The sequence below is a fragment of the Toxorhynchites rutilus genome, chromosome 1 (assembly GCF_029784135.1).
Source record: "Toxorhynchites rutilus septentrionalis strain SRP chromosome 1, ASM2978413v1, whole genome shotgun sequence".
Classification (NCBI taxonomy): Eukaryota; Metazoa; Arthropoda; class Insecta; order Diptera; family Culicidae; genus Toxorhynchites; species Toxorhynchites rutilus.
This window is the reverse complement of record NC_073744.1, coordinates 203,562,409-203,634,497: the sequence shown is the minus strand read 5'-3', so window position 1 is coordinate 203,634,497 and position 72,089 is coordinate 203,562,409. Positions and strand designations below refer to the sequence as shown.

The 72,089-nt window shown below is 35.8% G+C and overlaps 1 long non-coding RNA gene across 1 annotated transcript; it reads right to left on the bottom strand.

The window, feature by feature from the left end:
• Positions 1-28,093: 28,093 nt before the first annotated feature.
• LOC129762103 (uncharacterized) lies at positions 28,094-47,942 on the bottom strand. Its single transcript, XR_008740540.1, has 3 exons — positions 46,885-47,942; positions 41,858-41,965; positions 28,094-41,786 (listed from the first exon to the last, which is right to left on the bottom strand). It is a non-coding gene; the product is annotated as an uncharacterized LOC129762103 (long non-coding RNA).
• Positions 47,943-72,089: the final 24,147 nt, after the last annotated feature.

Below are 72,089 nucleotides of genomic sequence, written 5' to 3'. Positions count from 1 at the left end.
TCTGTACGTGTGCCCGACACGGGATACTTCCTATTGGGATGCAGCTGACCATTAATCAGCAACGCCCCCCTAGTCTGTACCCCATATCTAGCGTGGTGCGTCTTCTCGAGGAATCCAGGATAGAATGGTCACTAGCCGGCGCAATCATCAGCTCGTGTAGAGTTGTCATGAACGTCATGTCATGTCATGAACGATGATTGATGGTTGGTATGATTTTTGAGGATTATAAATAGGGATTGTATTACCGTGCCAAAATTCCAATTACCTTTGATTGTTGCAATCGTCGTTCAAGTTTTGCCTTGATTCAAATCTTAGGCTGCGGTTTACCAACGTTGACTGTATCAAAAAGTCATCAGAAATTGAATGTAGTACAACACGAGAAAACAAAGATTTTACAAGTGATGAAATGGATAGTGGTTTGGCCGGATACCGGATAACAGATATCCGGCCAACCTCGAGCCGCAGCCCTTTATGAGCTTATACAAGACTAAGAGAAATGACAGGTGAATATGAAGCAAATGAAGCGTTAAATTTTAGAAATAAATAAAAACATTTTCAAATAAGAATTATGAACGAATAGTAAATTTTTCGTACAGAATAAATATCCTATTGAATAGTGTACCATGTTTTCTACAAGGAATCTGGAACAGTTTTTTTTCCTGATAATGATTTTATATCATAATACTGAGATTTTTGTAAGTTATACTTAGAGTTGTCTTCAGAGATGGTAATCTGAGAGGGGGTACACTTACTTCAATACAAATCCAATCTAAATTATTATGACCGGCGACCGGCGGTTAAAGTAGTTCGCTTTTATATATATTTTTTTATAGCTTTTATATTTTCATTATAGCTTTTATATATTCAAGTAATTTTGAATGTTGTTGCATCAAAAAAGTATCTGGACAGAGACGAGTCCGCCCAAAGAATACCGATTTCACTTCGGTGTTCTGCTGGAAATTCATTATTTCATCATCATCATCATTATTCATCATAATTTACCACTGGTTAATTTTGAGTACTGTTCTAAAGTTTTCACTGTTATGAGTTGATAATAATTAATATTTAATCTATATATATATATATATATATATATATATATATATATATATATATATATATATATATATATATATATATATATATATATATATATATATATATATATATATATATAAATGGATTTCTGTCTGTCTGTCTGATTCTTATGGACTCGGAAATTACTGAACCAATCGACATGAAAATGGGTATGTCGGGGAAGGTTCACTCGAGTTATCGGTCACTAAATCATTGATAAATAATACTTTATTTTGTGTAAAATCTCATCAATCGATATGGTTGATTTTTTCAAGAAAATTGCCCATCTGAAGATTCAAAACATTTATTTTCCATAAAAATACATCCAACATGATTATTACATTTCTCAATTACCGGGAGGTATTAGAACTATCTGTCAGAAATATTGACCCCTATTATGTAAATTAAATCGAACGGTTTTTTTTTCTTTTCCTTTTATTTATTTCATTTTACATCATCTGTAACAATTCATAATCTTTTCTCTGAAATAGCATTTTCGCTTGCTAAAAAAAAATAGAAAACCTTAACCTAACTTAATCTACCTTAACCTAATCTAAACCTAAAATTACCAATACCGATTACCCGTGGTCACTCGGGGTTAGTACTTAAAGTATAACGAACCAGTGAAACCCAATTTCTCAAAGCAAAACCTAACCGACCTTAGCATATATTGGAAAATCATTTGCTTTTTTTTTCAACTAACGTATTACGAAACTAGCGAAACCCTATTACTCCAAGCAAACCTTAACCGACCTTAGCAGATATTCAGAAACCTTTTGAATTGTTTTTCAAATTTTATCTTATTGTTCCACCGTACTTCTCGTACGGTCTCGTACTTCTCTGAACGCTGTCAAATAATCATTGCGAGTCTTACCAAAGTTGTTCTAATTGAATTTAATTGCCTCTACAGTAAGCCAGAGGGCAGCTTTCGATCTGTAACATTTTTCATAAATTTGTGACGCAATCAACTCCTCTGGATCACTGATTTCTAATTTCATTCGCAAATGTATTATAGACTTGATCCACGACCAAACCGTCAAAGCTGAAGTACAAAGTTTTATCCTGTGTTTCAGTGTGTCGAGACTACCACAAATGCTGCAAAGAGGAGAATCTATTCCTGCTATTCGGTGATTGAACATTTTGCTACGCGTAGGAACTAAGTCGTTATACATCACAAATAAGGCCGTTTTTTGATCAGTGGAGAGGAAGGTTTTACTGAAATTTTCGTACAGAATTTCCCATTGTACGTTGGGCAGTTCTGTTTGCAAACGAAGTTTTATATTCATCGCATTTTGAAGGTGGTGATATATATTCCTACTTGTATTCAAATTGGAATCCCCTTCTAAACTTCTAGCAATAACCAGCCATTCCCTAGCGTTTCTTGTTAAGTATCTATTGTTAACGTTATTCAACATAAACTCATCGAGGTGTTGGTTGGGATCGCGGTATGCGTGTAGAATGTTTTTAATAAAAAGACATTTAGATTTGGTTTCTACATCTTCCAATCCTAAACCACCCTTGAATGTTGGCAGGCATAATTCATTTGTCGCTACACTATACAGGTATCCTTTCCACATAAATTTATTGCACAATCTTTTTATCTCTGCAATATGTTTGTTCGCTGGTGGAAATATTTGAGCAATATACCATAATTTAGAGAGAATGTAAATATTCAAGATGAACACTTTTTGCATAAGATTAAGTTTTCTCTGTGCATGCAGGGAGATTATAAATTTCAAGTTGGATACTAAGTTGGTATAGTTGATTTCAACAGTTTGCTCAAATTTTTTATGCAAATCTATTCCTAAAATTTTTAAATTATCAACTTCCTTTATCATATGAGGCCCAGAACGACAGTTATTAAATCGTAAAAAATGCGATTTAGAGAAATTCATTTTCATTTTACCATAAATACTATAATAATGAATTATTTCTAGAACTCGATCAAATTCGTGATTGTTACGTATGAGAATGTTGATATCGTCTGCATAAGCAATTATTCTTACGAAATAATTTCCAATCAGACAGCCATCAATATTCGAATAAATCGTTCTAATCAGAGGCTCGATATAAATACAAAACAGAACCATACTCAAAGGGCAGCCTTGCCGTACCGACGAATTGATTGCGAAAGCGTCTGTTCGAAAACCATTGAATAAAACTCTAGAGTTAGCGTATTTATATAACCTTTTTAAACAATCAATAAACATAATTGGAAATTGGAATTTTTCTAGAATAGCCCACAAAAAATCGTGATCAACTCGATCAAAGGCTTTTTCCAGATCCATACTCAGAAGAATTCCTTTGAAATGACGTGTTTGTTGAGATTTTAACAGCGTATTCCGAAGAGTGAGCAGATTGTCAATACAGGATTGATCATCTAGGCAGGCTGATTGACCCGGGCCGATGAGATCACTCAGTAAGGGCTGTAACCTGACCCACAAAATTTTTGTGAACAGCTTATAGTCCGTATTGAGCATGCTGATCGGTCGCCGGTTATTCAAATCATGCTCATCACCCCTCTTAGGTATCAATGTTATTATTCCAGACGAAAAGGAACCAGGAGGATACACTCCAAGTCGAAGGTATGAATTGAATAAATCTAGCATTTCACCTTTTATCGTGTCGAAAAAAGTGCTGTAAAATTCATAACCCAAACCATCCGGTCCCGGAGAAGACCTTTTGGATACATGCTCAAGAACGTATTCCAATTCATTTACTTCAATTGGTTTAACTAAATCCTCTCTGTTTTCCAAAGAAAGTGTTTTAATAATGTTCTGTAAAACATGTTGGTGATCGGTTTCATCAGTTTCATCAGTCTGTTTACTAAAAATTTGCGAAAAATGATCGTAGATACTCTTTTTTAAAATTGTGACATCCGATGTTACTATGTCATTGATACGAAGACTGATCATTTTTGACCTAGTTGACCTTGAAAAGGTTGATGTAGCCTGATACAAACTGACTTTTTCATCTTCCATACTGTTAGATTCTTTGATGGTATGAGTGTAGAAATCTAATTTATTCTTTTCAATTGAGATCAACTTTGATTTTACTATTTTCATTTCATCCAAAACGTTTTCTCCTTCTGCTTGTTTTTGAAATAGTTCATTCAAACATTGATAGTAGAAACTTTTTTCTCTGCATATTTGCTGATTTATATTACAGCTTTCTGTTTTGAAAAATCGTTTTACATTAGATTTGAAGTCATTATTCCACCAAACGCTTAAACTTTGAAAAGAATTTCGATTTTTTAGGGAAGCATACATAGAAACAAATCTTGTTTTAATATCTTCCTCTTTTAAAAAATAACAATTTAGTTTCCAGTACCCTCTTCCTATACAACTGACACTCTTCACGTTGGAAGCATTCAATTTAATGATTACACTGTGATGATCCGAAAATGCTAAAGGAACTGTTTTAATGTTTTGAACTAAATTTATGAAGTTATTTGAACTGTAGAATCGATCCAAACGTGATTTTGATGGACCCCTAAAGAAAGTGAAATTAACACGATTTTTTAAAATATTTTTTTCCACATCTTTGAGACCAAGATTAGACGTCAGCTGTCTGAGACCATGGCAGATGTTACCAGAACCATTTGAATCGGAAGTTTCAAGAATACAATTAAAGTCACATTTTCTTTCCCATGTGCCAAGTGAACAATTATTTCCTCAGTGAACAGCTTATCCCTTTCTTTTCTAAAGTTGCTTCCGGAATGGGCATAAATATTTATGTAATTTATTGAGTCAATACACACTGATGACAATCGACCGTTATCATTCAATAAAATATCAGAATATTCAATTTTGTTGCGCACTAAGATTCCTGTTCCTTTTCCGTCGTCACTAATATTAACGATCGCGACATGACTTTTTAAAAAGCAAAAGTTTTCAAAGGCCAATTCTTGAACGAAAACAATATCCAGATCATTCTTATATATAAAATCCCTCAGCAAGGATTTTTTAATATCCAAGTTGATGGCATTCAAATTAACCGTTGCTATATTGCGTATAAAATTCATTTTCCTAGTGTTCAAAGAGGGAATAGAAAATAAACATCATTCGACCCCTCAACAAAACAACCAAAACAGCACTCATTCCCAATCACATTCACACAACACACTCACGCATTACAACCATTCGAAGCACTCATAGCCCCACTCACACACCACAGCAATACTCAAAAACTAAATCGCCAACCCTTCGAAAGAAAACATGATCGATAGCCACTTTACTAAACACTACGAATTACTTCCGTTCTCCACCATTCTTATCCCCACCCTTCATTATACTTCGTGATCTCGTTTTTATCTCCATCGCATCGAGGACGGTTGATGGTATCTCTGCCACTCGTTTCATTATGTTTCGCGAACTGCCGCGCTCCGATGTTTCCTCACAGCCTGAACTCTCACCTTCTTTCCATTTTTCGGTTTGTTCGCAATCGGTTCGCTTGATTCTCGCTCTCGTCTCTCCGTCTGCTCGATAGGTTTCGAAGAAATTCCTTCGCTTGTCAGTGGCAACGTAGTCAAACGTAGTCATTTGTAGCGACTAGAGGTGTGCGAATCAGCTCATCATGATGAACAGCTCTGATCATATCAGCTCATCTAAATGAGCTGTTCTTTATGAACAGCTCTTCAGCTCAGTTGTCAGTGCCGACTTTCAATTTGGGTCCCAAACTCGATAGCCACGAAGCCAGTTTGAAAATGTTAAAATTCAAATGAAATTTTTCACACCATATTATTAATTACTTGAAACACGTATTCCAGACTATTATTTACAACAGACTCGGCGAGTACAACATTTCCGACATTTTTACTGAGGCTTTACATTACAATAGAAAGTTTTCTTCAAAAAAAAAAAAATCTTATGAGATTTTTGCACCGCATGCAAACAAAGTGTTTTTCATTGAAATAGAATACTCATTTGATACACAGAAGTTAATTTTCATTAATAATTTGAATTTTAAAAACGTGTTCATTCTGCCTGAGAGCCAATTATTATTTTTGGCGCCCCCTAAACTGGTAAACAAAGCTCAATGCCGTCAACGCGAATATAACAGTTGAAAAGACGAGGGACAAATGAAACTAAACTGATGTCTTAACACGAAGAGCGAAAGACGGTCAGTTCATTTGACACACACACTCTCTCTCTCTAGAAATTACAGCTCACACACTCTCTTCAATTCTACAGCTCTTTTCTCTCCTTCATCATCATCAAAGTGAGCTGAAGAGCTGTTTGATTTTTTTTGCGAGCTGTTCCGCGTCAACTCACTTCAAAGAGTCGATTCTTCGGAACAGCTCATGAGCGGATGGCACATCTCTAGTAGCGACAGGTTCAGTGAGGAATTAGTGCGTGCATTGCTTGTTGTTACACCTGCCGCAATCCCACTGTATGATACGGGGTTTGCTGCAGCCTTCACAGAGGTGATTTTTGGGCAATCAGCCTTGACGTGCCCTTCCATCTTACAGAAGAAGCATTTGTTTTTCAGACCGTCGTAGTACAAACGAACCTTCTAGTGTGCGATGTAAAGGTTAGCCGGTATTTCCTTTGCAATCTCCATGTGTACACCGCGTACCCCGCTGAAAACATTGTATCCATAATCAGCAGGGTAACGTTCCCGAACATGTTGCCGAATTGCACCAAATTGACCAAGTACAGCTGCAATTTCTTTGTCTTCGGTTTCCGGTGGTAAATTGAAAATCCTCACATATCTGAATAATCTGCTAGCCACTTCCAGTTTTACCAATATGCTTTGTCCATCGTTGTACTCGAACTTGTATTCTTCCTTTGTTTCGCTCATACATTGATTGAAAGCAACCTCATCCAGAAACTTTATGTAGAAACATCGATCGTTCTCATCCTTATATATCGAATGAACACTTTCTGCTGGTATTCTGAGGATCCTTGCAGTGAACCGAAGCACGTCTAGATGCGCTGGTGGTTTGGCTGTATTTCCAAAAACAATTTTCAACGTATTTTTTCGCGTTTTGTCCATGTCTTACTATTCAGTAAGAGGATGATATGCCTAAATAACTAACAATCTGAGAAAAAATATTTAAACGAAAGTTTTCAAGAAGAAATATCTAGTTTTACATTTTAATCCATTGCGTTTGGATAGTGTCACCATCCTAGTCCAGGTGGCCGGCGCCTAGGAGTACCTACTCGGTGTAGCATACTAACTAACCTCAATTCCAATTAAACACAAAACATCCTGACCCTCATTCTTTCTCATCCTCAATTCCGCATTCTTACTTATTTCCCATAACCACTTTTCCGCATACCATATCTAACAACATTTACATTCGTCAGCAACTTTTGATTTCCTTACGGAAATCCCCCAAACCAACTAATTTCATAACATCGGCTGAACGCTATTATGGCACGCCAAACTTCCCTGTATACGACCTCCAACAACTAACAACAATAACATACCGCCCCGCTCGACGCTTGTTGTAGACAACAATAATGATAATAAATAAACATGTAAAATCATATGCGAACTTAGCTCGTAAGTTAGTTGGTAAGAGAAATATACTCTTGTGACAGACATCGACAAGTACACATCTCTTTTTTTAAATTACCGAAATGTACCGAAATGTACCATGGTCACCGCGATTTACGATCCTGCATCACTGTGATAGTTTACATATACGTCAGCGGGCGAACGGGAGACCGAGGACTACCGGTTGGCCATCCCTGATATACGGGAACAAATCTGCATATACGAAACGTCTTTCTGCAATTCTTCCAATTGGGGCTTCGAGCAGCTGCTTCGAAATTTCCTATAGTTGCTCCGATAGCTATTCTAGCATAAATTGCAATCTGACATCAGCTTCATGAAGGGTGCATTTCTTCCGCAATAGTAGTTCAACAGCGTTCAGAACTGGTTCGAGGGCATCAACCAATTTCTATATCGCTGTCAGTTCTTCATCGCTGGAGCTGAATCTTGTGTTTCGTTTTTAGATCGAGCAGCGATTTTTTGAACCGATGTTCTTATGTCGTAGGTCGGAAGTCATAGATCATGAATCATAGATTATTTGATTCTCGAGTAACATTTCAAAGCGGCATAAGGGCAAATATTATTTACGGCGTAATAAAAATTACCGAAATTACCGGTTATTGATTGTAAAATTACCGGTAATTCGGTAATGGAAAATGAACCGGTATTACCGGTAAAACCGGTTAACAATCCCTAATTATAAATAACATATGTTCCACGATGGCTAGCTGATGATTTAATAAAAGTAACACAATTCGTGTGTTTATTTAACCCACTCTGACCACCTTAGCTCCATACTAAAATTTACCGATTTTACTACTTTTTGACGTAGAACTACGTCTTTCAGGAAGGGTGCCAAATCAGAAAACAGGTCACGTTTTGGTGAAATAAAGTTAACGTTAATAACTATTTTCACAGCGAATAAATTCCGTTATTTTGCATACCAATGAAATCGGAAATTCTCTAAGATTAGTTTGATATACTATACACCCCTAATGCCTAAACAGTTTAAATTAATGAAAACTGGACGCATTCTTATTTTCCCATACATTTGTTCTGCCGATTTGTGTGCATTCCCGAACAGAGCTGTCAATAACGAGCAACTGATACATTCGCTACTGACCGTTTTCAACATATTTGGTTTAAATAAGCCATCCGCGATTTGAAGCCACACCACTTCTAGTTTGGTGGTCATCGAAGCAACAGAGCGTCGAGCGGGAGAGGATTGTTTTCTTGTCGGGTGAAGGAGAAGTATGTAATAAATTTTCTTTGCACAAGGGCTCTTCTCAGGGCTAGAGGCGGAAACCAAAAATAGAATAGAATGAGATGATGCGAGATGCGAGTAAGCTAGCGTCACATAACGAGCGGATATCATTCATGCCTAATGCTGTTTTCACACACATAAACACCCAGCTCGATACAATGAGAGGAAGCCCTCTGTATCGAGGTGTGCTACGACAAAAAAAAAGAGCAGCATACGAGCATTTTTTGTGCTAGTGCGGATATGGAAAAGTATCCAGAGTTTTGGAATATAGATATACACTGCATTTATTTAGATAAACGTATATTTCATGAAAGTATGCTTTCAAATTCCAGCAGGTTAACCTTATTGTTGCATGTTGTGGGGTTCGATCACATCTCAAGCGGAATATAGAAGCAAAAGGGTTCATAGTTTGTAATCGATATCTGAGTGGGATCGAGCAAGTCTGATGCGAGTTGAATTAAATAAATGAGAAGTGCTGATAGATTTCGGCTCTTCTCGACTCTCTCGAGTCTACTGAAATAATAAAAAATTAAATAGCTGAAATGATATTACAAAAATTTCGATGCATTTTAAATAATATCCAAAGTGATAAACAAGTGGATTGAATCATATAATTCCATAGTTCTACATCGAAAACTGTGGTCGTGTTCCAGATACAACCCATGTTTTATTTTCAATTTTCATAGTAAAAATCTGTGCTGTCTTAAAACCGGGGAACTGGAGTTCACCATTTACAAACATTAAAAAAGGCCCCCTCCTTGCTGGAATTATACACGGAAGAGGTATCTCGAGGGGAAGGCCGGTGGTCTGCGAACTAGGATTGGGCGATCTTGGATCGATATCTAGAAAAAGTAGCTGTTCATGACAAACTCAGCGATAAACCACTGGACTTAACTGGTTTAGGAATATAACGAAATTCCTATTGCACCTCACGAAACTGGGTTATTATAACATGGTGGAATCTTCGAATCTACTTCGGATAGGTTTTAAAATAAATGTGATCGCTTGTATGGTTCGAGATCTACTAACTTTCATTCTTCAATGCAACAAATTTATTGCCATCGTGGCGTAGGTATGTATGGAAGCGGATATACTAATCGTTAACTTTAGTGTGGTATAATATTGAGCGTTTCATTTAATGTACGAAAATTAAAAAAAGGGCAAGATAGGATAGTTCAAAGAAAAGAGAACATTCTTCTTCTTCTGCTGTCATACAAATGAAACTCAAATTTCTGCAAAATTTGATAACACATCAAGCAAATGGAGCCAAATTTGGCATGTGAAGATTTCAGGGGGCACGAAATGTTTATATGATGTTTATATTTCCTGTATCAAACATTTATTCCATATAACGGAGAAACATGTTATTTGCAAGTGGTTGAAAAATATTGAACGAGAATTGTGTCTAAAAATAATCTGATAGTATAAAGATGAGTTTTGATAGAAGTACTAGGATTTGTTTAGTAAAAGGTAAATTCAACGGGGTCGATTAGAAGATCAATCAATAAACAGTTCTGTGATTGGATTGATAACAACAAAACAAATTTTGGGCGGGACAAAGTTTGCCGGGTCAGCTAATCTATAAATAAAAATGGAAGGCCGAATGTGTTGGTAAGCGCAAAACTCGAGGAAGGAATGGTTCAATTTGAGTCATTAATATTTCGTTGTATTCGTCTCTTCCCGTAGATCAATATAGCGGAGAGAAAAATCGGCAAATTCGTATTATGTTCTACGATTAGCTAAGCGTTGTTAGTCCATTTGATGTTGGCGCTAACGAAATTGATTTTTGTTTGAAAGTGGAAAAGAATTTTCAGACGGGATAATGCGTTCCTATATCTTCTATCTATATAAACAAAAATGGATTTGAGATGTCTTTATTTTGTAATATTCTCTGTATCAAACATGTATTCATGTTATTTCCAAATGCTTGAAGAATCTTGAACGAGGATTGCGTCTGAAAATAATTTTATACTATAAGGACGAAATTTTGTGAAAATACTACACAATTTATAGTAAAAGGAAATTGTAAAGGGTCAAAGGGTAATCAATCAATGAAGAGTTCAGTGATTGGACTCACTAACGTTCACTTAGTAAGGAAACGTGGATGTTTGAAAGTATTCAAATCAAAAAATCTATTTTGGGCGGGACGAAGTTCGTCGGGTCAGCTAGTCTATAAATAAAAATGGAAGGTCAAATGTGTTGGTAAGCGCAAAACCTGAGGAAGGAATGGTTCAATTTGAGTCATCTATATTTCATTGTATTGGTCTCTTCCCGTAGATCAATATAGCGAAAGAAAATCGGAAAATTCGGAAAATTGAATCCGCATATGTTCTAACATTAGCTATCGATAAGTAATCTCAAACATTCGATACGTTATTAAGAAAAGAAAAGAAAAGAAAAGAAAAGAAAAGAAAAGAAAAGAAAAGAAAAGAAAAGAAAAGAAAAGAAAAGAAAAGAAAAGAAAAGAAAAGAAAAGAAAAGAAAAGAAAAGAAAAGAAAAGAAAAGAAAAGAAAAGAAAAGAAAAGAAAAGAAAAGAAAAGAAAAGAAAAGAAAAGAAAAGAAAAGAAAAGAAAAGAAAAGAAAAGAAAAGAAAAGAAAAGAAAAGAAAAGAAAAGAAAAGAAAAGAAAAGAAAAGAAAAGAAAAGAAAAGAAAAGAAAAGAAAAGAAAAGAAAAGAAAAGAAAAGAAAAGAAAAGAAAAGAAAAGAAAAGAAAAGAAAAGAAAAGAAAAGAAAAGAAAAGAAAAGAAAAGAAAAGAAAAGAAAAGAAAAGAAAAGAAAAGAAAAGAAAAGAAAAGAAAAGAAAAGAAAAGAAAAGAAAAGAAAAGAAAAGAAAAGAAAAGAAAAGAAAAGAAAAGAAAAGAAAAGAAAAGAAAAGAAAAGAAAAGAAAAGAAAAGAAAAGAAAAGAAAAGAAAAGAAAAGAAAAGAAAAGAAAAGAAAAGAAAAGAAAAGAAAAGAAAAGAAAAGAAAAGAAAAGAAAAGAAAAGAAAAGAAAAGAAAAGAAAAGAAAAGAAAAGAAAAGAAAAGAAAAGAAAAGAAAAGAAAAGAAAAGAAAAGAAAAGAAAAGAAAAGAAAAGAAAAGAAAAGAAAAGAAAAGAAAAGAAAAGAAAAGAAAAGAAAAGAAAAGAAAAGAAAAGAAAAGAAAAGAAAAGAAAAGAAAAGAAAAGAAAAGAAAAGAAAAGAAAAGAAAAGAAATGGGTGTTCTCTTAAGGGGGTATTCTAGTGTAGAGACACGAATTTCGGACGTTTTTTCGAACTCCGTAAAAATAAAACAAAGAATATTTTTACTATCCATTATATCATTATTCGTTTATCTATCTTTCAACAATAAAACAAAAATATGACGGAAAAAAAATATTCATAATTAGAATTGTTACATGCAGGTGAAATGAGGGTGTTCAAAAAAAAGTTATGCCATGGCGTACACGATTCCAGTCCTTCTGGTTATCTGAAACAAAAAAATCGAACAGATTCTGAATCAGTAAAGATGTCGCTATGGCATGAACCTCGGACAAGTCAAAAACATGGGTTTTAACAAAATGGCGGCCGTTTGAAAACAAAAAAGCTGTTTAAAACGTTTTTTTTTGCGTTTACCGATTTTTTCAAAATAGTAAAATTAAAAAGTTATAATTTTTTATTGGTTCATGCGATAGAGAGATGTATGCAGATTATTTTCATATAAATTTGACATAAATCGGTTCAGTAGAACTTGAGATATCGTGTACGCCAGTTAGAAAAAAACTAGTTCCGAGAGAAACGCGTTTGAAGTTCATTGTGATGGCCGTAACAGGTTAGATACCACATCACTAAGATGGCTCTAACTAGGTAAATAATAGGATTTTCGATAAGTCCTTTCTAGAGTATATTCTTGAATGCCTAAACTACAGAAATATGGTAAAAAAAATTTCGATTTTTTCAGATTTCTAGACTAGAATACCCCCTTAAGGATCTGCCAGTGGACGTAAACCCTTTTTTGGAGACCCCGGATTGGGACTAGAAAATGGCGAATAACATTCTTACACATCTATCTGCCGAACACTACACTAGAGTATATCGACTACGGATAGAATTGTTGCGGTGGAAAAATTCAGCCAAAACATGTTTGTGCTCCCGTGGCCGAGTGGTTAGCGTCACACCTAACATGCCGGGGGTTCGGGTTCGATTCCCGTTCTGGACAGGGGAATTTTTCGTCAAAGAAATTTCCTCCGTCTTGCACTGTGCTCACGCGTATTCTAGAGCTTGCCACTCAGAATACATTCAAGGCGTGTTATCCGGCATAGAAATCTCAACTAAGTACTAGTAAAAATAACGCAAGTAATACTACGTTGAGACGGCAAAGTTCCGCTAGGAACGTTAGTGCCATTCAAGAAGAAGAATGCTAATGTGGCAAGCATTTTGTACATGTGGCTTGCGATCTTCTACTTTTTTTTACAAAAGGAACCATCATTTTTCAATTGTTTTTTTTTCCAAATTATTTGGAAGAATGCTTGAGAAAGAGATGGCTACTCTTCGGTGGGTTTCGGAAAACAAGTGAACAACGTGATTTTTGAGAATAGAAGTTGGGTATCACAGAACGAATTTCAGAGCGATTAGAGAGCTTTCATTTTTGGTTGATGGAAACAATCATGTTGATTATGATTTTTTAGGAGAACATTCTTAGAAGGATCTTAACAAAACTAATTTAAAAATTATTATTTAAATGTTCTTTTTTGAATGTTTCACAGCTATATCCTGTATTAAATTTCCTAATCCTTCAAATGAAATCAACAGAAACATTTTTTTAAAAATAAACGAATTTTTTGAAGTAGTACCAGTTTAAGACTAACAGAGCCTGAAACAAAAGAAGAGTTCAATTGTTGCAATTCGATCATATGCGTGAAAGGTATCACCTCCTGATAGATTTCGAATATATGCAATTGTTATGTGAGTTTTTGTGTGTTTTCTGTCTTCAAGGGAATGAATCGAAAATAATTTTTTTTATTCATGAAACAGCAATTAAACGTATATTAAATTTTTTTTTATCCATTATATACAGTGAAAACCAATTGGAGTCTATAGATAGTCGATACCGCCCTGTTTTTTGTATTATTTTCATTTGTTCGTTGGTTTCAAATGATAACGCGACTTGTGCATTGAATGATCTATTTGGAAATGAATTAGTTGTCTGGGAAAATTGACTCTTCATGAAAATTTTAGAGGTTTTGAAAAGAACCTGTGATGTTTGTGACGTGACGTTGGTGTTGTTGGATTAAATTTTCTTTGGATTTTGATGAGTTTTTAATTTTTTTCTATACAATTTCTCAATTTTTTTTTCACTTTATTCTCGGTTTATTCTTCTTCTTGGTTTGTTTTATTGGGGAACTGTACTTAAATGTTTACTGGTGTCAGCCAATTTATACAGTTCTGTTGATGCAATGTGACATGTGCCAAATCGACTCGTAAATCGAAAAAAAGAAATAGCAAACATATTTCATTCCATAGAATAATTCCATCGCACAGTGAGAAGAATCGGCACAGCAAAAAATATTTCCGAATTGGCACGAGAGGGAGAGAAAGAGAGAGAACATTAAAATGGGCCCTATATGGAAAGGTTAAACGTAATCCAGGTAGTGAACGTAAACCCAAGTATAATCTCGAGTTCAGCAATTGAATCGTAATTGACTCTTTTTAGACCTAGAACTTTACGCGATTGGGTATTCAGAGAAAATTCAGGTCTTTTGAAATTAGTGAAATTAGAATGGAAACGCGTTTCGCCACCAAATAATCTCATTTGCATTTGTAACATTTTCGTTGGTGACTAATACTGTAGTTTAAGGGGGTATTCTAGTGTAGAGACACGAATTTCGGACGTTTTTTCGAGCTCCGTAAGAATAAAACAAAGAATTACTGTATTACTTTGGCAAATTACTTTATTACTTAGAATTACTTTTTTGGCAAAACGGCGGCCGTTTGAAAAACAAAATTCGGTTTAAAATGTTTTTTCTCACGTTTCCCGATTTTTTAAAAATAATAAAACTTCAAAAATATCATATTTTAGAGGTTCATGCGATAGCGAGCTGCCTGCAGATTGTATCCATACAAATTTGACATGAATCGGTTCAGTAGAACTTGAGATATCGTGTACGCCAATTTGAAAAAAAAACTAGTTTCGAGAAAAACGCGTTTGAAGTTTTTTGTTATGTACCAGGTTAGATACCGCTTCACTAACATGGCTCTAACTCGGTAAATAATAGATTTTTCGATAAGTCTTTCCTAGGGTATATTCTTGTATGCCTAAACTACAGAAATATGAAGGATTTTTTTTATCCAAAATATATATTTTATTAAGGCTCATATGGCGTCAGCCTAACGGGGCCGGGAGTTCAATATTTCGACAATGTTTGCTTACAACTATGTTAGTAATATGTAACCGATTGCTCGCGGTTGGCTCGAGGTTAGTATTACAAGTGTTCTCATAATTGGGATGTTTCAGTTTCCAATGCTCTGTACGTGTGCCCGACACGGGATACTTCCTATTGGGATGCAGCTGACCATTAATCAGCAACGCCCTCTAGTCTGTACCCCATATCTAGCGTGGTGCGTCTTTCTCGGCTCGAGGAATCCAGGATAGAATGGTCACTAGCCGGCGCAATCATCAATTCGTGTAGAGTTGTCATGAGCGGTACAACCTTTGGCTCTTGTTGAATGATCAGTGGACTGCACAACCTTCGGCCCGTGCATCTGTAAAGAGTGTGTGTATGTATTGCCGCGACTAAGTAAAAGTTTATCGATCGGATAGGAGGGATATGAAACGGGGACACAACGAAGGAAACATCATTAAACGTTGACATCGACGTTTCTGAGGAACAGGTATAGATGAAGCAGAAGATCAGGATCCCGGCTACCTAAGATATCCCGGACGGGGATATCCGATTGTCTGCCTTGTGCTCTCAGTGCTCTAGAGAGCTGAGAGCGAGCAGCATGTAACCGGATACACGACCAGACAACATGCTCGATGTCGTGATTTTTTTTAAATTTTTCTCCAATTTCTAGACTAGAATACTCCCTTAATCGATGGAACAAAGCCAAGAACTCAGGGTATTTCTAAAAAGTAGGGAGTGAAAAATATTTGCAAAATTTCACACATTCCACAGAAATTATTCAAATAAGTAAGTTGCAAATGTCACTAATATGGTAGACAGAAATTGTTGTAATAATATTCGGTTCAAAAAGTCAACATTGTATTACATACTTGAAGTGACTATTAATAAATCTGTTAAAATACACTGAAGTTATCCATATTTTTAAATTTCGTTACTGTAATAGTTCAACCCTCAACTTTCCACAGCGAGGAAGTGCCGATTACTCGGGCCAATTCATAAATCATAATGTGAAGTTTTAGTTCAGATAGTGCTTGATATTTTAAAATTATTCAATAGTTTAATTCAAAAATGTTTATAATTCTCTTGATTGTAATATGCGCGTAGGAAATTCAATTCATCTCTGCAATCTATCTTGAAAGGGAAATCATCCTATGCACCCAACAGAACAAATAAGGATCCTCTAAGAAAACTCGTTCCATGCTTATCATGTCATATATTTCCCAAGTCACGCATTTACCGAGTGGAAAACTTATCCGGCTTTATTGTCAGGTTGGCATACATTGGAAAACTTTGCGAGTAGGGAGTTAGTATGTCGTCTACCTGTAGATAGAAACGAGCTTGCATCGATGGCAAAAATCCTCTTTTAGGAAATCGTTTTCTTGTTATTATTCTCCAACCAATGACGAAAGAATGAATAATTTGAAGATCCGAACGCAGCATGAATAATGCATCGATTTCACACAAAATGAGACAGAATTATCGTTTCGGTGGGACACTGTGGGGAAAATTAGATGCTGATTAATTATTCTAAACACGTCTCGGCTTCTGCTTTGGTAAGTAAATGTCCTATGAAAAAAAAGAACCGCTGCAGGTATAGGAGTGGCTGTTGATATGAAACGAGCCTCCATTTTTTTTTTTAAAAAAAGGACACGGTCATCATTAGTTGTTGATGTATTAATTTTTTATAGTAATTGTGTTGTAAATCCCACTGAAATGAATTTGCGCTGAAATTGTGAAATTGTAGCACTGCCTTCGCAAAAATACTCACTTTTGGCACACAAGCCCTGAAATTGTGAATATACTATACCTAACAAGTCCTGAAATGAATAATCAGATTTGAAGAAATCATATAATAAAGAAGCTATAACCATCGCCTGTTTATGTGAGGCATCGAGAAGGGAATATTGAAAGAAACTAAAATTCTAAACAGTTATAATCCGCCAATATCAAACACGATATTGATTACAATACCCCACTTGCAACAGCATTCCCTTTCCTCGCCAATGGATGTTTAAATATTCCATCCACTTGAACCCAGCAACGTAGTCGCAAAAATATCATTTTTATCTTCACACCGCTATCTACTGGCGTCATTTTTCAGCTCTGGCGCGAAAAGCGATAAGAATCTCGGCACCTCTTTTTGGTGCGCCCTTCACTTCCATCTCTGTATCTCCGGAAAAAAAATAAATTACAGACGAGTCGCGCCACTGGTTTTGCCTTATTCGCCATACGACTTGTTGGGGAGCTTTTAAAGCTATGAAGCGGGTTTTTTTTCTGTGTCACATCAATCTGCTCTCGATTTGAGCCGTGAGTTATGACGACAGAAACAGCTTCACGCGCTTGGTGGAAGCTGTAATTGGCCATAGAGTGAAAGATGACAGTGGACACCTCGATGTGTGAAAAGGACCGACATAAATGAACTTCAGTATTCACACTAAGGACGTCTGACTGTTCTTGAGAATTTCAGAAAAAAAAATAAAATCTCACCACGTTTTGAATGATTGTTTCATTCGTCCAGCGTTCGAGGTAAACAAAGACTAAATACCGGAGCTCAGAATGGTTTTTGGGTAGCAAAACCAACAAATTTTCACGTGGTTTCTAATAATTTCGAAGGCAAACCTCGTTAACGAGCCAAGTGGACCATTTCTCAAGATGGAGGCCTATTACCGGAAGGAATGAAACGTTGCAACAAATTAATCGTCGGACTTTGCTGATACTCTCAATAACAATCTACCCATTCGACCCTTCGAAAACGCAAATCTAGCGTAATTCCGGGTAGGAAAATGTCTATCAAATCTTTGGTTCATTAAATATTCGATCGCACTCGAGTGAGGTGGTTACCTTCTTCGAAAGCTAACAAAACAGAGTGAAGACGGAAAAAAACATGGATTCAGACTTTGCCTGGGTTGCGTGCTCTTAAATGAGATAATGCAAATATCAATCGAGACGTAATGCAATTCAAGCACCTTCCTAGGAGAAACTTTTTGGAACGACCAAGTTTAGGAATGAATTTCTCACTCCCGTTGGCACGTTACTGTCACCTTTTTCAGAAAGCTTCGTTTCCTCTAATCTCAAATTCATTCACTGTTGGTAGATTTTCCCAATGGAGTTCAAATCTGCTTGCTTGCAGAGATGCCAATTTTCCTGATTTTTCAGGATTTCCCAGACATTTTTAAACATAGCCTGATATCCTAACAAACACTCGATTTTTCTCGACTCTTCTGAAATGACCCTGATTTTTCCTGATTTTTATACTTTTTACTTTATCAGAAAAGTTCACACTTGTGTAATGCTTACATGAAGTCAAATTGTCCTGACGCAAAGCTGTACTTAACTTTTTTTTATCACTACATCCAAAATGTTCGTGGCTTTTCAAAATAGTACTAGACAATTTTATGAAACCAGATTATCGGACGAACTCATGAAGTTATAACGAAATTATGTTTGAGGAACAGTATTACCTTGTTGAGGACAAGGTGTATGTAGATGTAGATGCAGAGTTATTGATGAAGGAATACGATTATGAGTGTAAAATTTTTTTATTCACGGTCAATGTAAAAAGATTTTATATATCATTTGCTCGTCCGATTCAAAGTAGAATCAAGTTTAATGATGGGAATATGGTAAACATATCTATAAACGAATTGAATAACATTAAAATTTAAAAAAAATAATAGTCTTCCGTTGCTAACAGGCGATTAATGAGTGAAGATTCATTTCCAAAGCATGGACACGATGAATTCAGAAAAAAGTTGAATATTGATTTCTCTGCAATTGATGCAGTAGATTTTTGGGAAAAAATACAAATGATCAAAAGTCCCGATGAAATACTAGCTTTTCGACTTCTGCAAGGGTTTATACCAAGCTTATTATCACCCCTATTCTGTATTTCGAACGACTTGATTAAATTACATTCTGTATTCCGTTCGAGTTATTTTAGCATTTCGTTCGATCTGTTTCTCTTAGAATATTAAAGTGGCAAAACGTTCGAAATAGGTGAAGCGAAATTATACCTCGAACGAAACAACGATTTCGAACGAATTGGAAATCCGTCGGAATACAGAATAGGGCTGTATAGTTTTGACTTTTCTCGGCATTGGTAGAACGAATTTTAGCACAGATCAATTCTAACAAAACAAAGATTAGAATCAAAACTAGAAACGGAAGCAATGAAAGGAATATTGGCCGCTAAGAATTATGTAGAACTCAACAACGAAGATAAAGGTTCCCTCATATTTTCGCAGCAACATCGATCCAAAAGCGATCAAATCGATGTTAAGGCTATTAGAATTAATTCGTTATAAGAATATTCATTTATTGAAGAAAACTGAGTTGTTCGGAATGTTCGTGCGGCCCGCTGATGAGAACCAAATCAAGACGCTGGTCACGAGTAAACCTCGATACATGACAAATAAATCAGCTGATTTACTACAGTTATCTGAAACCATCGTTCCCTCAACAGTTTTCGACGAGAATGCAAACATGTTCTGGAAGAATATAATATTTGAGCTGCGGTAAAAAAATTGGAACTAAACTGTGTATATTATTGAATAAATGTATTTCTACTTACAAAAATGATGCTTCTGTTTTCGTAGATATCGACATGAACTTTCCGGACAATCCAACATGAGCTATCCCGATTTATTTCTGATTTTTATTTTCATCTTTCCTCATTTTTAAAAATAATAGTTGGCAACTCTAGATGTAAGGCTTGAAACATAGAAAATCCGGAATCACTGTTAATTTTATGGCAGCGGTCGTAGCAGGTCTGAACTCTTTTGGCGACAAATTGTTTGGAAAACCTGTAGCTTTAGACGGTAAACATTTTACGTTTATCTGCTTTGTTTCCAAAAATTTGCGGGAAAAGAAATTCGATTTTGGACACCCACATTGAAAATTCAGCGTGGTCAAATACTAAAATCGCGAAAAATAGTTAAATCAACCGTGTATTGTGTACTGTCTCTTTTTTCTCCTCTTTCTCTGTTTTTTTTTGCTTTATTCTCTTTTTTATGTTGCTTTTTCTCTCTTTTTCCGTGAGTTCCTCCACTTTTTTTCCCTTTTGTTATTTATTTATTTTTCCAATGGTTTTCCACATTTTTTTTGTTTATTTTTCTTTTTTTGATGCTTTTTCTTACTTTCTTTCATATTATATCAGTTATGTTATGGACACATCTGCTCTATAGATGATTTGTTCATCTATATTAGTACAGAAAAAAATCAAAATAATGGCAAAAAATATGCAGAAAAAGTACAGAAGAAATGCAGAATAAAATACAGAAGAAGGAGAAAAGATGCTCCTGCTTGTGCTTTTTCGCTTTTTTTTTGTTACATTTTGCTCTTTCTCTGTCGTTTTTTCTTCCTTTTTCTGTTGAGCTTTTTTTCTAATCTTCTGTTGCTCTATTAGGAAAAAAATATTAAGAAAAAAACAAGCAACTTAAACAACAAAAGAGAGAGAGAGAGAGAAAAAGCAACAGAAAATAGAGAAAAGTAACTGGATAAAAATAGCAACCAATAAAACAGAAGCAACAGAAAAATAGAGAAAAAGTAATAGAGGAAGAGAGGAAATAAGAGATAGAAAATGTTTATAGTCTTTTCTCTTTTTCTCTTCTTTAAGTTTTATTCTGATTTTTCTGCTGCTTTTTCTCTCTTTTTCTGTGGTGTTTTCTCTATTTATGTGGCCCTCCTTTTTTTTCCCTTTCGCTTTTCTCCATTTTTCTATTGTTTTTTTCTAATTTTTTGTTGCTATTTCTGTTGCTTTCGTTTCTCTCTTTTTCTATTGTTTTTTCTTACTTTCATTCTATTTCTGTCAGTTTTTTATATGAAAACATCTGCTCGATACGAGATCTGTTCATCTATATTAGTACAGAAAATGTACCGAAAAAAGGCAGAATAAAATACAGAAGGAAAAGAAATACCATAATACGGGAAAAAATGCATTAAGGGGGACCCCTGTCTGGAAAGAACAGGGGGGACCGGGGGACCGGGGGGACCGGGGGGACCGGGGGGACCGGGGGGACCGGGGGGACCCCGTAAATTAAAGAATGTTCGTGATTTTTTTCGGATGTTACGGATAAAGTGAAGTGTTCGTGTATTTTGGTTATTGGTAAGGTATATTTGAAGATTTTCCATTTTTTGAGTGCACGAATAACGATTATGACGCTGTTGACAGCTGAATGCGTACCTAAAGCGTTACATACGGAATTCTAAAAATTGCCAAAACGGCGGCCATTTTTGATAAAAGTTAGATATTTTACATGAAAAATCTTTAAATAGCGATTTAAAAAAAAAATCGAAAAAATTAGATATCAAAAAACAGCTATGTAACGCCTCAGATAATTCATTTTCACATGCTGATAAAAAAATCAGCCGAATCGGTCGAATAGATACAACCGATACAACGATACAACGAGTTGAAATAACATGGTTTCGAGAAAAACGCGTTTGATATTCGTACAGCAATACTATATCCGTTGAGGTATATTCATACTTTTGACTGTAACTTTCCAACGGAATCAAATATCGAAAAATCCATAACATTTCTGAGGGCATAAGATTCCCAAAAATGCAAAAAAAAAAACAAAAATTGTTTTTTTCGATTTTCCAGACCCTCTTAAAAAACTGAACAACCACAGAAAATAATTTTAAAAAAACAGAAAACATGCAGAAAATGTACGGGGAAAACACAAAAGAAGTGAAGAAAAATATAGAACAATAAACATAAAAACACTGAAAAATTGTAGACAGAATATGAAAAAAAACATAATTAATACAGAAAAATTGCCGACAAACACAAAAACAAAACATAATTAGGTACAAAAAAGTTAGACAAAATGCAGTAAAAAATATAGAAAAATTTGATTAAAACAGAATAAGTACACAAAAAAAGTACAGAAAAAAATTCAAATGTTTTTAAAAATATTGAATGAAATATAACAAAAAGGGAAAAACACTGAAAAAATGTAGACAGAATACAAAAAAAAACAAAATTAATACAGAAAAAGTGCCGAAAAATACAGAAACAAAACATAATTAAGTACAAAAAAAGTCAGAAAAAATGCAATGAAAGATATAGAAAAATTCGAAAAACAGAATAAGTACAAAAGTACAAAAAAGTACAGAAAAAAAAAACAGAAAAGATACAGAAAAAATTGAAATATGCAGAAAACGCCAGAAAAATATTGAATAAAATACAACAAAAAGGAAAAAAAAGTTCGATCCTCGAATATGCCTGTGTAGTATGGACTCCGCACCACAACAATAGTATCCAGTGAATTGAGTCGATTCAACGGAAATTCGTTCGTTTTGCCCTTCGATAATGGCCGTGGAATGACCCATTGTATCATCCTAGGTATGAAGATCGTTGCCGGCTTATTGCATGCAGAAAAATACTGAATAATTTCAAAAACAAAAAAAGAAAAAACAATATGCTCAGAAAAAGTACATAAAAATGCATAAAATGTACAGAAGAAGTACAAAAAATATGCAGAAAATATACAAAAATAATACAGAAAAATGCGGAAATAAACAGAAAAAGTACCGAGGGAACATACAAAGAAAATACATTAAAAAAAAGACGAAATACAGAAACAATAGAAAGATGAAAATTTATAAAACTAAAGTAAAAAAAAAATTCAAACTTTGAAAAAAAATAGAAGAAAAAACGAAACTGAAAAAATCAAAACATTAAAAATATTGAAAATTGAAAAAGTTTATGAATTAAAAATGAATAAAAGTTAATAAAAGAATTCAAAAAATTTTAATTTCAGTAAAAACGTTTTTTTTTTAAATTTAGGAAACCAAGAAATAAGTTTTTTGCATTTTCATGTTTTTTCAAATTTGGATGTACAACTGTTGTTCGATTGTGTCCGTATCTGAAGGCAATCAAACAGAACGCTGAATCAAAATCTGGTGGGCAAAAAACGCGCTCGACATTTGTACAACAAGCCTTTGACGAAGTACGAAGGATGTATGCTGATGGGTGACGAAACGTTCGTGAGGATGGGTTTTCGACAGCTCCCAGGTCGGAAATTCTATAAGAACACTGTCAGAGAAGATGTCCCCAGTAAAATTTAAGTTCGTTTTCACTGATAAATTTGTTGGAAGTTCTTGATTTTGCAAGGGATTTGCAGCTGGAAGAGTGCCTGCAGAAACATCTCCTTTTCCTCTACTGAGGCTCACACAGGTCCGGAGAAGTTTTCGCCAGATTTATCAGGGTGCAATACAGCCAGGTGGTGATACCGTGACAATGGGATTGGTTACATTGAAAAATACCTCAATCCTCACAATTGCCCCCAATTCAACCTAATCGAAAATGATTGGGCAATTGTCCAGCGGAAATTGGAGAAGGGTGCCAAAGTCTTGAAGAGATCGTGGAATAAATGGGTCAGAGAGGTTGAGTCCAAACTTTGATTGAAGGTATCTGAAGGAAAAAACGAAAATTCTTCAAAAATGTAACGGCATATTTTTTTCAATTTTTTTTTATGGATAGAACAATAACTTTAACTAGAACATTTTTAGTAACTTTAACCAATTCCGAGATACAACTGGTTTTGTGACTCCGAATTTTAAAGATTTCAAGACTTAAGCCTATGGTAGTCCTAACCCTGCGGTTATATCATAAATATACATATAATGGAATAAAGGTAGAATTCCAAGATTTATCATCTCTTTAAGAAGTGCAGGAAGACGGAACAGATTTGTGTGCTTCTCAATAAATAAATTATGTCATCTATTGTACCGAGGTAATACGATGGGGAGCAAAGCGATAGCAACGAGAATTGGCGAATTGGAGTTTTGTCCACTAAGCATAAAAAGGCACCTGCTAGGTGTACAGCATAAAACTCTTTCTCCTTCATTGCAGACCCCTTTTTCTGATGGTGGCATCTCATCGTACGCAAAAAAAAGGGAGCATCCCGTCCGATAAAGAAAGACCCCATTTATTTTTGCGGAGTGAAGGTAGGGTGCTACTGGAAGCAGAGGTAATAAAATGAAAAATTATGAGCGTCATAATTTTTATAGTTACGGTGTGATGCGCAATTTTTCAGTTGGTTTATCGTCTTACGGTGTGATGTTTTGTGTGAAGTCAGCGCTGGAGCTTATTGCATGATGACCACAACAACAACAACCAGAGAACTTGTTATTGCAATGACTCTCATGGCGAATTTCGCGCCAATTCGTCTATGTGACAAGCCTAAACTTAACAAAATTCATTCAAACTTAGTGAATGTGGATAATTAAGTATCTTAAGGGGGGTAGTACACTATGAACATCATGTAAAGTATGCGACTTTCGCGATATTTTTCAACGAGAAAATAAATAACATATCAGTTTGCAAAACTTAGTTTCGGGAAAAACGAGTTCTAATTTTAAGATCCGCGCTCCTTACGCAAAGACTTGAGTCCACTAGTTGGCTTGTAACATTGGAACGGATCATCGTACAAACCTGGGACAAAAGCTACATAAATGATGAAGATGATAGCTCACCTCATACCCCTACAAAGGTTTGAGCAGGACGATTTTTCTTATAGATAATATTTATAAAGAATACTGGCTTCTTGATATGTTTGAAAATAAATATTATCTATTAGAAAAACAAAGTGAACTGGCTCAGTTGCATGCATAAATATCTATCAATAGAACATTAAAAATAGGCATAAACTGCGAAAAAAAAATGTTCCTATCCATATTGACATTGACATAGTCACAGTCTCAACTTCAGGCAAAAAGTTTTTTCCAAGTCATGTCAAGAAAATTTTCAACCCGGGAAGATCCTTGACTGAATGAGAATTGAACCCAATATCCAAAAGTTTCAACTTAGAACACAAAAGAGATCTGCTACAATCAGAAACAATCGATATTACCATCTGATGATAGTTTACGACAATTCTGAATGAGCGCTCGCGAGTGAAGTAGACATCCCAGGGAACATTTTAGGCCAGAATTTTTTTTCAAGTTTCCATAGTGTACTACCCCCTTAGATAGCATATTCACTTTCTCCAAAATTAGTCTAGACTGTCTTCAGGGCGAAACTTTTTTTGGTTCTTTTTATTGATCGATATAGCTCAAAAAAGTATGATTCATAGGCTAAAAAAAAAAATAAAAGAAAAGTTTTCTATGGAAATTTAGACTATTTGCCCATAAGTCACTCATAGAACACATTTCTGTAGGAGTTGCCATTTTTAAACTTTATAGATTTATAAAAAAGGTAATCGATGAAATCTCCTCCCTCCTTGCGCCCTGTGAACTCTGTGACCAGTAACAATATTCTTTTCTCGGACAATAGTTTTCGTTTCACTTTCATGTTGAAACACCAACTAATTTGGCGAAGATCTCTGTTCCGTCCAATCTATTTGAGAGCTAAGAAGAAATCCAACCACTACTTCAATTGAAAATATTGACAAAGCATTCCAACTGTATGCACCAAAACAAGCAAAAAAGGACGAAAAAACGTCTGACCTGTATTCACTTTGGTTGCGAAAAAATGTAGCTTTTATAATTTTTTTCATTTTGGGGTGAAACGAACTGAATCCTTCTTTATTTTTAATGCGAGATGAATTTCGTTCATCGACAACAGAGGAAGACCTGTCTCTATTATTATATTTCCATTTCACTCAAAAAACTTAAGAGGGTAGCAAAGCAATTTATTCTGTAGAAATGTTGAATACACACTGTTCCATCTCAATAAATTAAATAAAATAAATTTCCTTATTGTTACATTCACAGTACATAGGACAGTACACACATATAATTTATATTTGTAACACTCACAGTACACATTTTACACAACCCTATTACCATGCACAAATAGGATAACTTAACGAAAATATCACAGTTGATCACAACAAAAACACAACACATTAAAATCGCCAATCGAATTACACAAGAATTAAAAACAATTGTAACAATGAACTCACACTACGAATTTATACAATTTAAAACAATGAACTGTACATAGAGAAGAATAGATGAAAAGATGCATGTTTTTTCAACGGGGGAACCCAGTTTTTCCTGCCATTATCGGAATAAAGTTCTCAGAAAACGGACGTGCTTTTATTCACTCTCGACAAAATCATCCTTGGACAGACTCTACCATTGGGACCCGATCACGGGACACGGACAACGCTACTACGAGCGTACATGGTCCTTCGAACCGGATGTTCGAACATCGGATAACGAGCTGCATATACTGGAAAAGGATGATTCGACGCCATACTTCCTTCGCATCGTGCAGTGCATTTTGAGTCTCGTTCCAACTGATATATTTCGAAGAACATTTTCTAAAAAAACAGGAAGTGGGTTATATCTATGGTATAACTGCAATGGTGACGTAGGACTATCGTTGATTCAGTGATCATTTGTATGAAGTTGAATCTGAATCCATTCTGAATGAATATTTGAGGCACTTCGAAAACGAGAGCTCTTTCGCTTGCATGTTATTTTCAATGCCAAGAGGAACTGTCAGATTATTTTGCAGCAGCGATATCTTTCCGGATTCTTCTCGAAGTCCATCACCAGTGGTTAACCACCTGTTAATTGCATATGATTGAAAAACCACAAAATCAATTGTATTTGGTCGCAGTATTATATGGATAGAAAACGTTAAAATAAACTCTTTCGCTTGAATGTAATTTTCAATTCCCAAGGGATCTGGCAGATTATTTTTCAGCAACGATAATATCTTTCCGGAATCTTCTCGATGCTGGATGGCAACCAAACAAAAATAGTTCCGCGCGTGTATGTGTGTGTGGTGGCTGCTCTGATGTCTCAATCGGAACCGTTTTTCGGTGCTGATACTCTCTTGGTCACCTTCTCTTCTTCTCCTGCCACCTGCCTCCTGGCTTTTCTGCCCTCCCTCACAGTTCCAAACAAACTGCATGTCTTTCAGGTCAGGTCAGGCTAGGTGATGAATCCCTCGATCCCTTGATTCCTCGCCGAAAAAGAATAATTTTCAGAAGCTTTCCTGTAAATTGCGATCAATTGAAAAATCACAAAACCAAATGTATTTGGTTGCATTGTTATATGGATAGAAAACATTAGAATAAACTCTTTCTCATCAATGTATTTTTAAATTCCCAGGGGAACTGACAGAGTATTTTTCAGCAACGATTAGTTCTTTCCTGATTTTCCTCGATACTCGAAGCCCACCAGTGGTTAATGCTAACTCAATAACCACCTGTTAATAGCACTTAATTGAAAAATATTTGGTCGCAGTGTTACATGGATAGAAAACATTAAAATGAACTCTTTCGCATGAATGTATTTTTCAGTTCTCAGGGGAACTGGCAGATTATTTTTCAACAACGATTGCATCTTTCCTGAAATTTCTCGATGCTGAATGGCATCCAAACGAAAATAGTTCCGCGCGTGTATGTGTGTGTGTTGGCTGCTGCGATGTTTCAAGCGGAACCGTTTGTGGCATCACTCTCCTCCTGATGGATTCCCTTTCGGCCTAAGGTGCACAAATAGGCTCTTGGTGACACCGTTCATCCGCGCTTTCATGATAAACGAAGAGCTTCACCACAACAGCGACAACATGCTCCAATCACTGTTCAATTATAACTGAGTGAATTTCCGAGTGGCGCTCGCTTATATACCGATTGGTGATTTCATTAGCCTGTTTGGAAAGCAATTTTAAGACTATTGAAACAAGTTTTTGGATCAAAAAGTAACAAGTATATAACGCGTGGACATTTTATCTTTCGAATGAAGTGTTAATCATACCATTTCGTTCAGCTGTTTAGGAGCTATTAACGCTCAAAATCTCGGTCTCCGGCGTAACGCTTTCGTTTTCGAAACTTTGATTTTACACCCCGGTATAGAAATGAAAGACGTAGTCCTACGTCAAAATATTGCGATTCTAGGGGATTGCTGATCATCGAGACTGGCTAGGAAATTCGGACCTGACTAAAACAAACGACTGCGAGTGGAAAGATAAATTTGACTTGATATCTAACGAGGACTTGACTCAACAGACTTGACTTAAAGGACTTGACTCAAAGAACTTTACTTAACGGACTTGACTCAAAACTCGACACAAAGGACTCGACACCACGGTATATTCGACAATCTACGAGAAGTCAAGGTCACGTAAGCTGATTTGCTTTTTTCTTAAACAATATTGAACTACATAAAGAGCATATACTGGCCTATTGTAGTGGCATTGTCGCTATTGTTTCAATAGATAGCGCCATATTATCAACAGGGCGATTTAGAAGTGGTTTTGTGAAATTTTCGTGTTGCTTGAGCGGTTACAACTAGCGTTACAATATCGGTTAGATTCTCTATAAAATAGAACACCGATCATATTGAGTTCAGGTTTTACAATGCCACCAAAGGATTCAGAAATTAAAAGGTGTTTAGCGAGTTATCGACAATCGTGCGATTTCATTGCAAGATTGAAGGAATTTAAGGATGCTTTCGATCCGAATACACAAACCGCGCAAGCACAGGCAAGAATAGCGGCACTTGATAGCACGTACGAGAGATTTCGGGAATGTTCGTGTGAACTGGAAGTACTTTCCGATGGCAAGGAATTTGAAGGGGTCGACCTTTACGAGGATATGAGTAACTTCGAAGAAGAGTATTTCGCACTCAAGGCATTTTTCAATGCCTCCATTGACAAACCTAACGTTGTACCTACTCAGCAACAATCAAACCGTTCACTTAAGTTGCCTGATATTAAATTACCCGAGTTTAGTGGAGACATTTTGAAGTGGTGTTCGTTTTTTGAGACATTCGAGTCATTGGTTAATAACAATAGTGACTTGTCAAATGTACAGAAGTTTCATTATCTCAAATCTACTCTGAGAGGTGAAGCCTACAGATTAATTGAGAAAATGTCGGTTACTGGTGATAATTATTCTGTGGCATTGAAAATAGTTACGGATCGTTATCAAAACAAAAATATATTGATACGGAACCACATTGAAGCATTTTTCAAGATGGACCGATTGAAAAAGGAGTATCCTAGGGCCCTAACCAACCTGGTGGGCGAGTATGAAAATAATCTAGGAATATTGCAGAAATTGGGAGAAAACACGAAAGGTTGGAGCTCATTACTAGTCCACATGATAACATTACGGTTAGACCAAACAACTCTCCGGGGCTGGCAGCGAACAGCAGACAAAAAGAGAATGCCAACATATGACGAACTGATCCAGTTTCTCTGCGATTATATTGTTGAACTCGAGACGCTAAGGACTGACCGAAATACTCTAGAATCCAGATCCGTTCCACAGAACATTAATACTACGACTTCATATCCTTCGAAAGAACAGTGTCTAGCTTGTGGCAGAGGACATCGACTGTACTATTGCGAAAGTTTCAAACACATGCCATTATCACAACGAATTTCAATTGTATCGAAAGCAGGACTCTGTAATAATTGTCTATTCGGAAAACATTCCCCTACCAGCTGTAAATATGGTTCTTGTCGGGAATGTGGAGCTAAGCATCATACGTTACTGCATAATTCTGCACAGAATTCGCCATCCACTAGCTACAATAGGAGACAACAAACCAACGACTCAACTGTTTCACATATAACTCAAAGCAATTCACTTCTACTTTCCGCCAGCAAATGTAATTTTCAGTCCAATGAATCTCTCTCGAATTCATCAAAGTCAGTGACAGCCACATTGTGTCTCGATTTGATCACTCCCCTCCAAGTCAAGTCTTCCTTGCGACCGCTGTCGTTAAAGTTCTTGGTTCTAATGGAAATTCATTCCTTGCTCGAGCCCTACTCGACAACGCCTCTCAGCCGAATTTGATGACTGAACGATTTCGACGATTTCTGAATATTCGTAAAACACCGGAAAATACGGAAATTGCCGGCGTAGGTGGTGATATCGCTGCAGTATCAAATTACTCAGCGGTTGCAACAGTAGCATCTAGATTCAACAACTATCGCGTTCCTCTTGAATTCATCGTGATGGAAAAGGTTACGAACGACCTGCCTACCTGTACTGTCGACACCAGCGATTGGGTTATTCCAGAGAACGTTCGTCTCGCTGACCCATCATTTGCTATAAAGGGTCCAATAGCTATAGTCATCGGAGCTCAAGTATTTTTTGACCTTATTCGAAACGGTCACTTTAAGATTGCACATGACAAACCTGTTCTTCAAAATTCTGTTCTCTGATGGCTAGTATCTGGGTTGCATCTTCGTCGCAATCCTGTACAGAATCATTACTCTTGTCAAGTATCAATGTACCAGGACTTAGACCAACGTGTGAACAAGTTTTGGGAACTGGAATCTTGCTCTTCAAACGTTGACTGGTCGGTTGAAGAAAAGCGTTGTGAAGACAATTTCATCGCCAACACACGCAGAGATTCATCCGTCCGTTATATAGTCTCGCTGCCGAAGAAGGAAGAACTAATTGGTCAGCTAGGAAATTCGCTTTCGATTGGAACACGTCGATTCTATTCGCTAGAAAAACGCTTCGAATTAAATCCAGAACATCGACACCAATATACACAATTTATGAAGGAATACTTAGACCTTGGACACATGAAGTTGGTTGAACCTGTTGAGGATATTCCAGGTCACCACTTCTATCTAACACATCACGCCGTCCTTAAACCGGACAGCACAACCACGAAGCTACGAGTGGTTTTCGATGGGTCATGCAAAACCACTTCGGGTTTTAGCCTCAATGATCTACTGCTAACTGGTCCAACTGTGCAAGACAATATGATTTTCATTATTCTCCGATTTCGAATGAAACGGATAGTCGTGACAGCCGATATAACGAAGATGTACCGACAAATTTGGGTACACAAAAAGGATCAAATGCTACAGAGAATTCTCTGGCGTGATTCACCTTCTGAACCATTGCGTACGTACCAACTGACCACAATTACTTATGGTACAACATCAGCTCCGTATTTGGCGACCCGTTGTTTACAAAAATTAGCGGATGACGAAGCAGATAATTTTCCTGCAGCGGTACCTGTAGTTAAAAAGGGCCTGACTCACTGGAAGAAGCAGAAGCTGCAGTAAGAGAAACATCTCAGATGCTTGAAGCTGCCGGATTTCCTTTGCGAAAATGGGCATCGAATCGCATTGAAATTCTGGAACTGTTCCCGTCAGATCAGCATGAACAATCTCCGATATTGGAACTCGATCACACTGCTCCAATCAAAACGCTCGGCTTACTGTGGAAACCCAAATCCGATGAATTACATTTTAGGATTCCAGAAGGTCCTATTAGCTCGTTTCGACAAAACGCAATATTCTCTCATACGTATGCAGTATGTTCGACCCACTCGGATTGATTGGACCGGTGATATGTAGTGCCAAATTACTCATACAGACACTCTGGGAAGGAAAATTTGGGTGGGATGAGACTCTCCCTCCCGACATTCATAATTGGTGGATGGAATTTATTCAATAAATGGTTAATTTGAAGGATCTATCAATCCCGCGCTTCGTAGCAACAGATTTTCCTTGCTCCATCCAACTACATGGTTTTGCCGACGCATCTCAACGTGCTTATGGTGCCTGCGTGTACATCCGATCAGTATCTTCTACTGGAGTAGTTGCTTCTCGTTTAATTGCATCCAAATCTCGAGTTGCACCTACTGAAAGACGTCGACCTACGCTTGCTCGATTAGAGCTGTGTGCAGCATTGCTTCTTGCTAATCTACAGAACATGATCGTAGAAAGTTTAAACCTCAATTGTGAATATTACATGTGATCTGACTCTACGATAGCGCTTCATTGGATTGCTGGTCAACCGTCGTCCTGGAATGTTTTCGTTGCAAATCGAGTTGCGCAAATTCAACAATTAACACAATTCGCAACATGGCTTCATGTACCCACCTTAGATAATCCCGCAGATCATATTTCACGCGGTCTTACACCGCTATCCATAATCAATAATTCCCCATGGTGGAATGGACCAACAGGGCTGCTTGACCCTCCGCATAAATGACCGCGTACAGCTCACACATGGAAAGAATATAAGTTGCCAGAATCCGATCTGGAACGGCGAAAGTCAGCTGCAATTTCAGCAGTGTGTACATCTTCAAATGACTCCTGGTTACAAGAACTACTCGAAAAATACAACTCTTTGTATGACGGCTTGCGAATAATTACTTATTGTCATCGTTTCATCGCCAACTGCAAGTTCACGAAAAATAATTCACCTCGCAACACAGGATTCCTTTCTGCTTCTGAAATTCGATCTGCTACACACCTCCTAATACGAACAATTCAGGTTGAGCATTTTAGCGATGACTACAAAAAACTACTAAAAAATATGCCAATCGATAGGAAATCTTCTCTTCGTTTTCTAAAGCCAATTTTGTCAAATGATGAACAACTCATTCGTGTTGGTGGCCGGATAAAGAATGCTCCAATTCCATTTGATCGCAAGCATCCAATATTACTGCCGAAAAATAGTTACTTTACCGACCTGCTGTTTCAAGAGTATCACAACGCGACATTGCACGCTGGACCTTCGCAGCTTCTCGCAGCAATTCGACAACGATACTGGCCAATAGATGGCCGCAACAAAGCACGTCTAACAATACATAAATGTATCATCTGTTTCCGAAACAACCCAACGTTTGCGCAACAGGCAATGGCCGATCTTCCTGCAGTTCCAGTTACGCCTTCTCGTCCTTTTATCAACACTGGTATAGATTTTTTAGGACCAATCTATATCAAGCCTCCTCGTAAACAGGAACCTATTAAAGACTATATTTGCGTGTTCGTTTGTATGGTGATAAAGGCAGCCCACTTGGAACTGGTGATGAACCTCACAACCGAATCTTTCATCGCAGCATTGAGACGATTCTGTGCAAGACGTGGTTATCCATTGCACATCTATTGTGACAATGCCACCAATTTCGTTGGGGCAAATAGGGAACTCCACGAGTTAAATCAACTTTTCCACTCACAACAACATAAGAAAAGGGTAGCTGATGAATCAACAAGGCTCGGTATCACCTTTCACTTTATTCCTCCTCGTTCTCCATCATTTGGCGGACTCTGGGAAGCCTGTGTAAAATCGACGAAACATATACTCAGTCGAGTTACAATTGACACACTGTTCACACAAGAGGAAATGGCCACAACAATAACACAAATTGAGGCCTGCCTCAACTCACGACCTTTGACACCCCTCTCCAATGATCCTTCCGACCTCGAAGCCCTCACACCTGGTCACTTCCTTATTGGTGCTCCACTCCAAGCACTTCCCGAACCAGATCTCTGCCACCTCTCAACAAATCGTCTGTCGCGTTGGCAACAAATGCAACACACCCTCCAATCTTTCTGGTCCCGTTGGCAGAAAGAATATCTTCCTACACTTCAGAAACTCCAGAAATGGCCTGGATCAAATCCAAATCTTTCGGTCGGAGATATGGTTTTACTACAGGAAGACAATCAACCTCCTACCAAATGGCCAATAGCTCGAGTGGTCAAAACTATCGCTGGAGACGATCAGTGTGTTCGAGTTGCTGATGTAATGATGGGTGATAACAAAATTTACCGCCGCACGATCCGCAAGATGTGCCCGCTTCCACACTGCGATGATCCAAATTCCCAAAACAGTACAGAACTAGAGCGCTAGCCTCCCGCTCCTCAGCGTACTCCACACATCGTCCTCGCTATTGTTTCTCCCATTGCTCTCGATTTCGGTGAACGGCTGGTAATCCTGGCGGCAGTCGCAACGATAGGAACGCGCGGTTGTTTTCGTAAATATGAAAACTCAACAATTATTTCAGGATGACAACGTGTTGAAATAATCATTTCAAGGGGGCCGGCATGTTCCATCTCAATAAATTAAATAAAATAAAATTCCTTATTGTTACATTCATAGTACATAGGACAGTACACACATATAATTTATATTTGTAACACTCACAGTACACATTTTACACAACCCTATTACCATGCACAACTAGGATAGCTTAACGAAAATATCACAGTTGATCACAACAAAAACACAACACATTAAAATCGCCAATCGAATTACACAAGAATTAAAAACAATTGTAACAATGAACTCACACTACGAATTTATACAATTTAAAACAATGAACTGTACATAGAGAAGAATAGATGAAAAGATGCAGGTTTTTTCAACTGGGGAACCCAGTTTTTCCTGCCATTATCGGAATAAAGTTCTCAGAAAACGGACGTGCTTTTATTCACTCTCGACAAAATCATCCTTGGACAGACTCTACCATTGGGACCCGATCACGGGACACGGACAACGCTACTACGCGCGTACACACACTCTTTTTGAAGCGCTTACCTATTTGAATTGATGAAAAACTTTATAATTCGTCTAAATCATCCTTTTCATCTTCTCATTTATTTGCGTTTCGTGATGCCCCTAACCACATGAATGTACTAATGCGGAATCCACAATGAACCATAATCAATGCAAAAGCTTGATTCATTTAGAATCCGTAATCACAACACAAGTTGTATCTCGGGATTGGTTAAAGGTACAAAACATGTTTTATATCAAAATGCAGGTAATTCTTTGTTTTTTTTTCAGAATAAAAATTAAAATAGTTCTTCTGTTAAATTTTTCAAGAATGTTTGTACTTCTCTTCGGATACTCTCCATTCAAGTTTGGACTCGCGGTTAATCAAGCGGCCATTTTATTTCACGATCTCTTAAAGTCTGCAGCACCCCGAGTTATTTTAGTAAATGTCTTCAATTTCCGCTTGACAATTGCCCAATATTTTTCGACTGGGCAAAATTAGGGACAATCGGGAGGATTTAGGTCATTTTCGATCCCATTGTCACGGTACCACTGAAACATCTCTCGATTGTAGTGACAGCTTCACTTCACCAGACCTTTGTGAGTTGAATAAACGGAATGATACGTTTCTGCAGGCACTCTTCCCTATACATTTTCGAATCCATTTTTGGTCCACAGCTGAGAAGCTAATGCTTTGACTTTCATCGAATTGTCGATCTAATGGCATTATGCCTTTATCAAAGTTAGATGTGTATCTTAAAAATATTCAAAATTGGATGTTTATATTGAAAGATTCAACGTAAAATCAGCCGAAAACCCTCTTCGATTTTATTGGAACTTGATACATATTAGGTAGGGGAAAATATATCGATTATTTTCTCGTTGGCTGGCTTTAGTGATCAATATCTCGCGTAATATTGATCATACAATTTCAAGTTTAGGCTCGTTGTAAAGGTGGCATTTCGCACTAAAAAATATTTTGTTGTTTTTTGTTTGTTCCATTCAGTTGTGAGTTACAGGGTTTAACAATGGAAGTTAACGAAGAGGAAAATCGGTACATTTTACACTTTTTATTTTATTAATGCGAAAATGCAAGCCAAGCCGCTGAAATTGTACTTGATGTTTATGGTGCTGATACTGCAACTGTAAAAAACGTGCAATTAAATTTATTTAATTTTTATAAATTTCTTTTTAAAATTTTTCTTCAGTGCAATACACTAAGTTATGATCTCTACTGTCAACAAATGGACCGTTTGAAGCTAGCGATTGACCAGAAACGTTCAGAATTGGTCAACAGACTAGGTGTTGTGTGCCTTCAAGACAACGCAAGGCCACACAATTCCGAGAGCTTAATTGGGATGTTTTTATGCATCTACCATAAAGTTCGGAGCTGGCACCAAACGAACCTCGCATCCTTTTTCCCGGATTGGAAAATTTCCAGAGTAATACGGAATTGGGATAAAGAGAAGATTGTAAAAATCTATTGCTATGGTTTTTCGCTAATAACGACCAAGACCTCTTTGTTGCTATCTTTAGAATGGCAACAAATTTTCCATCAAAACGGTGTTTATTTGACCCGAATCGGACAATTCGAAGCATATTAAAAATAGTTTTTAATTTCACCCAAAAATAATGGATTATTTTTTCCTCAACCTAATATGGGGGAAACTATCCAAAATCACAATTTTCATTATCATATGACCAATTTAAACTACGACTGATTTTTCAAAAGGGTGTTTTCAAAATCATTGATCTTTCTTTCGAAACACCGTAATTCAAAATCGGATGTTTGATTGTAATATGATGTTTGAAAGTGGTTCCTGTTTTTTAATATAAAGTTTTTAATGTAAAATTAATTTTTTAGTGAGAATTTTTAATATTGAATTCAAAATGTTATTTTCCCTTAATAGTTCATTAATTTTCCAACAACTTTGTCAAACATCATATTTAAATCAGACATCTGGATTTTGGGCTATGATTTTTTGTAACAAAGATCAATGAATTTGAATATGTTCTTTAAAAAAAAGTCGTTTTAGATAGTTTCCATAATACGTCCCATGTTTAAAAAAAATCGGAGAGGGTCGAGTCAGCCGGTTGATTTGTCGCAAAATTGCATGACTCGAGTAGACGAAAAGATAGATTTTCATATCATACAATCTTTTATATTCGCTCAATCGAAATACAATAATCAACAGAATCAAATCTGATTATCCTAACTGGAAATGAAATGAGGAACGCTCTGAAGGGGTGTAATTACAGCTGTAAAAGTTTTAATTAGATTTACTGTATTAAGAAAACCTAATTAAAAAAGAGGAATCCAAACATTTTCACATCAATCCGCTGGTCTGTGTCTTCACTTTCTCTAAGCGGAAACGGGTGCGGCGTTGTGACGGATGGAATTGGGTGCTAATGGAGAATGATAAGCATCAATTTGTTCCGTGAAAGCAGACCTGCCGAGAATTGCGGCTCCTCAGAGAAACCCCCCCCCCCCTAATACTGTAAACTACGCGCAAATTAACAGCAGCAACAGGCCTCAAAATTTCGATTGAAGCTCGGCTCTACGACTTACTTTGGGCTTCCATTTTTTCTTGGATGATGATCCCGCTGTTAATTTTCATCTCGAGGACCTCTTTTCAAAAATAAAACAAATTATTCAGAGTGGTATCCAGGGCACGATCACATTATTGACCTAGGACTACGAAATTATTTCATCCAATTCGTTTGTTTATCACTTACTTTGGAATGAGACATGATTTGGGGAATTCGGTAGTTTTTTTTCACGTAGTGAGTTGTTGAAGAATACGACGAATATTAGCTGACTGCATACCGCGAGTTCGGGAATGAAACTGAACCGAAACTCAAAACCGTCCGTTGCAATATAAAACTTGGCGCATATCGAAAAACGCATTTCGTCGACATATAAATACATGCATATACATTTATGTTCGCGCCCAACCTTTCTGATTTTCGGACACTTTACAGAAAAACAGATTTGAATTCAAACTTACAACAACTTAACGCCAACACATATATTTTACCGATTCTGTCGACCGTATTTTTCTGTCTCTAATTCTGTTCTCCGTCTAATCTGTTCTATTCTTCTTAATCAGCTGTTCTACAAAAGAGGATTCCAGTAAACGTTAAAAAAAAACTCTGCTCTCCCAAAAGGCCTAAGCGCTGTATGAGCTATTGCTATTTCGCTGTTGTGGATCTGGTTGGCTAGGGATGATCAAGGCGCAAACTATTTAGAAGATCAAAATCTATTCTTCCGTTGCCTTTGAAAAGGCAATTTGAAATTTTTAAAATTAACTATCAGCTTTATGAAAGGATGGTGACTGCTCTCTCACTGGAGTGACTCTAGAATGCTAACTGCAAATAACATCTTTTTAATACTTGCGTCCGGTGTAGTTTCTATGCAAAGGCTTATAGGCTAAGTTACACATGTTTTTCTTCCAATTGATTTATAAAGGACTTCAATCCTAAAATCATTCGTCAAATTTTTTTTTTGCATAGGCAGGCTTGTTTTCACAGTTCTTGAGATTTCAAAACTGGGAATGAAAGTTTTTTGGTATTAGAGAAAAGCGAAAATCAAAGACAAATCTAGAGCAGTTTATTGGAATTACATTGGAGCCCAACTTCATAATCCACAACCTGTGAGTTACGTTTAGGTTGTTTTTTTTTTCAACTAAAGAAATGTACCAAAAAGTTTGGAAATCTTAGTGGAGGTTTATATTATTTGAAATTTTTGGGAGTGGGACATTTTATCTTTTTATTATTATTTTAATTATTTTGCGAACAAATTCTGCCTGGTTTGGTTTCCCGAAAAGAAAAAAGAGAGAGAATCAATTTAGTGTTATGGTTGAAGGCGAAATTCGGATAACAAATCCATATGATTCAAACGATAAGGAATTAGAATATTGCTTAATTAGAATAATAAGGTAGAATCGGAAATAAGAAAACAGATTGTCTAGGAATCAACACAGCAGAAAAGAGAACGATTGGAATATATTTTTTCAGAGAGAGGAAAAGGGAAGTAAATAGGATATTGAAGCAAATCGAGGCAGGTCTGAAAGAAAATGTTCATGTCAAATAGATTTCACTATTGCGTCACTGTCGTGAAAGAATCCACAGAATGAAAACTATAGATTTGGCACAGCAAGATCAAAAGTTTGAGACGCTAATATGAGTTCCGGAAGTAATAGAGTAATAGTATAAAACGCTAAGAAGATTGATGAATTTAAGCGATATTGAGGAAAGCGGAGAGTCTGAATCATCAGAAGTAAAGTAAAGATAGAGGAAAACATTACGATATTGGATCGAAGTTAACAGTTTGAGAGTGGTTATGCAAAGCAAAGCAAAGAAAGCACGAAAACTTGTAAAATTTATCCTATTGAAACAGGGGATGAAATTATTGCTTAAAACTAAAATTTCCTATACTTCAAATATCAAAAAATAAGTAAAAAAAAATAACCTAAACGTAATTCACATGTCGTGGATTATAACGTCGGGCACCAATGTAAGAGCGAAGGCTAGTTAATTTTTGAAAAATAGCTAGGATCAATACGAAGAGATTAGTTTTCGTTTTGATAACAATTCGTTTATTCTTACAGGCATATTTTAATGGTGATATATGCTAATATATATGACCATTTTCATCAATTCTTCGGTTAGTGAGGTAATGTTAATGATCACACTCAATTCTTCTAGCTAACATGAATTTACATTTCAACATATTCTATTCATAAGAAGGGAATCGATTGCTCGCGAAGGAGGAGTATAAATGTGTGTTAGTTATCAATTGGATAACTAAATAGAAGTGAATCAGAAAAGTTACGATGGCTGCCAGGAGCGCAGTAGAAAATTCTTGTTATTATTGTTTCTATTATTCCATTGTAATATTGTTCTATTGATGTAATATTGAATTGTTCTATTTTGATCTATTGTTCTATTGTTCTATTGTTCTATTGTTCTATTGTTCTATTGTTCTATTGTTCTATTGTTCTATTGTTCTATTGTTCTATTGTTCTATTGTTCTATTGTTCTATTGTTCTATTGTTCTATTGTTCTATTGTTCTATTGTTCTATTGTTCTATTGTTCTATTGTTCTATTGTTCTATTGTTCTATTGTTCTATTGTTCTATTATTATATTGTTCATTTGCGATAATGATGTTTTTATGAAACAGTTGAAACTAATTCTATTGCAGACATGAGTTCTTTGCGCTGAGAGAGCGATCTTCTTAAATGTGCACAAATTTCCCCCAAACCCATTGCACAATTAAAAGTATCATAATTTAATAGACTGTACATGATGAATACACCACTTAATTGAATTAAATGAAGCATCGCTCACGTTCCCAGGCAAGGGCCGAATTTTATCACGACCACTCGACTCTCCGCTCTGTGTCTTAATTAGATATCGATTTTCCGCTGGCGCATCCAGCGTTTCATTGGTAGAGTCATGCTATTTAATTTTGGTGGTAGAGGGAAGAACAAATAAATTTCTCCCGTTCAAATAACTCCCTTTCGGAGTCGATTGAATCGATGCTGTTCTCATAATAAATACAACAGCTGCCACAAATAGCATTGGTATCTAATTAAAAAAATAGATATTAATTGTTCAGGCTCTCCAACACATAATATGGAGCAGTAGTAATCGGTAATGATTCGCCGATAGAAGGAAGCTTAGATGGATCCAGACTTTCAGGAAACTTTGTTTGCACTCATTGAGTTTGTATTTGATTTCAGACTGACGACATATCCGCAGACAACGAATGATCTTCCACAATTATTAGAATTATTAATTATCACTTCTCGAAGAGGCACTCTCTCTGCAGCCAAGTCTCGCGACTGGGAAAGTTTTAAGCCACGTGGGAAACAATCATCTCTAACGTGTCGGATCAGGGGTCCCACATCAGCCCCCCCCCCTAAGCACCTTCTTCGGAAATCTCTACACCACGCAAATTTCCATATCGAAACCGCTTCTTCATTACTCATAAACCGAACCGACGTGGCGTATGAAAGTTCGAGTTGCTAATTAAAATTTTATCGTAAAAGGTGGGTACGGGTCGGGAGGTGTTGCTTTATGAGGTTCTTTCATTTGAATCCCACTCGTTTCCCCGGATAAAAGTTTAGTTTATGACTGTTTTGAAGGATAATGGGGTTTTTGTATTCCCTCGCTAAGAAAGTTCTCCGATTACGGGGGAGAGTTAATAGTTGCACCGCGATTGTAAGCCAATGTTTGTATAAAGTTCATTCGTTGCGATACTATATTTATTACCAAGAACGCTCTCGCAATAGCATGCGAAGCTTATCTCTGCCGCTTGCAAACTGAGGAGGATAGGAGAAATCGCGTGAACCATGATTAGGGCCGGTTGTGTTTATCTCCCGCGGAAGATGTGGGAAAGGTATCACTCAATCTACCCATTGAAGACCCAGGAAGGAGGTTCCATTGTAGAAATTTCGCTGCATCCTGAAAAAGTAACTCTTTTTGCTTCATGGTCCGACGGAATCGTTTATCCACATTTCTTTAAGGATAATGACGGCCAGAACATAACATTTGAGGGGCTTAGAATGAAAGGGGTGTAAGTGATTTGATCGATTTCTCTACATCGACTCTCTCTTCTGATCATAACTTAGCTGCAAATACATTCCCAGTTGTATTTGACAGTGTACAAGATAGGTCAGAGCCTCATCTATCGGATTCTATAGCAAACTTAAATTGGAACTCTTTTGCAGTTGAGTTATTTACTAAAGAAAAAGTTGATGAAGAGATTCTAAGGCCCTCATTGATTGGCGACCGCTACGGGGCCATGACTACCGACTTTTTTGTACCACAATTGAGTGTCCTTAACATGGAGACTCCGAAAGCGTAACGTTTCATACCGTGCGGAACCAATTGAAAGGAACCTCCGGTGAACCAATAGTTTCGCGTAATGGGTCTGTGAACTGACCAAGTTTATGAGATATAACTATTTTTGTTATGCTAAATGAAGTCTCTGGTACACGACAATATGTTGAGAACGATTGACGCCTTGGAAGACAACATTGACAACATTATCACTGACATACAATTGTTACTAAAAGTGATGGAAAATGAAACTTCCCGATTGGACCAACTCCGACACAGCCGCACCGATAATCATATAAAAAAACAAGATATTATTTCTCGAATAATAACCAAATTCATGGCATCAATTCATTTATATGTGTTTTATTTCATTTGAAATTTTAAATCCCATGCCCCTAAAATAACATCCTGTGTAATTGCAGTCCGAGCAGGTAGATCAAGAAGCGAGCATTCGGAAAGAAGCGTTCCAATCCCTCCTAGTTGCCAAACCGATTGAGTATTATGCAATAAATCTGCGGAGAAAAAAAAATCATCTGCGTGAATGCCCTTCTTCAAAATTATACACTTTCTTGAAATCACTTACTGTCTCCACTGTCTTTGATGCATAAATTATCCAATGACGCCTCTGTATTTCAATGTACCTGCTGCTCCATCACGATACCGAGTAAAGCTGAGTCTCCCAAACATCCCCCTACGTGAAAAAGAGAGAAAATAAAACATTCAGCAACTGTTCACCATCAACTCTAATAATCTCTTGACTTTGTTCGGAAATGCCACGCTCATAATCATAACACTTTAGTTTAATGCGAGGGATCGAAACAACTGTTGGATGCGATCATCGATACAAAGTGGCAAATGGACAGAATTATAAATTGAGTTACCAACCGGCAGGCAGCGACAGGGACACTCAGGGACAGCATAAACAATATTAATGAGCACCCCCATTTACCCCCATTTGTCATCGTTGCTTAGTCGACGCCAATGGAGATTATCATATCGGAAGCCCTTGTTTTGTGTGCCTGTTCTTTACAAGTGTAATGGACTTGGATTGATTCATCATGGTGAGAGAGTATCGAAAGAATATTATAGATTTTATTTTATATATTTGTGTTTATATTTTCCGTGTTTGTATTTTTATATTTTTGTATTTTTGTATTTTTGTATTTTTGTATTTTTGTATTTTTGTATTTTTGTATTTTTGTATTTTTGTATTTTTGTATTTTTGTATTTTTGTATTTTTGTATTTTTGTATTTTTGTATTTTTGTATTTTTGTATTTTTGTATTTTTGTATTTTTGTATTTTTGTATTTTTATATTTTTGTATTTTTGTATTTTTGTATTTTTGTATTTTTGTATTTTTGTATTTTTGTATTTTTGTATTTTTGTATTTTTGTATTTTTTATTTTTGTATTTTTGTATTTTTGTATTTTTGTATTTTTGTATTTTTGTATTTTTGTATTTTTGTATTTTTGTATTTTTGTATTTTTGTATTTTTGTATTTTTGTATTTTTGTATTTTTGTATTTTTGTATTTTTGTATTTTTGTATTTTTGTATTTTTGTATTTTTGTATTTTTGTATTTTTGTATTTTTGTATTTTTGTATTTTTGTATTTTTGTATTTTTGTATTTTTGTATTTTTGTATTTTTGTATTTTTGTATTTTTGTATTTTTGTATTTTTGTATTTTTGTATTTTTGTATTTTTGTATTTTTGTATTTTTGTATTTTTGTATTTTTGTATTTTTGTATTTTTGTATTTTTGTATTTTTGTATTTTTGTATTTTTGTATTTTTGTATTTTTGTATTTTTGTATTTTTGTATTTTTGTATTTTTGTATTTTTGTATTTTTGTATTTTTGTATTTTTGTATTTTTGTATTTTTGTATTTTTGTATTTTTGTATTTTTGTATTTTTGTATTTTTGTATTTTTGTATTTTTGTATTTTTGTATTTTTGTATTTTTGTATTTTTGTATTTTTGTATTTTTGTATTTTTGTATTTTTGTATTTTTGTATTTTTGTATTTTTGTATTTTTGTATTTTTGTATTTTTGTATTTTTGTATTTTTGTATTTTTGTATTTTTGTATTTTTGTATTTTTGTATTTTTGTATTTTTGTATTTTTGTATTTTTGTATTTTTGTATTTTTGTATTTTTGTATTTTTGTATTTTTGTATTTTTGTATTTTTGTATTTTTGTATTTTTGTATTTTTGTATTTTTGTATTTTTGTATTTTTGTATTTTTGTATTTTTGTATTTTTGTATTTTTGTATTTTTGTATTTTTGTATTTTTGTATTTTTGTTTTTTTGTTTTTTTGTTTTTTTGTATTTTTGTATTTTTGTATTTTTGTATTTTTGTATTTTTGTATTTTTGTATTTTTGTATTTTTGTATTTTTGTATTTTTGTATTTTTGTATTTTTGTATTTTTGTATTTTTGTATTTTTGTATTTTTGTATTTTTGTATTTTTGTATTTTTGTATTTTTGTATTTTTGTATTTTTGTATTTTTGTATTTTTGTATTTTTGTATTTTTGTATTTTTGTATTTTTGTATTTTTGTATTTTTGTATTTTTGTATTTTTGTATTTTTGTATTTTTGTATTTTTGTATTTTTGTATTTTTGTATTTTTGTATTTTTGTATTTTTGTATTTTTGTATTTTTGTATTTTTGTATTTTTGTATTTTTGTATTTTTGTATTTTTGTATTTTTGTATTTTTGTATTTTTGTATTTTTGTATTTTTGTATTTTTGTATTTTTGTATTTTTGTATTTTTGTATTTTTGTATTTTTGTATTTTTGTATTTTTGTATTTTTGTATTTTTGTATTTTTGTATTTTTGTATTTTTGTATTTTTGTATTTTTGTATTTTTGTATTTTTGTATTTTTGTATTTTTGTATTTTTGTATTTTTGTATTTTTGTATTTTTGTATTTTTGTATTTTTGTATTTTTGTATTTTTGTATTTTTGTATTTTTGTATTTTTGTATTTTTGTATTTTTGTATTTTTGTATTTTTGTATTTTTGTATTTTTGTATTTTTGTATTTTTGTATTTTTGTATTTTTGTATTTTTGTATTTTTGTATTTTTGTATTTTTGTATTTTTGTATTTTTGTATTTTTGTATTTTTGTATTTTTGTATTTTTGTATTTTTGTATTTTTGTATTTTTGTATTTTTGTATTTTTGTATTTTTGTATTTTTGTATTTTTGTATTTTTGTATTTTTGTATTTTTGTATTTTTGTATTTTTGTATTTTTGTATTTTTGTAATTTTGTATTTTTGTATTTTTGTAATTTTGTATTTTTGTATTTTTGTAATTTTGTCCTTGATCTATATTTGATATTTGGGTTCGAGCGTCATATTCACGAATGGAATAGTTCGATTTTGACTGCGCCTAAAGGATATGTTGCCAAAATCGAACGATTGTCAAACAGAACTCGAACAACGTTTTATTTATTATCAATTTATAGTTTCGACCGAATTTGGCGCTCCTGCTGCCACTGAAAATCGATTCGGTCAGCAGTTATTTTTAATGGTAGTCGGAAAAAGGTAATTCAGCTTTTTCTGCGAGCACAAAGCATAGAGAGTCGCTCAGAGAATCGCTGTCTCGGCATTATCTCTGTAAAAATGTCACATAGAAGCAATAAAAATGCAGCGCGCTCTACACATGAAAATCGATGTTTTATTCATTTATTATTATCATCTGCGGAAGCCGCTTATGTTACTTTTTTATTGTGAGAGCGGAGAAAGCACATTCGGAGACTATCAATAATATTTTATTGTGTACCATTTTATCCACAAGCGGGTGGGGGCGCAGCATTTTCCCTCCCCACTTGCTACATAAAGGCAGCATTTTTCCCGACATTTGCTCAGACTTTCCACTTGAGTTTCATTGAATTTGGGACACGATTTAAACAGCATTTTTACGAGCTGCCGGAGCTAAACATTTTTCGCTCTCTGTCACTATGGGTCATTTTACCTCTGCTCAATATCCTGCGGAGTATAATAGTAGAAGGATATTTATTTGCTTGGGTAAGCAAAAGCATAGTTGACCGCATGACGGAGAGGGCGCTTGGGAGAATCAAAACATTTTCAGTGCACAAGTTTTAACTTTGGATGTAATCCAAAAATCCAATGTTGGAGAAAAAAGAGTTGTAGAAAATTTGATGTCGCCACCACTTCGTCAAGGATGAGATAACGCGGCAGCGAAATTGTGAAAAATGACAAACATATGTTGAGGGAAAATCAACAATAAAAAAAAAATAGGAGGATACTTTTGCGAGTTCACGTTCGTAACTTGGGTTCATTCGTCGAACTATGGTAAGATAACGTATTTTCAATACATCATTAATGTGGCAGATTAGTATCGGTAGTTTTTATCTTAAGTCCCATTTTGACAGCTTAAATTGAATTAAACTTCTTTGGACAAAGTTGTTTGAAGAAATTTGATTTTTAAACATGAAAGGTTTATTTTGTTCGCTCGCACGTTTTTTTCGGGTTTTTTTTTTACAATTTACATACATTGTTATGAGTGGCTACGTAAGTAATCCCACGTGAGGTGTTTTTTCAACCAGGTTGTACCAAGTGAAAATTTTGTTTTATTTTTTTGGCTTTATATGATGTTTTATCCCTGTAGTTTATCATGCAAAACTAGATTTGATGTCATTTTCAACATATTATAAAAAGCGATACAAAAAACTTTATCCCAAATGATATTTTGGGCTCAGTTAAACTATCCTTTGCACAATGTCGACCCAGCTTCGATTTTTGACAACCAACAATGAAATTGGTAATAATATTCTCGTTTTTATTACTGCGCACCAGGAACGGAGACTTGGCGAGGGGAAAACCGGTTAAATTTCGGAGCCTTTTCTATAAAGTGTATTACTTTATGTCTAGACTCACCTTTCAACGCGTTCACACTTTGCTGAAATGGCCAATCAACACTCCCGAGGCGATTTTATATAACGAAATCTAAGGGTTGGATCAGGGTTATTGGCTTGTTGGATGGTTTTTGCGTAGCGAAAAAAAATATGTGTGTTCACAGTCGGTCTCAATTTTACCCTCATCAGAGAAATATGTTTATTTGAGCTGTTGGTCAAGCCTGGGGACTATCAAAATAGAGTGTTTATATTTTCGTCACAGTCATTCATTGTATTTCTCCGAAAGTTTTAGATACACAAACAATGCTGGCTTTTATTCATACTATGTGTAATATTTTTCAAAATTTCACTGACTGAAAATGGCGGCCTATAACTTCTGAAACCATGAACCAGGAAATTCATCTAAAGGAGTGCCATCAGAATGCTGCCTATGGCGACTCCGATCCATCAATTTCAACCTGTGAATACTGGTTCAGCCGGTTTAAGAGTGAAGATTTCGATTCAAGCGACAAAAAGTGCCAAGGGAAGCCTGCAACGGTGTGGAAAACAATTATTTTCAAGCGATATTGGACTAAAATTCGTGTCAGTCTCAAGGGCAACTTGTCAAATGTTTGGAAGTGACTCAACGTGCCATATAATTGCATCTGGAGGCAATAGGCTGTTTATTTTAAAATAAAAATATTCAAAACTTATTTTTCAACCTATGGTATAGACCATATAAGGTGGACACTACTTACCCGCATTTCATTACGCTTGTGGTCTGCTTGCATGAACAGCATCGATAACTTCCATACAATCAACGTGGCTTTGATCTTTTTCTCGACAATCTTGTAGTTTTCTTTATTTTTTTTTCATTCGCCCTCGACTCGATATGTAAGCCCTGGAAGTTTGTTTCCTCTTCCATTCATCCAAATTGTTGTGAAATATCTTATGTGCACAACCGTCACCCGACATCCCTTCGTTTTTTCTAACAATTTCAACAGAATATATGTATGTGTTCGTTTTTAAAAGTACATTCGCATGAATAAAAAACAACACCAGGACACATTGCCTATTGCCTTGTCTTGTCTATTTCTGACACTTCAATCAAGTGATTCGCATATTCGATCAACAAATATTAGTTTTGTCATCTCCAGCTTTTGTGAGCTTATTTTGAATGTCCAAACTCCTCGAAACGATCTCCTTCGCTGTTTGGCTTCAATCTTTATCTCGTACATCCGGTTGCTGACCGAATGGCAAAACATATATGTAAATGACAAACCAAAACATTCGAATACACAGAACACCACGCAACTGTGAATCTTGGGGAAAAGCCGACCTTGACGACCTAAAACGGAACTATTTATCACTCTTTCGCTCTCGCTCTCCCTCTACTCAACTTTAACAGATTCATAATGCAGAGAGATCCGCTGCGACATAGTGACCATTACTTGGGCTGCCCAAGTAACACGAATACGGATCGATATTTTTGCATTACCGGGACATTTTTAATCCATCTCACAAACCTCACAATCCGTTCCTGTTTCACTATTCGGATTTTCCAAATCCTTGTTGGATAGCGAAAAGATTGATCCTGTTCGTTACGCTCAACTGCTGCAGAAAGAAAGTAATCAATTTATGCGTTCCTTGACACACACGCCCCCGCTGTTCTTCTCCATCCCGTCATCGCCACCATCGAAAGGAGGCTGAGGAAAACACTACCGACACTGCTGCGGCAAATGTATACGACCGTATCGAACGAACGCTGTGGGAAAACTGGATCCACACGGGAGGAAAGCTGGCAGCAGTGGCTACAGCAAACGACGAGTGACGAATACGATTCCTTCGTATGAACAGCATCTTTGCATCTGCTGCGGCGAGAGCAGAAGTCCCAAGCATCCATGCAACACAACGGGGATGGACGAGATTCCTACCCCTCGAACAGGTTCATCCGGAGCTCAAAAAATGAGTGCGCATAAATCGGGAAAATGTAGCGCGTGAGAAAAATGAGACTTACAGGAGTGGAACACGAGAGGGAGAGCCGGTTGGATAGAACTTGTAGTTATTGAGAAAGAAACATAAATGTTTCGTAACTTAACGTTTCAACATATTGTTCGAGCAGAATATCGAAGCTAACTCAAAATTACAGCGGTAACAGGAGTCCGGAACATGTTCAACAAATGACCATTATTGGAGTTACGGGAAATAAACGGGAAATATGTTCTTTTTATATGTAATTTTGCGTTGAATTCCAAATCACCTGTTTTGCCTTTTGAACAAAGAATGAAAACCAAATGGCACCATGGAGGTGTTTTTACTTGTGGATATTATACATATTGGACGACTCGTTTCCCAAAAATGGCTTCATATGTGCTTCGGTCGATGCGAGGCGCTGCATCTTATGGAGCTTTGCACGAGAAGATTCTTCATCCTCTATAGAAATTTGGTGTTTGCTATCTGGATAGGAATTGGATTATCGTTTGGCCAAGTTATTTTCATTGTAGGCCATTTCATACCTTCATATATGTCTCAACGGCTGTTGCTTTATTGATTAGTGTAAAAATTTCGAAAAATTATTTAATACAGTGACGTTTCGATTCTATCACTGTGCGTGTTTATCACGTCTCGTTTATATCACTAGTTAAAAAACAAAACTAAATTTATAGGGTTGGGAGCCATGCTCCTTGTTTATTTAGAACTAAAAAATCGAGGGGTTGTATCCGAGACACGACCGCTTAGGACGTAGGACCATTTCGGATATTATTCGCGAACACGTCGAGATTTCGTAAATAACTCTTTAGTAAAAAGTTCCGAGGACACTGACAAGGTTTAATGGTTAATTAATGGGTTATTGTTTCTTACCTTTGCGAGAACAATATACTAATTGGTCATATGTCGCAATATGTTTTTTTTTATATCAATGCACGCATTGCACTGAGTATTTAACGAGAGGCATCTTCCATGCATCGTCATTCAACAAGCATCGCAAACGCGTCTAACAGATGCACACAGTTGGAGCAATAAAAATGAAACATTGCGCGAATGACCGTCTATGAAAAATCGTTTTTCGACTCTCGGTCAAAACCGTCAACAAAGCTAGGAGCTTGTTGCATCAGAACAGAGCCGATGCGCTCGAGAGCAAATACGGATGGCAACTAAAAGTATCGAAGGTGTACTATTCACATATACAGGAAATGATCAAGTTCTAAGTTTTGCGCAACGGAAACAAGCAACACATACAAAGCCAAACACTGATGGCTAGAAGCGACCTATAATCGTTTGCACTCTTCTCTTTTTTCGTCTGCTTTGCCATGGCTCGGATGGTTGTGTTAATTGCACTGCCAGATGCACTTCAAGTGAAATATTTGCTATCGTTCACAGCTTTCACGACCTTTGTTGTTTCGGGCACAGAAAGATTCTGAGAATTTTCCTCAGAGGAGATGCAATACTTATAGACTATCGACAGCTTACTTACTATGCAAGGGTGGAGTTTACTTCGCAAATATTCTCTTTTCGCTATCCCTCTTCGTTGTTTCTATTCTAGCGGCTGCATAAGTTGCCCGTTATTGGCAGCTCTGTTCGGGAAAAGCAGACAAATGGACAGAACAAATGTATGGGGAAATGGGCATGCTTCCAATTTTCATCAATTTAAAGCATATACAGACTATGGGATTGTAATGTATAGCATATCAAACAAATCCTAGAAAATTTCCGATTCGATTGGTATGCAAATTGTTAAAATTCGTTCACAGCAAGAATAGTTATTAACGTTAACTTTATTTCATAAAAAAGTGACCTATTTCTGATTTAGCACCCTTAATGTTAGACGTAGTCCTACGTCAAAATGGACTGAGCATTATATCTATGCTAGAGTTTCACAAAGCCTATCTGGCCTAGCATTATCTTATTCCTCAATATTTTCTCGGCTCGTTCTTATCGCCTCTCTTTCGTTATCTCGTGCTATATGTGCTATAATTTGTGCCGGAAGTTCGTCAGTTTCTAGACTCAAAATATAAAACTAATCTACAGAGAAAAACTAGAAAAGACAATCATGTTCAGAAACATTAAAAGATGTAGTATTTTGGCTTTTTGAGTCCTTACATCCCTAACGTTTTGAGCTTTAAATATAATTTTTCATGTAAAATAGCATGTAGATAACATGTTTTTGTATATACAGGTCGGACTCGATTATCCGGAGTATTTCATTTTTGATTTTCGGAAATTTAGAATAATTTGTATAATAATTCTATATTGAATAGCTAATATGGGTATCAAATGAAAAGGCTTGACTAGTAGAACACAGTTATTTATGAAAAATGCCCAATAATGTATCAAAAGAAAGTTCTCGACTAGTAGAACATAGCAAATAATGAAAAATCCAATTTCAAGATGGCCGCAGTCCCCAAACAACTAATTACTTTTTGAAAGGTTTCATTCAGCTTGACCTGTTTCTATGTATGTTTGAATGTTTGTTGGGTTGTCCCACATTAATAGAAAATTAACCCCGTTCCTGTTGGATGATTGATCTGAAATTTGGAACATACATTTAATTCTACTGTCATTATAAAACTGCGTATTCCATGATCTTGAAAAATTCAATTTGGCCGCCGCAAAAAAATGGTTGAATGGCTTGATTTGGAGAATACACTACACTATGAACAACATAAATTCGAAAAGGTCGCCGCCATAAAATGGTCAACTATGTATTTTTTGCAATCCCCTCAATATTGGTATCAAATGAAATGATTTGATTAATAGAATACAGTACAGTGTGTGATACGATTATATACAATTTTGAACTCGATTATATTCAGTTTGGATTTTTTTTTTCAAATATGGCTTATTTCATGAAGAAATGTAACCTTTCTACGCTAAGGTGAAGTTTAAGTGTCTATTACATGTACAGAGTGGTAAAAATCGTGATTTTTGAAGATTTGGCTTGAATTTTCACCAGGAAATGTTTATATCGATATTGCAGCCAAATTAAGAAAAATAGAAGTTGTGCGTCAAAGAACAAACTGTGGAGCGGTTAAAGAACTTCATTTTAATTGATAGAAATAATCTAGTTTAATACAAATTTTTAGGATAGAATTAATAATAACACATTAAAAATTAGTAACTTTTAAGTATTTCACTTCCAAAATACTATTAAAATTTACTAATTTAGTTGTTCCACTACTATATCCTGTACTAAATTTTCTCATCTTTCAAATGAAAGCATCAGAATCGTCTTCCGTAACGTACTTTTTAATGTAGAGCCAGTTTGAAGCAACAGAGTCCGGAACACAAAAAAAGTTCTGTAACTCTGTCATTGTTGAAGTTCGAACATATGCGTAGGAGGATTTTTTTCACCAAATATGATCGTCTATCACCTCCTGTGAGAATCTGGATAATTTTTTTTTCATGTGAGAAAGGTGTTTTCTGACTTTAGGGATGAATCAAAAATCAAATTCCTCTTTTATTTAAAAAAAAAAACAATAAATACATGCAAAAAAAAAAAGAAAAAAAATTGTTTTGACTCGATTATCCGGAGGATTCGACTATCCGGAGTGAAAAAAAATCAATACTCTGGATAATCGAGTCCGACCTGTATATATATATTTTTTAAATAGTAACTATTTCGCAAAGTATTGAAAATTCGTATATTTTAAAAAAATCATACCTTAATTTAGATAAAACCGACACGACACTCAAACTTTGTTAAATCAAAAGAGGTTTCTAATAAAAATATTTTTAAAGATATCGAAGGTTATAAACATGTTGAGTTATAAGTTCTGAGTAATAAATACTTTTAATGATAAATTAAATTTTTGGGTAAGATTTTTCGACGCTGTATTTCAAAGGTTTTTTTTCATAAATACTTCATTGATTTCCCAACAACTTTGCGGTACATCATATTGTTATCGGACATTTGGAATTCTAGTTATCATTTTTTATCAATGTGAATGTCAATGATTCTGATAATGAAAAATGTGATTTAAGGAAGCTGCTCTTTGATGTACAAACCTTCGAACAAATTCAAGAGGTTCGGGGCTGCGGCCGGTTTATTTAGCGTGAAAATGCTCTATATTGCGTTGTTTTACGAATCCATGTAATGAATATTGTAATAAGTGTGTATTTATAAATTGTGTATGCTGCACGAAAAATAATGTTGAAATCACACATATTGGTAAAAAAATTAGATTTTTTACCTACAAAAAATGTCTGTCTGAATATACACGTTTCCATTACGTCAAGCGAAATTTATTTCTGAGATTGATATAATCGAGACGCTGCTGTATTTACATTTTTGGGGTTGCATCATGCCTCATTTGTTCGCAACAATCGATCACTATATTTTTACTAATACTTCATTTAGTCATCAGAAATATAATTCTTCCCGTTCTAAAACATAATCTTTTTAGTAATGGAGCAACAACATTCGTGTGTATGTCCGATTTAAGTTGACGCATAGGAAAGCTTTTTTCGCTCAACTCTAGGGTTTTCTTTATATTTACAGGGGGAAAAAATCGTCACGTTTTTGAAGGAATTCTTTAGTCCCGGTCACTTTACCATTCAGCTTCATTTTTCTCTTCATAATTGTGATTTCTCCGGCGTGAGGAAGTCTAACATCGTTGTAAAAATTTTGCTGCGTCTTTTCTTTCAAAAGTTACTCTGTTTCACTTGTACTACAAGAGGGACATAAAAATATACATTTGTTCTGTGTATTACTATTATTATCTATCAGCGAGGTAGAATTCAATTACGATTCGGCAGTGATCCAGATAGCAGCCAGCCTGCGGCGGCGGTGGCGACGACGAGGGCGTCCAGAATGGCCTTTCTCAAGATCGAACGTTTAGGTTTAACTTTTTAAATTGTCCTCATTCTAGGCTAGATACTAATGACCTGTAAAACTTCAAAGCCGTAAGTAACCCTTTTCCAATGCTGATATCAAACAGAACGGTTTTGCTCGAAACAAAAGAATAATAGAGGAATGGAATATTCCGCACACGGTTTAGTTTCTGAAGAGCAGCCAAACATTGCATCGTAAGCCCCACCTCTGTGTGATTATCCTGCCAGGCAGTATGATCAGTATGTTTAATAATATCAGTGTCGGTCCCTGCTCCCAAAGATATTTACTGTTCAAAAAGAAAATAGTCAGAAATTCGACTAGAAAGTAGTCACATATCGTAAAACATCCGAAAACTATTTTTTTATATTTCCTTATGTTGTAACTGTCAGTCCTAGTGGTCAAAGTTTTTCTAACGAAAAGTTCAACGTCAGACCATAGAGACCGACACGGGGCTCAGCATGTTAATCCACTGTTTAACAAGCAGATGAAGCTAATTTACCTGTTTTTTCAGAACTAATTTTCCAAAAGTGCTTCCGCTCTGGACTTGCAAGTGCAAGCGTCCAGAGGCACGGTTACACTCGGGAACCGTGCTCGGGCTATCGATTAACACGTTGAGCCCTGCGTCGATCCATAAGAAGTGTCACTGATTTTTCTGTTTGATTCCTGCCGGTCTCAACGGACCGACAGTGGACTTTTTGTTTTGGAAGCGTCTCCTCTGGAAATGACAATAGCAAAACAAGAAAATGATTTTTAGAAAAGCTCACAACCGGTCCACAGGGACCGACGACAAAGGTGCAATGGTAGATTGAGGTGGTTAGGAAATGAAGAACATTGGGGATGATGAAATAAAATACAATCGCCTCATTCATTCCAATTAGTGATCGGAGGATGCCAGCGGCTCGATGAAAAGATAGGATGTAGCGCGTCGGTTTTTCTACCATAAGGTGGAGAGTGTTTGTATTTGATTGAATCAAACACAAGTATTTTATAGCTTTTCAAAGCCACTCTTTGATAACTATAGTTAAAAAGTTATTTCAAAAAGTTTCATGTATTCTAAAGCAAAACCTAAAATAATACTAAGCAAATTAATTTTTATATTTTTTTTTGTGGGTGAGAGCTTGTGTGAATTTAGAAGTCTTTTGGGCTTATTAATGCCTCTTTTCGATCGATTATTCAATTCTTGCGAATTCGTGCATTGCATTGTGGATTAAATGTGGCATCGAAGTTTTTTTTCCGGTGGTGAGAGTTGTGTTCATCGGTTGAAAACTGAAGGTGAAAATTTGTTCCACTACGGCTGCTGTGGCCTCCGTTGCCACCACACGACTTACCCGGTTCGGATTTTAATGTTGTCGTTCTGAGAAAGATGCTGCATAGTATAATTTGCGGACGATTTCTTTGGGAATGATGGTTTTGAGTGCGTTGGAGATGTAATTTTGCAAATAGATACTGGCTATGTCTTTTCCGGGTAGGTTACCTCACGCACACTATTGTTTCGAGTCCTCGGGATGATATTGAATGTCGGCAACGGAAGCACTATCACATTCATATATTTGATATGAGAAAAATCGTCAGAGCTTATTCTAGAGTATGTGTGCTTTATCTTCAATGCACATTCAAGATGCACGTTGTACCTTCCTGCATATGAAAAAAAATTGATCGTCTTCAAAAAATTATAAACAGCTAGAACTTTTTTTCAATACACCTTAAAAACCAAGAAAAAAACATGAAAATAGCTATATTTTCACAGTATTCGTCTAAAGGTGGACATTTTTCGCAAAAAAAAAAATCATCTAAATAAAATTAATTAATTTCAAAAAAATCGAGAATCGATCAAGCGGTTCGAAAGCCACAATTTTTCATAAACGGGTATATTTGACAAACCCGGCCAAAACCTGATTTCTCAGACCACCCCAGTTTCTTTTATTTTTGAGACCACCCCAATTTGAGATGGTGCACCCTAAGAGCGAAATAAACCAAATCCGGGTTTGATTTTTTTTTGTCTTTATTATAGTGACTTTCAACTCATTTGGCTGGTTCGTCACTTTTACTTCCATTTTTGGAAGAATGTCGGGAGTGAGAATTGAACTCGTGACCTTTAGCGTGAGAGGCATGGATGTTACCACTACGCCAGATCGGCTCCACAATCCGGGTTTGAGATTTTTCTATAAGTAATGGAAATACCATATTGGTCTGTGTCTACAATATTCAGAATAATTTTTCGTTATCTTCTCATCCAAATGTAGCTCATTTACTACCATTTGAATACTCAAAGCGACTGTGCTTTTTTCTCGGCCAAATTACCAGCAAATAAGCCAGCTAAAAGGGTATCGTGGCAAAAGTTGAATGGAGTTGATTGGCTCAGGGTTTGTATAAGATGTTTAGTTAGCTGCAACAAGTTTTACGTTGCTTTTTCATTATGTATCCATTCAGTTTCCACAACAGCGAAACTGTTGAACTTCACAGTAAAATCACTCCCAACAGCGAAAAGACCAAACATTCTGAGATTTGTTAAACGAATCACTGTGAACTTAACTACCAGATAGAAGCAAAACTTTCACCTTCAGTTGATGACAATTTTAGCTGACTCGACTTGCGAACCTTTTCTCCGAGAGTTTAGCTTCTTGGTCCGTAATTCGGATTGTTTGGCAAAACAACGAATAATATTTTGATTTCAAAGTTGGTTTTTTTTATCCAAAATATATATTTTTATTAAGGCTCATATGGCGTCAGCCTAACGGGGCCGGGAGTTCAATATTTCGACAATGTTTGCTTACAACTATGTTAGTAATATGTAACCGATTACTCGCGGTTGACTCGAGGTTAGTATTACAAGTGTTCTCATAATTGGGATGTTTCAGTTTCCAATGCTCTGTACGTGTGCCCGACACGGGATACTTCCTGTTGGGATGCAACTGACCATTAATCAGCAACGCCCCCCTAGTCTGCACCCCATATCTAGCGTGGTGCGTCTTTCTCGACTCGAGGAATCCAGGATAGAATGGTCACTAGCCGGCGCAATCATCAGCTCGTGTAGAGTTGTCATGAGCGGTACAACCTTTGGCTTTGGCTTTGGCGGTACAATTCAAAGTTGGTTGATAGTTTTTGAATCATAGCGGCAGTGCTTGTGGGAGCATTTGCTTTCTTCCGTAAGCCAAGTGAATTACAAAAACTGTTTACACTCTCGTTTCCTGTTGATTCGATAACAAGATCATTAAACTTTGGCAGAGCAGAACGAGCCCGTGTTCGGAATAGATAAACACCCACACAAGTATGCCGTTCCGAATTTACACCGAGAAGGATAATCAGTGAATGTTGATTCAACTCAAACTTCAAAAGTTTGCACTCGACATTCGAAAATTCGTAGGAAGAAATTTTCATAAAGAAAAAAACCATTGGTGAAACTAATCGAGATTGCAATTGTAATAATTGAGATTGAAAAATAATAAAATCGTCTGTCAATTATTTTGATGTTGATAGTTTTTCCGACATGATTAAACTTTTTCATCCTCACAGCTACATCGTATAAGTCTTGAGCCCACAAATGAAATAAAACTCTGTAACGAGGGTCTTTTATTCCACACACGTTCAATTGGCAGACGTAAAAGCAGTGAAAAAACGTCGAGAACAGATTTACTGAAAACACCAAACGACGTGGAAAATTCGGCGTTGGCAAAAGCCGCACCTTTTTTCTCTCTCGTTATTCAAGTGCTGATAGAAGCCCGCAATGAGTGTGGCAGGGAAGCGGATATTCTCCTCTCGGTATGTGCAGCCCAAGTTTTTAATTACATTTAGGAGGATTATTGTACCACTTCGACGGAGGAAAGCTTTTTTCTCCTGTCTTTATTTTTCATTTCCACTCGGTGTCCGTTTCAATTGTATTATTCTACCTAGGGTTTCTCTCGTTAATTAAAAGCTCTTAATCCGGTAGGAACGACGAAATATTTTCCCGTCATCCTCCGGTGGATAAGTTTTGCATTGAGGTTGCATTTTGCTGAATTCATCGCGTTGATGGTGGTTCCGGGTGCATTTTGATCGTGGTGATAGATATGTTCAAAACAGTAACCCTCATAATTTTGTGTTCTTAAATATGTTTGTTAGGGTGGCAATAAATGTATGGAAAAAAAATCATCATTGAATTTCAAAAACTGACCATGTACATTTTGTTTATTGACCCCAAAAATATGACATGTGCAAATTTCAGCTCAATCGGAATTTGTTTTCGAGATAACATCAGATTTCGACGTTTCATGACGTTGGCATCAACATATTTTTTTTAAAACCCCGATTTCATATACTCTTTCCTTAGGAGATTTTGAGAGTCAAAAAATCAAAACATTGTGCGTTTTGAGGCACTCCTAAATCATGTACGATTAGTCTGAAATTTTACGTAGATCATTTTTTGTGCCAATAAACAATATTTACACGATCGGCTTTTCAAAATTGACTTGACCATTTTCGCGGCCGCCCCAATGTTTATATTCCACGTGATAAAGTTAAAATTCTGCCTCACTTCAATTATGCTTCTATAATTGACCATTTTTTTCAATGCTCAAACTTATTTTTAACTATGTTGTGAAAAATGCAATTTTTCATTAACCGAACACAGTCTAGTTCGGAATACGTTGTTTATTATGTTGATTCCTGTTTGTCTTTTTAGACTTCGATGCTCTTTTTTTTCTCGTTTTTCCGTGTGGTATCCTCTATTTATAAAGACTATTTATATCAATTTTATATTGTTATCCTTCCGTGAATCATAGGTCCCAATAAACACGCGAGTCTACATTCAATATGCAACGGCGGATGCAAACAACATCCAAAACTAGGGGGGGGGGGCTTCCTAGAGGATTTATGGCTATCCTTTCGCCCAGTCTTCCAGTATCATTGCTGCGCCGCTACAAACCGATGTACATGATGTCGTCAGCACTTTGCACCTTTCGAATTTTCACGCTCTCTACCCAGAAGAGGACTTCTTAATTGCTATCGTTTACGGGAAAAGTACCCTCGAGGAAACACATCCTCAAACTCCATCTTCTTCTCAGCTACAGTTAAATCGGTCTCTGAGGTGCCTAACCAATGTGGCCGATGTGGCCAATATTGTCTACGGGAAAAAAGGAACAAAATTATCGTCGTGGTTTCATCTTCCTCAAGTAGCCGTCCCAGTTTCATTTGGGTGTAGTTTTCGATTTTAATTATTATAGTCCATCAGTTTTTTGACGTAGGATTACGTCTTTCGGGAGCATATTGGGGTACAAATTGAAAATCGAAAATCGAGCACATCATGAAAATTATCCAATTTCAAACGCTTATTGCTCGGTCATTTCATGATGGATTGATGAGATTTTTGGGTCAATCGATTGCGGTACTCCATAACATTTTTTTACATTGAATAAAATAATATATGTCATGAAACTAACTATCAAATAAATGAAAAATCTCAACCCCTATCTCAAAGGAAATACCCGCTCCTGATTGGTCGAAATTGACGACACATGCGGTGACTCATGTACTTACAATATTGGCCAGTTATTTCCTGATAGATTTACGAGATATTTGCATCAATTGATCCGAGCACTCCATGACAATTCATCATAATGAATAAAGTAATCTATTATATGAAACTAACTAACAAACAATCGAAAAAGCTCCAAACGATAATGCCTCGTTCTGATTGGACGAAATTGAAGATACGGAGAAATAGATATAAAGTTCGTTCCGAAATGAGTTCCCTAACAGAGGCATCAAAACCAAAGTGCTCGGGGGAAATCGGCATTGCAAATATATGCAAGTCGGAGGCATTTTTATATTGCATGTAAGGTGAGTGATACGATTAGAATCGTTCTGAATCATATTTCGGACACTTTGTTCTAATATCTTGAAATGCTTAATGCACTGATGATATAACTATCAAATTAATATCACAATTGCTTCTTTAGAGTAATCCCTTGGTAGATGAACCCGCCTACGGCTGAAAGACTCTATAATAAAGAATAATCCCTTGGTTTCACTATCATTTCACATGAGAACTACATTTGAATTATAATATAATCGGCAGAAATCTTACAACACTACTCATTATCGTTTGTGTTAGATGTTTCCTTACCATGAACACGTAGAATTTACCCGTTCATAAATATTTAAATTTCTCCCGTGTTTCATCAGTTCTCATCATCGTTAACAGTTTACTGTGATTGGTCGGAAAGTGTTTCGCAGTTGACTATAACATATAATCAAGTGTAATGTAATTTTTCGTCAAAAAAAAAAAAAATACAAAATAAAGTGTCCGAAATTTGAATTCAATCTGTCCGAAATTTGATTTAATGTCCGAAGTTTGATTCTTATTCGTTTCATTTGAAAAGCATTTTATTCGATGATTTTTTTTATGTTTTCAATCAAATAGGTACCAAAGTAGAAAGCTTAAAAGAATATTGAACCAATTTATTAAAAATATCAACCAAATAATACCTGTGCATAAAGTTTGGATCTGTTTTCTGCATCATATGCTTTAAGCGTCCGAAATATGATTCAGAACGGTACTAGAAAATAAAATTCAAAATTTGGAACTTTAATGTTGGTTGCTTCGTGAAATTTCATATCAATGACTGATCATGTATTATGAAATATTTAGCACAAGTGTAAGTGTAAAATTGTATATTGTAGCAGTTGTGTTAGAAATGATTTGAAATATGAAACGATGTTACGTTGGGTTTGATGCGAAAATGGAAAGGGGTTGAACAAACACTCAGAAAGTAAAAATTATAAAAGTTTTTAAATTCAAACATGTTTTTTCTATAATAAAGTAACAAGTTTTTTCTGGTGAGAAAAATAGATAATTGTGTTCGATAATGATAATTATCTTATATTACATTGGTGAGTTTTTTTTCTTTATTTCATCCATACATAACGCAGGGGCCACAGATGGCGGCTTTCATCATTTCTCATTCCACTTCGACATTTTCTATCGTGATACAAACCATTCAACGACGAATTACCATCTTTTGGCATCAACACTCGGTTGCAAACACTGGTGGAGTGAACAAACAACACCCAACAACCAAACAAAACGGCCCTTTCCAGGGCCACCAAATCATTATCAAAGAGTTTAACGATGTAATTCTTCAAACATATCCAAAATCAGCATGCAACAGATAGTCTAATAGATTCCTACGTCAAATATGCGGCCGTGTCCCGGACACAAACCTTCTGTGACTTTTTTTTATTAGTTTTCTATGTAAACGAATGTATGAGAAAAGTGTAACCTTTGGAATATTGAACGGGAATTCCTGCAAACTGTTGATACCACGGAAAAATACATCATTTATTAGTGTCGCAGATGTCAAAGTTTGTGTTTTTTTTTTAAACCGAAAAATCACCAAAATCATCAAATCACTACAAGAAATAGCAGTTTTCAAAAAAAAAAGTATGTTGCATGAACGTCGAGATCTTTTGTTATCTCAATTTTGTTTCATCCCAATCGACTTTTGAGACAGAAAAACGATTTCTCAAACTATTGAAATTTCATAACTTATCTCGTGCTAGCTTGAAAAGGGCGTACTTGGCCGCTCTTTCCAGTTAGGTATAGTTTTAAGTAGATATTAGTCTTGTAGTATTAGTATCATTAGGGCACTTACGTTGTAGCATGGTACCACATATTACAACATTGTAGATCCCCTCGTTTCTTATATTTGAAATCCACATTCAACACAACTCAGTTGTGTGAGTCTGAGTTCTTCTGTTCAGAAGTTTGTGTCTTGGATGGACGGCAATGCGAGTGCCACTCTTTTTTTACATCTGGGCGGCTAACCATTTTGAGTGTCAGATTGACTCGGCAGCTCAATTAAGCCAGGACGCTAATTGAAACCCGAAATCAACAAATACACCTTGTTCATTTTCGTTATGAACACTTTTCCGCAAATCTCTCGGTGGGTTTAAGATAGAAGCTAGCACAGAAGAACTTCGGAATAACTACGGAATTGTTCGCTAATAATTACGTTGTTCCGGTTTCGAAGAATGTCCCGCTGATCTGAGGACCGAAATTTATAATCTTTCATTCCAATCGTGACCGTGGAAGAGGACAGGAGCGGATATATTTTACTATATCGCGCAAAGTAGACGGAAAGGTAGTCGGTAATAATTACCTCGTGGTTGGTGTGCTAATGTTTTTTTTTTATTAGCTCTTAGTTAGGCATTAGCAAGTTAGAGACAATATTATAATTAGTGCCCTCCTGTGCATCCGTCGAAGAAAGTAGAGGTAAGCTTCAATGGCGTTTACGACATGTGGCTAGATAAAATAACCAATATGGCATACGTGTGGTTTTTTTCTCCGTTCTTTGTGGTGTGTGCATTTAGGGCAAGCCGCTTCTGACCCCACGATCAGCTTTTGGGATTCCATCGCCGCCTATATCCAAAAACGAGGCCGCGCAAGGACACTTTGGCGCGAACTTGCTCCCGGGAGAGAGACCGCACGAAGAACACGTGTGCGGTGGTGATCACGCCTTAACACCATCGGTTCATCATCACCTGCATCACCAACATTTGGGATCATCTAGTCGTCACCGGCGATAAAGGTTGCCGCGTATACAGCTGCATAAGCGAAACGCCTCGCTTGAGAGGAACTCCGCACGACGATCGCGTGTGCGGTGGAAATCTTCAGGATTCGCCGCAAGCATTCACCACCTGCGTTCATCGTCAACCACCCCATGAGTGGGGAAAAGCCGCCGGCGGAAAATTCACCAAGTAAAAGGTCGTGAGTACCGTTCTATATATATACCCATTAACACATGCGCATGTAGGGATATATCCAAAAATAAGAGAACAATAGAGCTACACTAGATGCCACCCTACTAACAATGTCACACGCACTAAGCCACACATTTTGAAGCGTGTTAAAATAGCACAGTGATGATGATAAGTTCATCAGAATAAAACGAATGCATATAGGAATGGAGGATTAGGTTAGTGAGAAGACGCGTCGTATTCTGAGCTCGATGAGTCGAGGTTCAAGACTCAGGAATGGTATGAACGAAATTTTGTTATATGATAGGATCAGTGCTGAAAATATTCACGTTCACGACATTCAAATTCAGCGAATTGCTGCCTTCCTTGTATTGATAACCTACTGCTCAAGCGAGAGTCGATAAATATGGAACAACACTGTCAATGAACCCCAGTGGAACGAACATCAACATCAGCTTGCCATGAAGTTCATTTTTCATTTGCACCTTCCTTTTCGTCATGGTATTCGTAAGGTCAAAAAAGAAGATCATTGCGTGTTAGTGAAAATCAAAGTATAAAATTCAACGTCACCAATTGAGAGTAAAATCGATTAATGGTAAAGGATGGCAATCCATCACACAAAATTCTTGTTTTTGGCGAGTTCGGCAATAGAATGTACAGAATAACTCTTGCTACGTTTTATGAATCTACTCACGATTGCCCGGAAATGACATACACCACCATTTATATGTGCAGTGAGTGACACGTTTTCAATAAAAATTCACTGCAAGCGATGAAGATCAACTTAACGTTCGTGATAATCACCTGAAATTATTAACAGTAATGGAAGTGCCTGAATGCAGGCTTTTCGAAATTCGTTCATGCTGTTTTCGATCAATATACCAGATAAAGCTCATGCGTCTCGACTCTTGTGTTATACTCATTATGACAGATATGGTGTTGAGTTTCAACAGAAGAGAATTCATCCGATACTGGGAAAAATCTAATTCCTTCATTCGGGAATAAATTTTGATAATTTGTGGCACTGGATAGGATGATTGAATATTGAAAACGTAGTATTATGATTTGTTCTTTTTTTTTATTAAATATCTATGCATCGCTAGAATTGAATAGGTGTTCTGTTTTTTTTTTTGTTATGAACAATAAATAACGTTCAATGTAGAATTAGAAAAAAATCTTATTCATTTACTGGCCAGCGGTAGCCTAATTACCGACAAACCGTGTTTAGTTTGAAATTAGGTCACGAGCCCAGGATTGGGACTCCTTTTCTTTTGTAGTACATTCATCAACCCCCGTTCCCCGCCCTCTGAAGCTAGTTTCAAGGTAGATGGAAGATCGTTATAACGAGTAGGGCCGATGATGAGATTTTCGGCAGAAACGACGTTTCTGGAACCGATTTTGTAGCTCTTCTGTGCTTTCTTTTTCTCGCGGACGAGTGGTGTCGCGGGTCTTTGTAGAGCGCAGGAAACAGTCGTGGAACAAACCGGGTTTTCGAGATTGAAGGACAAACCCGCCCTAAGGTGTTGGGTGTCTCAATAGTCGGGCAACAACTAAGAACACGGCGGTTGATCTCCCTCGCGGGAGTGGCGCTTAAATCAACCGATAATCTGCACAAAACTGCGACTGGCTCGCGCGCTTCCACCAGCGTCGCGGGTTACAACGTTCAGGCCTGTTTTTTTTTTATCCCATTTATTTATTTTAGGCTCATTAGCATTTTAGCTGTAACAGAGCCGAATTTTAATCGTGTACATGTCACACGGTTATCATATCTATAATTATAGCACATTACATTACACAGTTGCCATTCGCCAGTATTCCTTCTATACCATTGCATATGGTACATTTACACAGTAGCCATTTAGGCGTAAGAGTATTCTTTCCGTTCTTCCATTATCCAGTTAGACCACCGGACAGCGGAGACAGTTGATTGATCATTGTTGAGTTATTTATAGAACAGCAGCCCGATGTGTCTTGCAGAGCAGAGCAGTTGTATGGATGAATCGATCTAATTTCGACCGTGGATCGATCTCCATCGCTGTTGATTGTTGCGTGGACGTAGCTATTCTGTAACAACACAAAGATGGTCAATGAGTGCCCTGAGTTTTGAACTCACGATCGATCGCTTACTAAGCGAACGCGCAACCAATGTGGCTAAGGGGACCCCCGTTCAGGCCTGTTGATAGTAATGAATAAATGAAATTATTGAAATAAATGAAATAAATGAAATAAATGAAAATTTCAAAAACTCTTATCTTATCTACTAAGAGTTTCCTAATAAAAATATATTAAAAATATCGAAGGGTGGGTCTTTTCAGATACAAGATTTCTTAACATTAAATTCAATTTTTGGGTAATATTTTCTAATAGTGTATTTAAAACATTATTTTTCCTAAAAAGTTAAAAAAATTTGCAACAACTTTTCTGAACGTCATATTTTAATTGGACATCTTAATTTCGAGTTACAATTTTTTGAAAAAAAGTTCAATTTTTCTACATACGCCTTTATGAGAAATCAGTCGTAGGGGAACCGCGGCTAACACGGACAGTGGAGGTAATATGGACAGGTGGTTGATTTGCATAGTTACATTTCGAATTTCAGATGTCTGTTAATGAGAACACCTTCTGCATGTTATTCTATAATATTTAAGCCACCCTATGACAATGAATACTGATCAAAAGTGGAACAGGGAAACAAAAACCGAAAATCATGCATGATTCCACGTGTGGATGTAATTTTAACTGCTTCGATAATAAGCATTTTGAGTGGTTTAATATCAAAATTCAATTCGTTGATGGTTATATTTCGGTTTGTGAGTTAACAGAGAAGCGATATTAGGTATGTATGGAAAAGTAAATTCATTTTTGAGTGGAAAATTTAAATTATTTAAATAATTGTACTGGTAGCGGGAAAAGCGGACAGTTGCCAGTGGGAGTGAGATGGACTGCGAAAAGTCTTTTTAATTTATTCCTAAGAAATGCGCTGTGTCTATAAATGGAAATCAAATCGCCAAATGTTCAGGGTCTGTCCATTTATACTGCTGAAAAGCACGATATCTCTCGGCCGCGATCCATGGACCTGTACTCTCATTACATTTCTCAAGAAATAAAACCTTCAGCAGACATCTTCAATAATGTTAGCTTCCCGAACTTCTGCAGATCTTCTGTTGATTTCGATCTTTCTATGAAGGAAGCAGTTCGAGACATTTCAGATCATCTTCGATCGTCGACAATCCCCCATATTTTCGCTTCAAAATATAACCATATCAATTCTTCAAGAAAGTTTTTCACTGATGGTTCAAGAATCAACGGATCCACTGGTTTTGGTGTCTTTGATGAACATCACACTAGCTTCCATAAACTTGAAGGCCCTTCTTCAGTATATGGCTGCAATATATCATGCAATTAAGACTATTGAGTCCTATCCCCACTGATCACTATTTTATTTTCTCGGATAGTCTTAGCAGTATACAAGCAATTCAAACCATGAGACAACAGACGAAAGCAACATATTTTCTTATCAAAATTAGAGATGCGTGCAATTCCAAATGAAATCGTCCAAAAAATGCAGATTTTAAAAACATGTATTTTTGATTCGAATGAAAGTTTGTATTCCGTTTGGGTTGGAGGAAATATGAGTATTCCACAGCAATTGGGAATTTTTTGACTATAGCGTAACTTTTGAAAAGGGTGTATTGATTTTAGTAGGAGCAATCTTTGATAATTTATATCTAAAAATCTATGAGTCGTACCAAAATAGTGTCTTAGAAAGAGTTATAGCGTATTGATGTCTAAACATGAAAAAAATATACACTGAGAAAAAAAATCCGTACTCTTTCTTTTATTTACAAAAAAAAACTTTAATTTTCAATATCCAAAACACATATTTTATAATTTTTTTTTTAATTTTTCTTATGAAATAGAAGTCATGTAGAAAATTTAAAAAATGAGCCCAAGATGGTAAAACAATTTTTGACGAACATCAAACTTTTATGAATTTCCGAAACTTCGAATTTTTGTATGTTAACAATCATTTTTAGCCACAAATTATGATTTCTGATGTGATTTAAAACAAAAAAGCTCATTATAAATCTCCTTCTAAATGTAGCCATTCTCGAGATATTTTTAAAAATATGTTTAATTTACTGTCTTTTTTATAGTAAATACTCCCTTTTAATATGTTTGTCGTGTTATACCGCCATGCTCATGAAATTTTATGAATTTGCTTATAATTTCCAACAACTTTTCCAAATACATCGTTATGGTAAAAATATATGTTTAGGAGTTACGTTGAAAAACATTTGAAGACATGTGGGTTAACACAAACACCGTGTCAATGATTGAGAAACTTATGTCAATAGGATGCAATATCCTTTAAGATACATCTTTGAAAATTTGCGGATCATGCCGTTTATCTGTATACTCTTCCAAACCAAAGCAGTGTAATACTGAGGAGCAGATCAGTACAGCAGTAAGAAATACTTTAGAAGAAGTACCATCAATAGTTTCAGTCGTTTCAGCATCTTCGCAAGATTCCCAAAACAGCAATATACCAGAGTATTCCCGAGCGTACAACATTGAGCTATTCAACAAGGGAATCGCCGGTATTAACGTTTCACCAATAATGACGAAACGACTTGGACAGGCTAGTTACCCCGAACAAAAATTCAAAAAAATTTCTAAAGGTATTAAAAGAAATCTATTTTCCTTTTCACATGAAGAAGACGAAGAGTCGAACTTTAAACAAAAGGCAAAAGAGTTTGATGAGATTATCAATCAGCTCAAAGAGAAATCCACACAGAGACAACAAGATCAGAAAAAGTTAGAATTTTAACAGTTTTGCCTAAGTCTTGGTCCGTGCAAAAAATGGAAGAAGAATTTGGCGTTAATAAATATATGGCAATTCAAGCCAAAAAACTGGCAAATGAAAAAGATGTATTGTCGATACCACATAGCAAATATGGACCAAATTTAAGTGAAGATGTTAAAAATCATGTTTCGGAATTTTATAATGACGACGATATCAGTCAATCATTACCTGGAGAAAGAGACTATGTTTCTGTAGCCAAAGATGGGAAGCGTCAACACATTCAAAAAAGGTTATTAATAACATCATTACGGGAAACTTTCAACAGATTTAAGGAACTTAATCCAAATTGAAAAATTGGACTTAGCTCTTTTGCATCAATGCGTCCGAAGCATTGCAAATTGCTGAGTAGTTCAGGAAATCATAACGTTTGTGTTTGTACATTCCATGAAAATGTAAATCTTATGCTTCATAGTCTCAAAAAATATTCCTTTAACATTGAATGCAAAGAATATATGGAAAAAATACTATGTAACATATCAAACAGATCAAAATACTGTTACCTTGTTGTAAAAAATGCCCAACAATGGACGAGTTTGGAAACTGGTTTCTAGATGAGCTTCAGGAACGCAATTTAATTGAAATCATTTATGCACAATGGATTTAGAAACTCTTGTAAAACCGGTGGAAGAATTTGTATCGTATTTTCGTGAAAAAATAGAAAAATTACTTACTCATGATTACATTAAAGCACAACAGTCCACATTTCTTAACAATATAAAAGCTAATTTGCAAGAAAATGAGGTTGTTGTGATTTGCGATTTTTCCGAAAATTATTCATTTGTGCTTCAAGATGAAGTTCAAAATCATCACTGGGACAATGATCAAGCAACAATCCATCCATTCGTTGTTTATTATAGAGATGAAAAAGGTTCTCTGGCAAATTAAAGCTTTGTAGTTATGTCTGAAGTTTTAAGTCATGACACAATCAAGTATTTATTTCTAAATTGGTAACATTTTTGAAACAACAAACGCAGGTAAAAAGAATAAAATTCATGTCGGATGGTGCTGCATCCCAGTATAAAAATAGCAAAAAAATTTGCGAGTTTATGTCAGTTTAAATCGAAATACGACATTGACGCTGAATGGCATTTTTTTTTTGCAACATCACACGGCAAAGGACCTTGTGATGCAATTGGTGGTACATTAAAACGGATGGCAACAAGAGCCAGTTTGGCTAGGCAGCATGAACATCCGATTACGAGTGCAAAAACGTTATTTGACTGGGCTAGCAAGCGAAAAGAAAACTATTTTACAAAATTGTCAGTTTCATTTATGTCACAAGAAGAATATGATCAGGGTGTGGAAGAGTTGAGTAGCATGTATGATAACACCAAACAAATTCCAGGTACCCAAAAGTATCATTCTTTTGTACCTGTATCCGAGAATGCAGCAAAGTTGTACTCTAACGACAATGCAGCAAGCTATCATAATGTGTATAGAAATATAAGAAAATAATGAAAAAAATAAATTATATACAACAAAATTGTTAGTTGATGAAAATAAATGTTGATGAAAAATAAATGCTAAGAATTGTAGTATTATTATCAGTATCTCTTAAACTCCGATAAACATAGAAATTATTTGACAAAATTGTAGAGAATTAAAAATATAATTCTCTACAATTTGGTCAAATAATTCCTTTTATAAATGTTGTGTTCTGTTGGCGCAACATGTATAACATGTTAAAAGTTTGTATTAAGAAAAAAAAAATTAATATCGCTACGTTTTATATTAACCCACATGTGTTCAAATGATTTTCAACGTAACTCCTACACATATATTTTTACCATGATGATGTTTCGGAAAAGTTGTTGGAAATTATAAGCAAATTCATAAAATTTCATGAACATGACGGTGTAACACGTCAAACATATTAAAAGGGAATATTTACTATGAAAAAGACAATAAATTAGAAATATGTATCAAAATATCTCGAGAATGGCTGCATTTAGGAGGAGATTTATAATGAGCTTTTTTGTTTTAAATTACATCAGGAATCATAATTTGTGGCTAAAAATTATTGTTAACATACAAAAATTCGAAGTTTCAAAAATTCATAAAAATTCGATGTTCAACAAAGTTCGTCAAAAATTGTTTTACCATCTTGGACCCATTTTTTAAATTTTCTACATGACTTCTATTATATATGAAAAAATAAAAAAATATGTATTTTGGATATTGCAAATTAAAGTTTTTTTTGTAAATAATAAAAAGAGTATTATTTTTTTTCTCAGTGTATATTTTTTTCATGTTTGGACATCAATACTCTATAACTCTTTCTTAGACACTATTTCGGTTCGACTCATAGTTTTGGAGATATAAATTATCGAAGATTTCTCCTACTAAAATCGATACGCTCTTTTCAAAAGTTACGCTTGAGTCAAAAAAAAAAAAGAGAAAGCGAATACACTCGGAAAGATGGGTAGTATACACAGTTTTTGAAAGACAAATAGCGTATCGGAAATTCTTCTCCATTTCCCGACAGCCAGTTGGCAAAACCAACGGAACAGAGATGACTTTGGGAGATGGCTATACTCTATTATCCCCAAAGTTTCAACGAAGGCCTTGTTTAAAGGGTTAGATCTTGACAGAAATTTTATTAGAACTATGTCCAGATTGATGTCCAATCATTCCGAGCTGAATGGGCATCTCTTCCGCATAGGTCTTGCTACTAACAATATATGCAATTGTGGTCAAGGATATCATGACATCGAGCACGTTGTTTGGTCATGTAATGAATTTTGCAATCAAAGAATCAAACTGGTTGCCGATTTAGAGACTCAAGGAGTACACTCACGCATTCGCGATATCTTAGCTACTCGGGACCTTAATTTTATGTTCCCCATGTATGTCTTCCTATAAAGCGCTAATATAATTTTTTAGGTCGCATCTCCTACTTCCACTTGTTCATTCTCCCTTCCATTCCTATTACATATTTTCCAGATAAGAATAATACCGACCAGGTAACGAAGGAATAATTATTTTTTTTTATATTGTTCTGTCGTTTTAGCTAATTAGGCTTAAATTAATTAAATTAAATTAATTAAATCAATTATGTAGTTATAATATATTCAAACAGTTCAAAAATGAACTGCTTGATGTTGGCTCCTAATTAAATAAATAAAGGAAAACAAAAATATTCTTCTTCCTCCTTTGCTCAAATGTGCTTAGCATTTTCTTATTCTATTTTGTTCCTATGCTTATCTCCTATTGCATATCTCAGAAGACGTCGTAAGACAAACCGATCATAAAACATATCGCTCCCTGTTTATGAATTTGCTTCCCACGAGGCTCAAAATAAACAAAGTGGACGATAACGACACTACAACACTTATGAGAAAATATTCGTCAAGAATATTTACCTTTAAAGAAATCTTCTAGCTCTTTAATTAGGCGTGTGATCATCCTTATTTTTTTTACAAATTGCCAACTTCAAATAAAAGAGTTGAATTTTGAATTAAAAACAGGAAGTGGGTTATATCTATGGTATAACCGCAAGGGTGACGTAGGACTATCGTTGATTTAGAGATCATTTGTTTGAAGTTGAATCTAAATCCATCCTGAATGAATGAATAAATAAATATTTGGGTGACTTCAAAAACGAGAGCGTTACGTTGGAGACTCAAGGTTTTATGCATCCAATATTGGATACAAAAAACCTTGTTCTGAAGAATAATCTTCAGAAGCTTTCCTGCTAACTGCACTTGATTGACAAATCACAAAACCAAATGTATGTGGTCGCAGTATTATATGGATAGAAAACATTAAAATAAACTTGCTTGAATGTAATTTTCAATTCCAAGGGGAACTGGCAGATTATTTTTCAGCAACGATCATTTCTTTCCAGGTTTCCTCTCGATAACCAGCAAATGAAAAGAGTTGCGCGCGTGTATGTGTGTGTGTGTGTGTGGCGGCTGCTTCTATGTCTTCCCGAGGAACCGTATTTCGATGCTGATACTCTCTTGGTCACGAGAGTATCAGCATCGGCTTTTCTGCGCTCCCTCACAGTTAAAACAAACTGATTGCATTTCAGGTCAGGTCAGGCCAGGTAATGAATCCCTCGATCCCTCGCCGTTCAGCTCGTTCAGTAACGGAAGGAAGGAAGGTATTGAATTAGAGAGACTTTAAACTCTGAGAGTTCATTCGTCTCTTCAGTAACGATGTTGAATATCATTTCAGTATGCTTTTCGTGCGTGATTGAATCGAGAGAAGGTGTGGTTTACGATGGCAATTTGGAAGGCAAACTAGAGGAGAATGAACTCTCTGAGTATGAAAATTTCGGCGACTGAGCAATAATCGATTGAAAATTATATAATTTTCGCGATACAAAACATTTTCCGTTTTTCATGTTATGCATCCAATATTGGATACGAAAATATCCTACTGATGGGAAAGAATAATCTTCAGAAGCTTTCCAGCTAATTACACTTGATTGAAAAATTACGAAATCAAATGTATTTGGTCGCTGTGTTCGCCATATAATTTGAAAACATTAAAATAAACTCTTTCGCATGGATGTATTCTTCAATTCCCAGGGAACTGGCAGATTATTTTTCAGCAACGATTAGATCTTTCCGGAATTTTCTCGATGCTGTATGGCATCCAAACGAAAATTCTCGTTTTAGTTTGGCCTGTAAAAAACTTTTCTAAACTCTAATCCATCAAATTTGGAGCCCTGAAAAGGGCCGTTGGTTATATGCTAAGCTAATATAGCACCCTTTCCTTGGATTCGATGGGCCAGCTGAATGTCCTTGGGCATGATGTGACGCGTTTTGCGTGGATAGCACACAAATTTGTATCTTCGAATAAGCCTCCTGCAGCGTCATAACCGCGGAACTTTGGAAGCGCAAGTCTGTTTTGAAGTCCTGAGCAATTCCACGAACCAAATGCTGCAAAGGTAGCTTGCGGATCAGCAATTCGGTCGACTTCTGATAGCGACGAATTTCATGCGAAGTTCCCGGTCGATGACGATGTGGCTTCTTCACGCTTCCTGCGGCTGATGCGCTTATCCGAGCTGCTTTCGTGGTGCCTTACCACCGAAAGACTAACGAGCTGTCTGCTTAGTCCCGATGAAACGAGTCCTCACGGTGCGAGAGTAGAGTAAGAAATGAACGAAAGCAAGGGAAGTGTCATTTTATAAAACATAAAAGAATCGAATGTAAACCCCACCCTCTTTATTGTATAAGCTTACTGTATACTCACGAATATAATAAGGGTGGGATTTAGATTCTATACTTTTATGGTTTATAAAATGACGCTTCCTTTGCTTTCGTTCATTTCTTACTCTACTCTCGCACCGTGAGGACTCGAGCTCGTTAGTCTTTCGCAGACAGCTCGTTAGTCATTCGGTGGTAAGGCACACGAAGTCAGCTCGGATAAGCGCACCAGTAGCAGGATAGGTGGAGAAGCCACATCGCTATCGACCGGGAACTTCGCATGAAATTCGTCGCTATCAGATATCGACCGAATTGCTGATCCGCAAGCTACCTTTGCAGCATTTGGTTCGTGGAATTGCTCAGGACTTCAAAACC